This window comes from Triticum dicoccoides, chromosome 2B (genome assembly GCF_002162155.2).
Source record: "Triticum dicoccoides isolate Atlit2015 ecotype Zavitan chromosome 2B, WEW_v2.0, whole genome shotgun sequence".
NCBI classification, from domain to species: domain Eukaryota; kingdom Viridiplantae; phylum Streptophyta; class Magnoliopsida; order Poales; family Poaceae; genus Triticum; species Triticum dicoccoides.
The window spans coordinates 255,014,761-255,086,849 of NC_041383.1; the positions used below are offsets into that span (position 1 = coordinate 255,014,761).

Sequence of the window (72,089 nt, forward strand, 5' to 3'; positions counted from 1 at the left end):
ACGTCATCCTTTGGAAACACCCGAGGTTAACACTACGCCAACTAATCAATAGTGACTAAATACTTCTTTCCCGCTTTATATTCTCGTGTTAAGTTCGTGGCAAGCCACCAGTTTTAAGAAGCTTCCCATCCAACTTTTTCCATTTTTTGATACGTTCCTAGACCGGATTTGTTTGATTTTTTTTTCTTTTCCTTTTTACTCTTTCTCTTTTCAAAATGCGCAAAGTTTTTTCAATATTGATGAATTTTCAAAATCGATGAACTTTTTTCAGATTTGATGAACTTTTTTCAAAACCGATAAACTCTTTTTCAAAATTGTGAACTTTTTCTTCAATCTTTTTCAAAATAAATGAACTTTTTTCAGATTTGGTGAACTTTTTTCAAAACCGATGAACTCTTTTTCAAAATTTTGAACTTTTACTTCAGTATTTTTCAAAATGGATGATTTCTTTTTCAGATTTGATGAACTTTTTTCAAAATTGATGAACATTTTTTTTAAAACCGATGAACTCTTTTTCAAATTTGTGAACTTTTTCTTCAAAATTGATGAACTTCTTTTTCAAATTCGATGAAAATTTTCCAATATCGATGAACTTTCTTCAAAATCGATGATTCTCTTTCAAAAATAGAGGAACTTTTTTAAAGATTTATGAACTTTTCCTTCAAAATTGATGAACTTTATTTCAAATTTCATGATTTTTTCCCTATTTTTTGAACTTCTTTTCCATGACAGCGAACTTTTTTATTGCAAATCTATGGTTTTGTTATTCAAATTTACGTTTTATTTTTTCAAAATGATTTATCTAGTACAAATATGTGTTAATGATGTACTGGTAGAAGTATTAAATATCTCTGTTTTGTGATTTCAGTCAACTAAGTGGTCTTGGTCTAGTGGTTATTGCGAGGGAGTGTTTGGCTGACGACATTGGAGATTCTGGTTTGAATCCTATTCTTTGCATCTGTTTTTTGAGGATGTTGCTGGGCCTGCCAACTAGGCGTCAGGCACGAGCGCCAGGAGCGCTTTGCAGCGCTGAAAGCGCCGATTAGGAGCTCCCCCAAATTGGGGTAGAGGAGGAGTCACACCCATCCCCTCTAGGTCGGCGCACCAAGTCAGACTCCTTCCCCCTTGGTGGAAGCCCTCCCTCTCCCTTCAAACATATATATGCATGAGCATATGTGCTCTCTTTTTTAACGCAGAAGTTTTGGAGCCTCCTCTATTCTTCTAGTTCTAATTCTAGTTGGTCCTAGTTGACTAACTAGAGCTAGACTAATCATCTAGTCCTCATAACTAGAAGTCATGTGTAGTTCTAATCTCTTTCCTCTAATTCTCCGGTAACAATTAGCTTTAGACGGGGAAGCGCTGCCGGATCATGAAGGCTGCACGCTTGCAATCAAGTAGAGAAGTCGTGCTTCCGATCTTTGGTCCGGTGACCGTTCATCCACAGTTTGAGGGACTCAAAGTACGATCTACACCGACACGATCTTTTTCTGCTTCGGTAATGGTAACGATCATCATCTCAACCCGTTATGCATCTTCATATTGATCTTGGGTGTGCGTAGGTGTGATTTTGTTCTACTATGTTTTCCAACAATCGGTCAAGGTTCTAACTTCTCTTCAAGCAAAATTTGTGGGTTATATCATCATACAAACAAGGATAGCTTAGTTATACACATTTCTCGACAAGCCCCTAGCAATCATGAAATGGGATTTCAATAGGTGGTTGTGGGTCAAGCTAAGGAAAGACTCCCAATGCATTTGGACCACCATCTTCTCAAGTAGTAATATGTATCTTCTCAAAGTATTCACTTTGTCGCTGAGTTGGTTTTGTGTGATGTTAAAGACACTAGTGCAGTTAAGTCCTATACAAACGGTTTAAACCTGCTTTTGCTAACATAGTTTTGAACCGTCGCCATGCTAAGGTGTGCGACAAGGTAGGTCCATCACACATGACCCAAAATAATCGTCTGAGGTAGGGCTCGAGGATGCAGATGATCTAGCAAAAGCAATCGTATGTGAAGACACAGCCTATCACACAGGCGACACTTGAACAATGCGTCGCCTAAACCACGCGTTTGCAATATACAAAACTTCCCAAACATTTCTTATGTAAAAACCATGTGGGGTGATACATCTATCGCACGTGCTCTACATTGACATAACAATTACGATGCACATGACACCGAAGATGGTTGCTTGGCGTGGCTCGTGTGCAAAAAAAATCTATCACAAACATCTAATCTACCGCGTCATTTGTGGTATGAACAATATCACACATGTTCAAGAACTTCAAAATATGTGGTGCTACCACTATCGCCAACTTTCCTCTTAATAAGTGTGTGTGATAGGTGTTCCTAGCACACACGCTTTTCAAATAGTACACCGTGTTCGATGATCCATCAGCACACACATTTAAGGGGCAGAAACGTATGTGTTATAGATTTCCATCGTGCACGGTTTTATTCTACCGTGTGTATCGTAATGACGTTTTGCAGAGATGCTTTTTTCCTGGTAATTCATTCCCCACGATTTATAATTCTCCAGAATTTGATTTAGAAATTTCCAAGATGTGAATTATAAGTTTTGGTATTCACATATTTCTAAGGAAGGTTTTCCCCATTGAAGAATTTATGAACGTTCTTCATGAGCAGACATTTATTGTGGATAGCCAACTCAAGGACATCCAATCCACCCTGATTTGTTGGAGAACATAGTTTATTCCACGCAATGAGAGAAGTATTCTCCATTCCATATTTTCTCCAGAAACAATTTCTAAGGAACTTGTTGATTTGCTCAGTAATCCCATGGGACATAGATGATGTGCTCATGAAGAAGGTTGGCAGGTTGGTAAACACATATTTAATGAGGGCCACTTTATCTCCATATGATAGAAAGGTGGAGCATCGAGCTAACCTTTTGTCTATCCTTTTGAGAAGAAGGGAGAAATCTTTCGGTCATGGATTACACAAATCCAGAGGTAGACCAAGGTATGTAAAAGGGAAAGATCCAATTTTACAACCATGTCTAGGTGCCAAAGATGGCATGTGCTCCTCGGAAGTGTTTATGGAAACCATCACTAACTTATCAAAGTTAATTCTTAGTCTAGTATAGACAGTGAAGTGCATGAGGCTGCTCAAGCTAAAATCTCACAAGCTGGCATAATAAGAACAGTGTCATCGACATATTGAATGATAGGGAAATGAGTGTAAGCTACAGGTCTACTTATAAGATTGCTAACCAGGGCCTCATTCAAAATTGCTTGTAGAACATCAGCAGCTAAGATAAAAGAGCAAGGGGGAAGTGGATCATCTTGCGTGACACCCCTTTTGCATAAAAATTGTTTGCTAGGGATTCCATTTAGCGGCACAGAAGAGTAGCCAAGCTTAAAATTCATATCTATTCAGAAATCCACTTTGCTCCAAACCCTCAAGCAGCAAGGATCTCCATGATAGTCTGGTGTTCAATCATATCAGATAATTTTTCAAAGTCCAGCTTTAAAATAACTAGTTCCTTTCTTGATTGGTTGCACTGATGGATAAATTCATATGCCCATGCTAAGAGCAACTCCAACGTGCCGACCCAAATGAACAGCGCTTTTGTCCGCTTTTTTTCGTTTGGGTCGGCCGCCCGCTCGACATCCGTCGGGTTTGAGATTTGGGTCAGCAGTGCGCTGACCCATATTTCCCGACGTGGTTGGCTGGCCGCCCATTTTCAAAAAATATGCATAAATTTTCACAAGCAAACATATAGTTTCAAACCAAATAAAAAATAGCATAGTTTTACAAGCCGAATGAAAATAAAATAGTGTCACATAGTTTTGCAAGCTGAATAAAAAAGAAACATCTATTAGTTGCCAATATAGCCCACATATGCTCAACCAAATCATTTTGCAATTGCATGTGAGTTTCCCAATTACACATGTCATGATGAAATTGGGTAAACTGTTCGAACTTTGCTGCTTCTCCATGCTCAGGCACAACATTCTCACCATGAAACTCAAACCCTTGATCGTAGATATATTTCGGGCGCTCATATTCTACGATCATATTGTGCATGATCAAATAAGCAGTCATTGATACTTCTTGAGTTTGCGTTGGTTTTTCCCTTGAAGAGGGAAGGGTGATGCAGCACAGTAGAGATAAGTATTTCCCTTAGTTAAGAACCAAAGTATCAATCTAGTAGGAGAAAACGCGCAAATCACCAATAGATGTACCTGCACACACAATCAAACACTTGCACTGAATGCGATAAATGGGTTGTCAATCCCTTCACGGTCACTTGTAAAAGTGGGATCCGATGGAGATAAATAAAACTAAACAAAAGATAAAATATTTTTGGGTTGTTTGGTTTATATATCTGAAAGTAAAAGATTACAAAATAGTATATCAGAAAGTAACATCATGGAAAATAGACCCGGGGGCCATAGACTTCACTAGAGACTTCTCTCTTGAAGGCAAATAATACGATGGTGAACAAATTACTGTCAAGCAATTGATATAAAAGCGCAAAGTTATGATGATATCCGAGGCAATGATTATGTAATATAGGCATCACGTTTCGTGTCAAGTAGACCGACTCCTGCCTGCATCTACTACTATTACTCCACACATCGACCGCTATCCAGCATGCATCTAGAGTATTAAGTTCATAAAGAATGGAGTAACGCTTTAAGTAAGATGACATGATGTAGAGGAATAAACTCAAGCAATATGATGTAAACCCCATCTTTTTATCCTTGATGGCAACAATTCAATACGTGTCTTGCTACCCCTACTTTGTCACTGGGTGAAATCATGCAAGATTGAACCCAAAGCTAGGCGCCTCTCCCATTGCAAGAAAAATCAATCTAGCTGGCCAAACCAAACCGATAATTCGAAGAGAAATACAAAGATATCAAATTGTGCATACAAGAATTCAGAGAAGATTCAAATAATATTCATAGATAAGCTAATCATAAATCCACAATTCATCGGATCTCGACAAACACACTGCAAAACAAGATTACATGGATAGTTCTCCAAGAACATCGAGGAGAACATGGTATTGAGAATTAAAGAGAGAGAAGAAGTCATCTGGCTACTAGCTATGAATCCGTAGGTCTGAGGTAAACTACTCACGCTTCATCTGAAAGGCAATATAGTTGATGTAGATGCCCTCCATGATTGAATCCCCCTCCGGCAGGATGCCGGAAAAGGCTCCAAGATGGGATCTCACGAGAACAGAAGGCTGCGGTGGTGAAAAAGTGTTTTCATGGATGCTTCTGAGGGTTTTGAAATATATGTGAATATTCAGGGGGAAGATCTAGGTTAGGGAGTCATCGAGGGGCCCACAAGGTAGGGGGCGCCCCCCCTATGGCGCGCCCTCCACCCTTGCCACTGCCTCGTGGCTCTTCTGACTTGCACTCCAAGTCCTCTGGGTGTCTTCTGGTCCAAGAAAAATCATCGTGAAGTTTTATTCCGTTTGGACTCCGTTTAGTATTCCTTTTCCATGAAGCTCAAAAACAAGGAAAAAACGGAAAGTGGCACTGGGCTCTAGGTTAATAGGTTAGTCCCAAAAATAATATAAAATATCATATTAATGCATATAAAACATCCAAAACAGATAATATGATAGCAGGTAACAATTAAAAATTATAGATACATTGGAGACGTATCAAGCATCCCCAAGCTTAATTCCTGCTCGTCCTCGAGCAGGTAAATGATAAAAACAGAATTTTTGATGTGGAATGCTACCTAACATATTTATCCATGTAATTCTTCTTTATTGTGGCATGAATGTTCAGATCCATAAGATTCAAAACAAAAGTTTAATATTGACATAAAAATGATAATACTTCAAGCATACTAATAAAGCAATCATGTCTTCTCAAAATAACATGGCCAAAGTAAGCTATCCCTACAAAATCATATAGTCTAGCTATGCTCCATCTTCATCACACAAAGTATTCAAATTATGCACAACCCTGATGACAAGCCAAGCAACTGTTTCATACTTTTGAAGTTCTCAAACTTTCTCAACTTTCATGCAATACATGAGCATGAGCCATGGATATAGCACTATAGGTGGAATAGAATATGGTGGTTGTGGAGAAGACAAAAAGAAGGAGATAGTCTCACATCAACTAGGCGTATCAACGGGCTATGGAGATGTCCATCAATGGATATCAATGTGAGTGAGTAGGGATTGCCATGCAACGGATGCACTCGAGTTATAAGTTTATGAAAGCTCAAAAAGAAACTAAGTGGGTGTGCATCCAACTCGCTTGCTCACGAAGACCTAGGGAAATTTGAGGAAGCCCATCATTGGAATATACAAGCCAAGTTCTATAATGAAAAATTCCCACTAGTATATGAAAGTGACAACATAGGAGACTCTTCATCATAAAGATCATGGTGCCACTTTGAAGCACAAGTGTGGAAAAAGGATAGTAACATTGCCCCTTCTCTCTTTTCTCTCATTTTTATGTGGGCTTCTTTGGCCTCTTCTATTTTTTGTAAAGTCCGGAGACTCATTCCGACTTGTGGGGGAATCATAGCTTCCATCATCCTTTCCTCACATGGGATAAAGCTCTAATAACGATGATCATCACACTTTTATTTACTTACAACTCAAGAATTACAACTCGATACTTAGAACAAATATGACTATATGAATGCCTCAGGCGGAGTACCGGGATGTGCAATGACTCAAGAGTGACATGTATAAAAAAGATGAATGGTGGTTTTGCCACAAATACGATGTCAACTACATGATCATGCAAAGCAATATGACAATGATGGAGCGTGTCATAATAAAACGGAACGGTGGAAGTTGCATGGCAATATATCTCGGAATGGCTACGGAAATGCCATAATAGGTAGGTATGGTGGCTGTTTTGAGGAAGGTATATGGTGGGTGTATGGCACCGGCAAAAGTTGCGCGGCACAAGAGAGGCTAGCAATGGCGAAAGGGTGAGAGTGCGTATAATCCATGGACTCAACATTAGTCATAAAGAACTCACATACTTATTGCAAAAATCTATTAGTCATCAAAACAAAGTACTACGTGCATGCTCCTAGGGGGATAGATTGGTAGGAAAAGATCATCACTCGTCCCCGACCGCCACTCATAAGGAAGACAATCAAAAAATATCTCATGCTCCAACTTTATTACATAACGGTTCACCATACGTGTATGCTACGGGACTCACAAACCTTAACACAAGTAATTCTCAACTTCACAACTACTTACTAGAATGACTCTAATATCACCATCTTCATATCTCAAAACAATCATAAGGAATCAAACTTCTCATAGTATTTGATGCACTTTATATGAAAGTTTTGATTATATCCCTCTTGGATGCCTATCATATTAGGACTAGTTTTATAACCAAAGCAAATTACCATGCTGTTTTTAAAGACTCTAAAAATAATATAAGTGAAGTTCGAGAGTTCAACAATTTTTATAAAATAAAACCACGCCCTGCTCTAAAAAGATATAAGTGAAGCACTAGAGCAAAATTGCCTAGCTCAAAAGATATAAGTGAAGCACATAGAGTATTCTAATAAATCACGATTCATGCGTGTCTCTATCAAAAGGTGTTTATAGCAAGGATGATTGTGGCAAACTAAAAAGCAAAGAATCAAATCATACAAGACGGTCCAAGCAAAACACATATCATGTGGTGAATAAAAATATAGCCTCAAGTAAAGTTACCTATAGAAGGAGACGAAAGAGGGGATGCCTTCCGGGGCATCCCCAAGCTTAGGCTCTTGGTTGTCCTTGAATATTACCTTGGGGTCCTTGGTCATCCCCAAGCCTAGTCTCTTGCCACTCCTTATTCCATAGTCCATCAAATCCTTACCCACAACTTGAAAACTTCACACCACAAAACTCAATAGAAAATCTCGTAAGCTCCGTTAGTATAAGAAAATAAATCACCACTTTTGGTACTGTTGTGAACTCATTCTTTATTTATATTGGTGTAATATCTACTGTATTCCAACTTTTCCATGGTTCATACACCCGATACTAGCCGTAGATGCATCAAAATAAGCAAACAACACGCGAAAAACAGAATCTGTCAAAAACAGAACAATCTGTAGCAATCTGGATATTTCGAATACTTCTGTAACTCCAAAAATCCTGAAACAATAGGACGTCCTAAGAAATTTGTGTACCAATCCAGAGAAAAAATAATCAGATCGAAAGCACGCTTCTGTGAATTATGAAAATTATTTTCCTGGGCATAAAAGTTTCTGTTTCTCAGCAAGATCAAAACAACTATCACCATAAGCTATCCCAAAGGTCTTACTTGGCACAAACACTAATTAAAACATAAAACCACATCTAACCAGAGGCTAGATGAAATACTTATTGAAAAACAGCAAGGAAAATATTGTGTTGTCTCCCAACAAGTGCATTTCTTTAAAGCCTTTTAGCTAGGCATTGAGATTTCGATGATGCTCACATGAAAGATAGAAATTGAAACACGACGAGATCATCATGTAGCATGTGAAAAACACATCTAAGTCTAACATGCTTACTATGCATAGGCATCTTATAAGCAAGCAAAAACTAGCATATGCAAGGAAGAAGAAAGAGACGGTAGTAATCTCAACATGAAGAGAGGTAAAAAAAATTCGAGAACACCTCGAAAGGGGCAGGGGGTTCCTGCATTTCATTAAGAAGAAGAGAGTTGGTCCAGTTTATAAGGAAAACCGAACCCGAAAACCTAACATTCACGGCTAATCAGGGATAACCGAAAGAAACACACGCCGACCCCAGGGCCGCGCTCTAGCCGGGCCGCCGGCTCCGTCATCCAAGCAACCCATAGCCGACACCCAACAACAACCAAGACCCTAGCCGCCGCTCCAGCATCCATGCCGACCCCGAGGCCGCACACCGGGCAAGCCGCGTGCTCTGCTGCCTGAACAACCGGAGCCGACACCCTACAACCATCTCCGGAGCCGCCGCTTCGACGTACAGACAGAAACCCCACACGCCGACCCCGAGGCCGCGCACTAGGCGAGCTGTCAGCTTCGTCACCCGAGCAACCGGAGCTGACACCCAACCACCGTATCCGAAGCCGCCGCTCCGACATCCATGCCGACCCCGAGGCCGCGCACCAGGCTGGCCAACGACACTGCCACCCACGTGACCAGGCCGACACCCCTCCAAGATGACGAGATCCGCAGCCGCCGCTCCGACTTCCACGTCGGTCCCGAGGCCGCGCACCACCCGAGCCGATGACTCTCCCAGGCCAAGACCACTCCAAAATGATGCCTCCACGAAGGACCACGACACCGGAGCACCGCCATCATCCGCTCCAAGAACTGGAGCAATGGTTTCCCCTGGAGTGTGAGAGAAGAGGTCGAAGGCCTCGAACGACGACGCCTGCAAGAAGGTGTGCGCCGCCCATAGGCGTCGCCGCCGCCGGCTTCGGCCAAGGCTGGAGCAAGGCTCTTGCCCCGAGCAGCCAGAGGAAGCCCTTCCCTCGAACCGGCACACGAGAGCCACCGCCTGCCTGAACCACCACCAACCTCCAAAGCCCGGAGCCACCGATCAGAACAGCCTCGCTGCCGCCACCCGCACCACGCAGAGCCGTCGACAAGGCTACCCCATCTCCACTGTAGGAGCCAGAACTGGCCACGTCTGGTCAGATCCGAAGCCCCGCGCAACAGCAGCAGCCAACCCTCCGGCCAGCACCAAATGTCCCTAGCACGACTGACGGCCGATGCATTACCGTAGAGCACATACGCCCCCGAGCTCCAGCCATGGCGCTGCCCACGCAGCCACCACAGCCGCCGTTGCCAGAGAAGAGGTCCGGGGCCGCTGCCCCGGCGTCCAAGCACCACCCGCCATCACGCTCTCAGATCCGCCCCGCTGCAGCCGAAGCACATCCCCACACGCTCGCCCCACATCGTCAGTCCCTGCCCACGACCCTAGGAGGCAGATTTGTGCCGCCGGCCTCAAGAGCGTCCGCGCGCACCTCCATTGCAGCCGCCCGCGAGCAGATACACGCCCGCCTGCCACCGAGGGCCACAGCTTGCACCTCCTGCGGCAGCCACCGCGAGGGCCAACCGTGAGCAGCAGAAGCCACCCGCCCCATGCAGCCACCAGCCGGATCCGCACAGACAGAGCTGCCTGAGCGCCGCCAGGGGCCAGATCCACGTCGCCGGAGCCGCCATTGACTTGCAGCACCCGAGCCCCGTCCACCACCTGCGCGCGTGGGGAAACAAATCCCGCCGCTACCGGCCGCCTGGGGGCTTTGCCCGCTGGCGTGTGCCGGCGACGGCAAGAGGATGGGAGGGGATGGGAAGTAGTGGGGCGCCGACGCTGAGATCCGCCTGTGCCGCTCCTAGGAGCGACGCGGGGGCTCGATGTTGATGCCCACCTTCATGAGTTTCGCCGCGGTGATCTACGCTCCACGATACTCAGACTTAAAGCATAATTTAGTAACATGAAAATTCCTACCACAATATTTCCCTTTCTCATAATAATTACATGTAGGATCATAAGCAAATTCAACAATATTGCTATCACATAACATATTCTCAACACGATCCACATGCATGCGAAGTTGACACTCTTCCAAAATAGTGGGATTAACATTAACTAAAGTCATGACCTTTCCAAACCCACTTTTATCAAAAATTTCATAAGATTGAACATTCTCCAAATATGTGGGATATAAAGTTGACACTCTTCCAAACCCACTTTCAATAATATTGTAAACATTATCAATCCCATATTCATCATGGGGCTTAAATAAATTTACAAGATCATAAGAAGAATCACCCCAATCATGATCATTGCAACAAGTAGTGGACATAGCAAAACTAGCATCCCCAAGCTTAGGGTTTTGCATATCATTAGCACAACTGACATCAATAGAATTTATAGTAAAATGCAATCATGCTTTTTATTCAATGAGCTATCGTGAATCACTTCATAAATTTCTTCATCACAATTTTCAGATTCACGAATTTCAAGCAAAACTTCATAAAGATAATCTAGTGCACTCAACTCACTAGCAATTGGTTCATCATAATTGGATCTCTTAAAAAGATTAGAAAGTGGATGAGATCCATAAACCTTAGGTTCTATGATTTGCAATAAATATACAATTATTCCAACCAAACAAGCAAACGAGCCAAGTAAGACATAAAGGCAAACGAAAATACGAACGGAAAGAAGGGCGAAGAAAAGGCAAATCTTTTCGAAAATTGTTTTAGAAGAGGGGGAGAGGAAAACGAGAGGTGAATGACAAATAATGTAATGCGAAGATGAGAGTTTATGATAGGTACTTGGTATGTCTCGGCTTAGCGTAGATCTCCTTGGCAATGGTGCTAGAAATTCTTCCTGCTACCTCTTGAGCTTGCGTTGGTTTTTCCCTTGAAAAGGAAAGGGTGATGCAACAAAGTAGAGTAAGTATTTCCCTCAGTTTTGAGAACCAAGGTATCAATCCAGTAGGATAAAACACAAAAGCCACCGAATACCTGCACAAACAAACACCAACTTGCACCCAACGCGATAAAGGGGTTGTCAATCCCTTCATGGTTATTTGCAAAGTGAGATCTGATATACATGGATACACGGTAAAGTAATATTTTTGATTTATGGAACAGAAAGTAAAAGATTGCAAAGAAAGTAAATAGAAAACTAAAATTGTAGATCGGAAACTTATATGATGCAAAGTAGATCCGGGGGCCATAGGTTTCACTAGTGGCTTCTCTCAAGATAGAAAATATTATGGTGGGTGAACAAATTACTGCCGGGCAATTGATAGAAAAGCACATAATTATGATGATATCTAAGGCAATGATCATGAATATAGGCATCACGCCGTATCAAGTAGACCGACTCCTGCCTGCGTCTACTACTATTACTCCACACATCGACCGACTCCTACCTGCATCTAGAGTATTAAGTTCATAGAACAAAGTAACGCATTAAGTAAGATGACATGATGTAGCGGAATAAACTCAAACAATATGATGAAAACCCCATCTTGTTATCCTCGATGGCGACAACACAATACGTGTCGGTTCCCCTTCTGTCACTAGGATCGAGCACCGCAAGATTGAACCCAAAGCCAAGCACTTCCCCCATTGCAAGCAAGACCAATCTAGTTGGCCAAACCAAATCGATAGTTCGAAGTTACTTGCAAAGATATCAAATCATGCACATAAGAATTCAGAGGATATTCAAATAATATTCATAGATAAGCTGATCATAAATCCACAATTCATCAGATCTCGGCAGACACACCACAAAAAAGTATTACATCGAATAGATCTCCAAGAACATCGAGGAGAACATGGTATTGAGAATCAAAGAGAGAGAAGAAGCCATCTAGCTACTAGCTATGGACCCGTTGGTCTGTGGTAAACTACTCACGCTTCATCGAAGAGTCAATGGTGTTGATGTAGAAGCCCTCCATGATCGAATCCCCCTCCGACGGGACACTAGAAAAGGCCCCTAGATGGGATCTCACGGGTACAGAAGGTTGCGGTGGTGGAAAGATGGTTTCATGGCTCTCCTTGTAGGTTTTGGGATATTTGAGAATATATAGGCGGAAGAAATAGGTCGGTGGAGTCACGAGGGGCCCACAAGGGTGGGGGTGCGCCTCCCGACCTTGTGGCCTCCTCGTGGCTTTCCTGACGTGCACTCCAAGCCCTCTGGATGTCTTTTGGTCCAAGAAAAATCATCGCGAAATTTTCATTCCATTTGGTATTCCTTTTCTGTGAAACTCTAAAACAAGGAAAAAAACAGGAAGTGGCACTCGGCTCTATGTTAATAGGTTAGTCCCAAAAACAATATAAAATAGCATATTAATGCATATAAAACATTCAAAACAGATAATATAATAGCATGGAACAATCAAAATTATATATACGTTGGAGACATATCTATCTCCAAGAACATCGAGGAGAACATGGTATTGAGAATCAAAGAGAGAGAAGAAGCCATCTAGCTACTAGCTATGGACCCTTAGGTCTGAGGTAAACTACTCACGCTTCATCGGAAGGGCAATAGAGTTGATGTAGATGCCCTCCGTGATCGAATCCCCCTCCGACAGGATGCCGGAAAAGGCCCCAAGATGGGATATCACGGGAATAGAAGGTTGTGGTAGTGGAAAAGTGTTTTTCCTGGATGCTTCTGAGGGTTTTGAAATATATGTGAATATATAGGGGGAAGATCTAGGTCAGGGAGTCACCGAGGGGCTGATACGTCTCCAACGTATCTGTAATTTTTTATTGTTCCATGGTATTATATTACCTATTTTGGATATTTAATGGGCTTTACTAAGCACTTTTATATTATTTTTGGGACTAACCTATTAACCGGAGGCCCAGCCCAAATTGCTGTTTTTTACCTATTTCAGTGTTTGGCAGAAAAGGAATATCAAACGGAGTCCAAACGGAATGAAACCTTCCGGAGAGTTATTTTTGGAACAAACGCAATCCAGGAGACTTGGAGTGGATATCAAGAAAGAAACGAGGCGGCCAAGAGGCAGGGAGGCGCGCCCCAGGGGGGTGGGCACGCCTCCCACCCTTGTGGGCCCCTCGTGGCTCCCCTGACCGACTTCCTTCGCCTATATATATCCATATACCCTGAAAACATCCAGGAGCACCACGAAACCCTATTTCCACCGCCGCAACCTTTTACACCTGTAAGATCCCATCTTGGGGCCTTTTCCGGCACTCCGCCGGAGGGGGAATCGATCATGGAGGGCTTCTACATCAACACCATAGCCTCTCCGATGAAGTGTGAGTAGTTTACCACAGACCTCCGGGTCCATAGTTATTAGCTAGATGGCTTCTTCTCTCTCCTTGATTCTCAATACAAAGTTCTCCTTGATCTTCTTGGAGATCTATTCGATGTAATTCTTTTTGCGGTGTGTTTGTCGAGATCCGATGAATTGTGGGTTTATGATCAAGATTATCTATGAACAATATTTGAATCTCCTCTGAATTCTTTTATGTATGATTTGTTATCTTTGCAAGTCTCTTCGAATTATCAGTTTGGTTTGGCCTACTAGATTGATCTTTCTTGCAATGGGAGAAGTGCTTAGCTTTGGGTTCAATCTTGCGGTGTCCTTCCCAGTAACAGCAGGGGAAGCAAGGCACATATTGTATTGTTGCCATCGAGGATAAAAAGATGGGGTTTATATCATATTGCTTGAGTTTATCCCTCTACATCATGTCATCTTGCCTAATGCATTACTTTGTTCTTATGAACTTAATACTCTAGATGCATGCTGGATAGCAGTCGATGTGTGGAGTAATAGTAGTAGATGCAGAATCGTTTCGATCCACTTGTCGCGAACGTGATGCCTACATACATGATCATGCCTAGATATTCTAATAACTATGCGCTTTTCTATCAATTGCTCGATAGTAATTTGTTCACCCACCGTAATACTTATGCTATCTTGAGAGAAGCAACTAGTGAAACCTATGGCCCCCGAGTCTATTTTCCATCATATAAGTTTCTGATCTATTTTATTTTGCAATCTTTACTTTCCAATCTATATCATAAAAATACCAAAAATATTTTTATTATTATTATCTCTATCAGATCTCACTTTTGCAAGTGGCCGTGAAGGGATTGACAACCCCTTTATCGCGTTGGTTGCAAGGTTCTTATTTGTTTGTGTAGGTACGAGGGATTTGTCTGTAGCCTCATACTGGATTGATACCTTGGTTCTCAAAAACTGAGGTAAATACTTACGCTACTTTGCTGCATCACCCTTTCCTCTTCAAGGGAAAACCAACGCATGCTCAAGAGGTAGGAACAAGGATTTCTGGCGCCGTTGCCCGGGAGTCTACGCACAAGTCAAGACATACCAAGTACCCATCACAAACACTTATCCCTCGCATTACATTATTTGCCATTTGCCTCTCGTTTTCCTCTCCCCCACTTCATCCTTGCCGTTTTATTCGCCCTCTTTTTCCGTATGTCTTTTTGTTTGTGTTTCCACGTGCCTTCTATTTGCTTGCATCTTTGCTTGCTAAAAATCTATTTATATGGATCCACTTAAAGTGTTCTACTTGGATCATCTTTGATCCTTATGTGCTCGTGGTAAAACCCCATCTAGCCTAGTTGATGGGAAATCTTTAGATGAGCATGCTCATTTTATGCGTCATCATTTGTCTGAAAAGGGGAAGCTCTTATGGTATCAAATAAATATTGCTATGCTATGCTTGGAATCTTTGTGAAATTTATGATTTTACTTGTTGCTCTAAGAACCCTAAAAAACACCTTCCCTACCTATGAGAGTTTAATGGTAATGAACTTATCTTCTTATGGAAAGGGTGTTTATAGTTACTATGATATCAAACAAATTGAATAATTTGTCGTTTTTAAGGGTGCTCATGAAGTTGCTTCTTTGATTGAAAAGTATGATATTACTTTCCACAAATCTGAAAATTCTGACATACTTAAATATTGCTATGAAAACTATGCTCATAATGTCTATGTCAAAGAATTTATTGAGGGAATGACCATTGCTTTGTAAGAAAATAATGATATGCATGAATCTATAGATAATTATGTTTCCAATGATTTGATTGAAATATCCCTTGATGAACATGATGCTTGCTATTCTTGTGGCCATGATGCCAATATTTATGGAGATGAATTTGCTATAGTCCCTTATGTTAAACATGAGATTGTTGTTGTTGCACCCATACTTGATAGTTCCTTCGATGAAAAGCATGATTGCAATGATGTTATTATAAGTTCTATTAATGTCAATTGTGCTAGTAATATGCAAAACCCTAATCTTGGGGATGCTAGTTTTGCTATGTCTACTATTTGTTGCAATGATCATGATTGGGGTGATTCTTCTTTTGATCTTGAAAATTTATTTAAGCCCCATGATGAATATGAGATTGATAATAGTGTTTGCAATAATGATAAAAGTGGATTTGGAGAGGTCATGACTTTAGTTAATGTTAATCCCACTATTTTGGAAGAGTGTCAACTTTGCATGCATGTGGATCATGTTGAAAATATTTTATGTGATAGCTATTTTGTTAAATTTGCTTATGGTCCCACATGTAATTATTATGATAGAGGGAAATATGGTTGTAGAATTTTTCATGTTGCTAAATTACATCTCGTTATGTTGAGATTGCTATTGTTTCTTTCCGCTTTCTTGCATATGCTAGTTTTTGCTTGCTTTGACAATTTGTTTGCTTATAAAATACCTATGCATAGGAAGTATGTTAGATTTAAGTGTGTTTGTCACATGTTTTATGATGCTCTCTTTGTGCTTCAATTCTTGTCTTTCATGTGAGCATCATTGAAATCTCAATGCCTAGCTAAAAAGGCTTTAAAGAAAAGCGCTTGTTGGGAGGCAACCCAACTTTATTTTTGTTCTTTACTTTTTGTTCATGTTTAGTAATAAATAATTCATCTAGCCTCTGGTTAGATGTGGTTTTATGTTTTAATTAGTGTTTGTGCCAAGTAGAACCTATAGGATCATCTTGGGTGATAGTTAATTTGATCTTGCTGAAAAACAGAAACTTTTGCACTCACGAGAATAATTTTAATAAATCACAGAGACGTGATTTTTAGTTGATTCTTTTTGAAGAAAATTAATAGACAAATTGCCTAGGACTTCCTATTTGTTTAGGATTTTTGGAGTTCCAGAATTATTCGAAAGTTACAGATTACTACAGACTGTTCTATTTTTGACAGATTCTGTTTTTCATGTGTTGTTTGCTTATTTTGATGAATCTATGGCTAGTATCGGGGGGTATGAACCATAGATAAGTTGGTATACAGTAGGTTTAACATCAATATAAATAAATAATGAGTTCATTACAGTACCTTAAAGTGGTGGTTTGCTTTCTTGCACTAACGGAGCTTACGAGTTTTCTGTTGAGTTTTGTGTTGTGAAGTTTTCAAGTTTTGGGTAAAGATTTGATGGATTATGGAATAAGGAGTGGCAAGAGCCTAATCTCGGGGATGTCCAAGGCACCCCAAGGTAAAATTCAGGTACAACCAAAAGCCTAAGCTTGGGGATGCCCCGGAAGGCATCCCCTCTTTCGTCTTGGTCCATCGGTAACTTTACTTGATGCTATATTTTTATTCACCACACGATATGTGTTTTGCTTGGAGCATCTTGTATTATTTGAGTCTTTGCTTTTTAGTTTACCACAATCATCCTTGCTGTACACACCTTTTGGAGAGACACACATGAATTGGAATTTATTAAAATACTCTATGTGCTTCACTTATATCTTTTGAGCTAGATAATTTTTCTCTAGTGCTTCACTTATATCTTTTTTTAGCACGATGGTGGTTTTATTTTGTAGAAATTATTGATCTCTCATGCTTCACTTATATTATTTGAGAGTCTTTTAGAACAGCATGGTATTTGTTTTGGTTATAAAATTAGTCCTAATATGATGGGCATCCAAGTTGGGTCTAATTAAAACTATCATATAAAGTGCATTGAATACTATGATCAATTTGATACTTGATAATTGTTTTGAGATATAAAGGTGGTAATGTTAGAGTCATGCTAGTTGGGTAATTATGAAATTGAGAAATACTTGTGTTAAAGTTGGCAAGTCCCGAAGCATGCACGTATGGTAAACGTTGTGTGACAAATTAGAAGCATGGGGTGTTCTTTGATTGCCTTCCTTATGAGTGGAGGTCGGGATCGCGCGATGGTTAACTCCTACCAACCCTTTCCCTAGGAGCATGCGTAGTAGTACTTTGCTTCGAGGGCTAATAAACTTTTGCAATAAGTATATGAGTTCTTTATGACTAATGTGAGTCCATGGATTATACGCACTCTTACCCTTCCATCATTGCTAGCCTCTACGGTACCGTGCATTACCCTTTCTCACCTTGAGAGTTGGTGCAAACTTCACCGGTGCATCCAAACCCCGTGATACAATACGATCTATCACACATAAACCTCCTTATATCTTCCTCAAAATAGCCACCATACCTACCTATTATGGCATTTCCATAGCCATTCCGAGATATATTGCCATGCAACTTTCCACTGTTCCATTTATTATGACACGCTCCATCATTGTCATATTGTTTTTGCATGATCATGTAGTTGACATTGAAGGAAATATGCCCTAGAGGCAATAATAAGGTTATTATTTATTTCCTTATATCATGATAAATGTTTATTATTCATGCTAGAATTGTATTAACCGGAAACATGATACATGTGTGAATACATAGACAAACATAATGTCACTAGTATGCCTCTACTTGACTAGCTCATTAATCAAAGATGGTTGTGTTTCCTAACCATAGACATGAGTTGTCATTTGATTAACGGGATCACATCATTAGGAGAATGATGTGATTGAGTTGACCCATTTCGTTAGCCTAGCACTTGATCGTTTAGTATGTTGCTATTGCTTTCTTCATGACTTATACATGTTCCTACAACTATGAGATTATGCAACTCCCGTTTACCGGAGGAACACTTTGTGTGCTACCAAACGTCACAATGTAACTGGGTGATTATAAAGGAGCTCTATAGGTGTCTCCAAAGGTACATGTTGAGTTGGCGTATTTCGAGATTAGGTTTTGTCACTCCGATTGTCGGAGAGGTATCTCAGGGCCCTCTCAGTAATGCACATCACTATAAGCCTTGCAAGCAATGTAGCTAATGAGTTAGTTATGGAATGATGCATTACATAACGAGTAAAGAGACTTGCTGGTAACGAGATTGAACTAGGTATTGAGATAACGATGATCGAATCTCGGGCAAATAACATAACGATGACAAAAGGAACAATGTATGTTGTTATGCGGTTTGACCAATAAAGATCTTCGTAGAATATGTAGGAGCCAATATGAGCATCCAGGTTCCGCTATTGGTTATTGACCGGAAACGTGTCTCGGTCATGTCTACATAGTTCTCGAACCCGTAGGGTCCGCACGCTTAAAGTTTCAATGACGGTTATATTATGAGTTTATGAGTTTTGATGTACCGAAGGTTGTTTGGAGTCCCGGATGTGATCACGGACATGACGAGGAGTCTCGAAATGGTCGAGACATGAAGATTGATATATTGGAAGCCTATATTTGGATATCGGAAGTGTTTCGGGTGAAATCGGGATTTTACCGGAGTACCGAGGGGTTACCGGAACCCCTCGGGGGCATAATGGGCCATAGTGGGCCTTAGTGGAGAAGAGGAGAGGCGGCTAGGGCAGGGCCGCGCGCCCCTCCCCCTAGTCCGAATAGGACAAGGAGAGGGGGGTGGCGCCCCCCTTTCCTTCCTCTCTCTCCCTCCTCTTTCCCCCCTTCTCCTAATCCAACAAGGAAGGAGGGAGTCCTACTCCCGGTGGGAGTAGGACTCCCCTTGGCGCGCCTCCTCCCTGGCCGATCGCCCCCTCCCCCCTTGCTCCTTTATATACGGGGGCAAGGGGGCACCTCTAGACACAACAACAGATCATTGATCTCTTAGCCGTGTGCGGTGCCCCCCTCCACCATAATCCTCCTCGATAATATTGTAGCGGTGCTTAGGCGAAGCCCTGCGACGGTAGAACATCATCATCGTCACCACGCCGTCGTGCTGACGGAACCCTCGACACTCGGCTGGATCGGAGTTCAAGGGACATCATCGAGCTGAACGTGTGCTAGAACTCGGAGGTGTCGTGTTTTCGGTGCTTGATCGGTCGGGCCGTGAAGACGTACGACTACATCAACCGCGTTGTTCTAACGCTTCTGCTTTTGGTCAACGAGGGTACATGGACGACACTCTCCCCTCTCGTTGCTATGCATCACCATGATCTTGCGTGTGCGTAGGAATTTTTTTTAAATTACTACGTTCCCCAACAGACATAGTATTTGTGGCAAAGCCACCTTTGTAATTCTTTCATAAATGTCGCTCTTGATTCATTACATATCCCGGTACACCGCCGGAGGCATTCACATAGAGTCATATTTTGTCCTAAGTATTGAGTTGTAATTCTTGAGTTGTAAATAAATAAAAGTGTGATTATCTTCATTATTAGAGCATTGTCCCATGTGAGGAAAGGATGATGGAAGCAATGATTCCCCCACAAGTCAGGATGAGTCTCCGGACTTTATGAAAAATAAAAGAGGCCAAACAAGCCCAAATAAAAAAAGAGGCCAAAGAATCCCACCAAAAAAAGAGAAAAAAAAATGAGAGAAAAAGAGAGAAGGGACAATGTTACTATCCTTTTCCACACTTGTGCTTCAAAGTAGCACCATGATCTTCATGATAGAGAGTCTCCTATGTTGTCACTTTCATATACTAATGGGAATTTTTTATTATAGAACTTGGCTTGTATATTCCAATGATGGGCTTCCTCAAAATGCTCTAGGTCTTCGTGAGCAAGCAAGTTGGATGCACACCCACTTAGTTTCTTTTTGATGAGCTTTCATACATTTATAGCTCTAGTGCATCCGTTGCATGGCAACCCCTACTCCTCGTATTGACATCAATTGATGAGCATCTCCATAGCCCGTTGATTAGCCGCGTCAATATGATACTTTCTCCCTTTTTTGTTCTCTCACATAATCCCTATCATCATACTCTACTCCACCCATAGTGCTATATCCATGGCTTACGCTCATGTATTGCGTGAGGGTTGAAAAAGCTGAAGCGCGTTAAAAAGTATGAACCAATTGCTTGGCTGAAACCGGGGTTGTGCATGATGGGAGAATTTTGTTTGACGAAAATGAAGCATGGCCTAACTATATGATTTTGTAGGGATAAGCTTTCTTTGGCTATGTTATTTTGATAAGACATGATTACTTTGTTAGTATGCTCGAAGTATTACTATTTTTATGTCAATATTAAACTTTTATCTTGAATCTTTTGGATCTGAATATTCATGCCACAATAAAGAAAGTTACATTGAGAAATATGCTAAGTAGCATTCCAAATCAAAAATTCTGTTTTTATCATTTACCTACTCGAGGACGAGCAGGAATTAAGCTTGGGGATGCTTGATAAGTCTCCAATGTATCTATAATTTTTTATTGTTCCATGCTATTATATTACCTGTTTGGATGTTTAATGGGCTTTACTAAGCCATTTTATATTATTTTTGGGACTAATCTATTAACCGGAGGCCCAGCCCAAATTGCTGTTTTTTGCCTATTTCAGTGTTTCGCAGAAAAGGAATATCAAGTCCAAACGGAATGAAACCTTCGAGAGAGTTATTTTTGGAACAAATGCAATCCAGGATACTTGGAGTGGATGTCAAGAAAGAAACGAGGCGGCCACGAGGCAGGGAGGCGCGCCCCCACCCTCGTGGGCCCCTCGCAGCTCCCCTGACCGACTTCCTTCGCCTATATATATCCATATACCCTGAAAACATCCAGGAGCACCACGAAACCCTCTTTCCACCACTGCAACCTTCTGCACCCATGAGATCCCATCGTGGGGCCTTTTCCGGCGCTCCGTCGGAGGGGGAATCAATCACGGAGGGCTTGTACATCAACACCATAGCCTGTCCGATGAAGTGTGAGTAGTTTACCACAGACCTTCGGGTCCATAGTTATTAGCTAGATGGCTTCTTCTCTCTCTTTGATTCTCAATACAAAGTTCTCCTTGATCTTCTTGGAGATCTATTCGATGTAATTCTTTTTGCGGTGTGTTTGTCGAGATCCGATGAATTGTGGGTTTATGATCAAGATTATCTATGAACAAGATTTGAATCTCCTCTAAATTCTTTTATGTATGGTTTGTTATCTTTGCAAGTATCTTTGAATTATCAGTTTGGTTTGGCCTACTAGATTGATCTTTCTTGCAATGGGAGAAGTGCTTAGCTTTGGGTTCAATCTTGGGGTGTCCTTTCCCAGTGACAGCAGGGGCAACAAGGCACGTATTGTGTTATTGCCATTGAGGATAAAAAGATGAGGTTTATATCATATTGCTTGAGTTTATCCCTCTACATCATGTCATCTTGCCTAATGTGTTACTCTGTTCTTATGAACTTAATACTCTAGATGCATGCTGGATAGTGGTCGATGTGTGGAGTAATAGTAGTAGATGCAGAATCGTTTCGATCCACTTGTCGAGGACGTGATGCCTATATACATGATCTTGCCTAGATATTCTCATAACTATGCGTTTTCTATCAATTGCTCGATAGTAATTTGTTCACCCACCATTATACTTATGCTATCTTGAGGGAAGCCACTAGTGAAACCTATGTCCCCCGAGTCTATTTTCCATCATATAAGTTCCTGATCTATTTTATTTTGCAATCTTTACTTTTCAATCTATATCATAAAAATACCAAAAATATTTATATTATTATTATCTCTACCAGATCTCACTTTTGCAAGTGGCCGTGAAGGGATTGACAACCCCTTTATCGCGTTGGTTGCAAGGTTCTTATTTGTTTGTGCAGGTACGAGGGATTTGCGTGTAGCCTCCTACTGGATTGATATCTTGGTTCTCAAAAACTGAGGGAAATACTTACGCTACTTTGCTACATCACCATTTCCTCTTCAAGGGAAAACCAACGCATGCTCAAGAGGTAGTGGGGGCCCACAAGGTAGAGGGGCGCCCCTAGGGCGCGCCCTCCACCCTTGCCGCCACCTCGTGGCTCTTATGACTTGCACTCAAGTCCCCTGGGTGTCTTCTGTTCCAAGAAAAATCATCATGAAGTTTTATTCCGTTTGGACTCTGTCTGGTATACCTTTTCTGCGAAGCTCAAAAAACAAGGAAAAAACAGAAACTGGCACTGAGCTCTAGGTTAATAGGTTAGTCTGAAAAATAATATAAAATAGCATATTAATGCATATAAAACATCCAAAACAGATAATATAATAGCATGGAACAACCAAAAATTATAGATACATTGGAGACGTATCAGTCATCACCTCCCAAAGCTTCTTCGTGCTCCAAGTCTTAGCAGGATACCGAACGATGCCCCATCGAGATTGCAAAACACCAAAGGCACGCTCGACGTCCTTCTTGGCACTTTCTTGCTCTTGCGCAATTCTTTTCCTCTTCTCTCTGACAAGGTTGGGGATTGTCTTCACAATAGTGGTCCACTAAGAATAGATGCCGTCACCTAGGTAGTATGCTTTGTCGTAGGTGTGGCCGTTAATGGTAACATTCACCGACGGGCTGTTGCCTTCGGCAAGCCTTGCAAACACCGACGAGTGTTGAAGCACGTTGATATCATTATGTGATCCGGCCATGCCGAAGAAAGAGTCCCAGATCCATAGATCTTGTGAGGCCATGGCCTCAAGTATGACAGTGCAAGCCCTGACATGGCCCTTATACTGCCCTTGCCAAGCAGAAGGGTGGTTCTTCCACTCCCAGTGCATGCAGTCTATGCTGCCAAGCATCCCTGTGAAGCCTCTGCTAGCATTCATCGCCAATAAACGAGTTGTATCTTCATCAGTCGGCTCTCTCAAGTACTCAGGGCCAAACACAGCAATCACAGACTTGCAGAACTTGTACATGGAGTCTAGACATGTACACTCGCTCATACAGACGTACTCATCAATGAGATCACTGGGCACTCCGTATGCAAGCATCCGGACGGAGGCAGTGCATTTCTGATAAGATGAGAAGCCAACCTTTCCAATGGCATCCTCTTTGCACTCGAAATAGTCATTGTATCTGACTACCCCCTCTCAAATACGGTTGAAAAGATGCCTACTCATACAAAAACGCCACCGAAATTTCTGATGTGTGAATGGGTTGGTTGTGTCAAAGTAATCCTTCCAAAGAAGAAAATGGCCGCTCTCTCGGTTGCGATTCAATGCCGAAAGGTACCCCGAGATGGAGCCAAGGAACAACGACCGCTGGCTATTAAGGTGGTGAGGGACCAACACGGCAGCCAAGATCTCCTCCTCGTCATTGGACAAGGAATCATTGGAGCCGCAAAGAAAATTGTGGAAGAAGAACTCGTCGGCGGAGTCCATTTTGTACATTGGCAAATTCTCGAACAGCTTGCGGGCGTTGACGAAGGAACCAGCCGACGAGGAGACGTGCGCCTCCTTTGGACCAGGTGGCTGCCCTGGAGGCGCCCGGCTGAACGGTCGGCGGGCGGACGAAAAGAGAACGCTCGTCCGTTTGGATCGCCGCATTGGGCCGACTTTTCTGGCCGCACCAACCCAAATGGACGCGCGCGGATGAAATGGGTCGCCGCGTTGGGGTTGCTTTAAACAATCTTGAATAGTTTTATTTTAAGAGAACTATATTGGTTAGCATGTCTCATAATATAAGTTTTTATGGTTATGCCGGCGATGATAGGTGGATTTGGTAATTGGTTTGTTCCGATTCTGATAATATAAGAGTGTTTTTGACACGTCATAGGCAGGACTATCTTTTGCAATCTGTTTAATAGGAACTTGGTAGCTATCTTGATGGAGCAATTTGTTTTGGCATCAAGCCACCAAGCAAAGGATCGATGTGGAGGATGCACTAGCCGCAAGTGAAACCGTCTCCTGAGAATGGCCAAATCGTTGAAGCTCGAGTGCCACTGATGCGTGAAGGTCCACATGCCAGACCCAGTTTTAACAGAGGAAACAAGAGGCGGAAAAGGAAGAAATCGCAAAACCAGATAAAGCCCACTCTCCCGCGCCTCCACCACTCGCTCTCCCGGCCTCCTCCAGTCCATCACCACCATGCCCGCCTCCCTCCTCCCCCCGACCTTCCTCCCCCACCACCGCCAGCGCCAGCGACTCCGCCTCCCCGTACCCAGCTGCACCACCTCCTCGGTCTCCGTCTCCGTCTCCGCCAGCCGCTACGACTTCGAGCCGCTGCTCGCCTACCTCTCCGACCCCTCCACCGTCGCCTCGCTCACCTCGCCGTCCCCTCCGCCCATCGTGCCAGCCCCCGAGCGCCGCCTCGCCGCGTCCTACTCCGCCGTGCCGTCGCACGAGTGGCACGCTCTGCTCCGGGGCCTCGCCGCCAGCGACGCGTCCCTGCCGCTCGCCTTCGCGCTGCTCCCCTTCCTCCAGCGCCACCGCCTCTGCTTCCCGCTCGACCTGCTCCTCTCCTCGCTCATCCACTCGCTCTCCGTCTCCGGCCGCCTGCTCCCGCACTCGCTGCTGCTCTCCTTCCCGCCCTCCCTCTCCGACCCACCCTCCCCGCTGCTGCTCAACTCCCTCCTCGCCGCCTCCGCCGCGGCCTCCCGCCCCGCCATCGCGCTGCGGCTCCTCGCACTCATCCGCGAGCACAACTTCCTCCCGGACCTCGCCTCCTACTCGCATCTCCTCGCCTCGCTGCTCAACACGCGGGACCCGCCCGACGCCGCCATCCTCGAGCGCCTCCTCGGTGACCTCAGGGAGTCGCGCCTCGAGCCAGACGCGCCGCTCTTCTCCGACCTCATCTCCGCCTTCGCGCGGGCCGCGCTCCCGGACGCAGCGCTCGAGCTCCTCGCCTCCGCGCAGGCCATCGGGCTCACGCCACGCTCCAATGCCGTCACCGCGCTCATCTCCGCGCTCGGCATCGCCGGTCGCGTGCCCGAGGCTGAAGCGCTGTTCTTGGAATTCTTCCTTGCCGGAGAAATCAAACCGAGGACACGCGCGTACAACGCGCTGCTCAAAGGGTATGTCAAAATTGGGTCGCTCAAGAACGCTGAGCACGTGCTCGATGAAATGTCAGAGTGCGGGGTTGCGCCCGATGAGGCCACTTACAGCTTGCTCGTGGACGCGTACACGAGGGCTGGAAGATGGGAGAGTGCAAGGATACTGCTCAAGGAGATGGAAGCCGATGGAGTTAAACCGAGCTCGTATGTGTTCAGCCGGATCCTTGCGGGGTTCCGTGATAGGGGGGATTGGCAGAAGGCATTTGCGGTGCTACGTGAGATGCACGCAAGCGGTGTGCAGCCGGATCGGCATTTCTACAATGTCATGATAGATACATTTGGGAAGTACAATTGCCTTGGGCACGCCATGGATGTGTTTAACCGGATGCGTGAAGAAGGGATTGAACCGGATGTTGTCACATGGAACACACTTATTGATGCGCATTGTAAGGGAGGGCGGCATGATCGCGCCATGGAGCTTTTTAAGGAGATGCGTGAAAGTAACTGCCCACCAGGAACGACCACATATAACATCATGATCAATTTGCTTGGTGAACAAGAGCGATGGGTGGGGGTGGAAACAATGATGTCAGAGATGAAGGAACAGGGCTTGGTTCCCAACATTATCACCTACACTACACTTGTGGATGTGTATGGGAGGTCTGGTAGGTACAAGGAGGCAATTGATTGCATTGAGGCGATGAAAGCTGACGGACTGAAGCCATCGCCCACCATGTACCATGCCCTTGTCAATGCATATGCCCAAAGGGTATGGGACGTTTTTAGTGTGGATTTTTCTTTATGGCTTATGATTGACCATGAGTGTTCCTTGCCAATTCTCTTAGTTCCCTAGCTAACTATCTTTGATAATGTCGATGCAAAACTGTTGCTGATAGTACACTAAACAATTTTTTTTTCATACTACCCAGTATTTTTCTACATCCTGGATAACTAACTAGCTTTGGTAGTCACTTTCGTCATGCTAGCCGGCACTTTTCTACTAACAAGATCTGCATAATCTAATGATGCATTTGAATGGACCATTTCCAGGGTTTGGCAGACCATGCGTTAAATGTAGTCAAGGCCATGAGAGCGGATGGACTTGAGGCTAGCACGGTAGTGCTCAACTCATTGATCAACGCCTTTGGTGAGGATAGAAGGGTTGTTGAAGCATTCTCTGTGCTTCAATTCATGAAGGAAAATGTAAGTGATATTTTGCGCTCATTGTGTTGTCTTGACTTGCATCATGTTACTTCTCTTAAACCTCTGGTCATCTACGCAATTGAATCTTATGAAAAGTCTTATTTATTTTGCCCATCAAATTTCAGGATTTTAAGCCTGACGTTATTACATACACGACACTAATGAAAGCTCTAATCCGTGTTGAGCAGTTCGACAAGGTAAACACAAACTCCTTCAAAATGTTCTTTACTGCAATGCTGGTATAGATAACTTGGATCAAAATGTTATCTGCTCATTATGCTGGCAATGCTGCACTACTTACAATTGTTCTAACAAATTGTGTGTGATATGCTATTCTAACCTTCTCTTCTTGGATAAGTAGACCAGCATCATGGTTCAACTAGTCTTATTTGATACTATTACCTGCAAGCCCTTGCAGCAAAAACACATGATCTGAAGTTGTGGACCTTGTGGTTTGTTAATAATGTACCAGGTTCCAGTCATCTATGAAGAAATGATTACATCAGGATGTGCCCCTGACCGCAAAGCTAGAGCAATGCTGCGTTCAGCTTTAAGATATATGAAACACACGAGGGTTGCGTAGGCAATTTAGATACAAGTTACTAATCACTGATGGAAGCACAACATCTTTGCTGATCTTGTTAAACTCGCAATGGAAGGTTGGTACTTAATTCCTGCATTTGCCGTTTTGCCTTATGTTGTATAGAAGATTTCCAGTTAATAGCAAATCTTGCTTTTGCTGACATGTGGATTGTAATATTTTCTTCAGGTGAAGCTCCACCTGCCTGACAGATAGACTCTGCTTTTTAAGCATGATATATGCAGTTGTCTTTGTAATCAATCGTTTAGGAGAAGAAAGGCACATCTTCATCATCCGCCAGAAGGAAGGCTATGTATCAAAAGGAGGGGGGAACTTGAATACTTGATATAGAAAGCAAATACGTAAAATCTCTGTTGGGACTTGGGACCTCAAACATTCATATTGAAATTTCTCGAATTGATATTGGCCCATAACTCCGAAGGCAGTACGGTGCCGAGAGATGAATTGTGACGTGGAATTACATTTCCAGGCCAATTTCAGATTGTATTCAGATGTACATTTTTGTACAGTTTGTGTAGGGCGATATTAAAAGTTGAAAGGATGCAAATTTCAGTGTGTCAAATTTACATACTATTGGTGGGTTTCTTTTTCTTTTTTCTCTGCATGTACTTGCTCTATGCAATGTCGCTGTATTTGCACTATGCAATTCAGGGCATGCGTCAGGGTGTGACCGGGGCACACACAGTTGTATGCACCTGCTTGGTGCTGAAAATGTTACATACAGCAATGACACTGAAAATTAGGAAGCTTGGCAGAATCCAAAACACGCGACTTTAGTACTTGCATAGATAGAACAGTTAAACATCAGGCATTGCAGTAGCAAATATTTTGGACAAAGCTAATAGTTTGATACTACAAGACTAGTGATAAATATGCCATACATAAGCTTCAATTCCTGCCAATTTCCAACATCAACCAATCCTTCCTCATGTCCATTGGAAGTGCCACAAGGGATTCAAACTTGCGGTCGCTGCTAGTGAGAATGCAGTAGGCCCTCAGCAGATCACCCCGTCCTAAGTTTGGTATCTCTTGAAGTGCCGCAAAGATTTCCTTTGGAGATGCATTAGCTGGTTCCTCTCGAGGTTCATTTGGCTTCATAGATATCTGAAATGAATTCTTGATATTCCCAGACATGCAAAAGAGTGCATCGTCTGTTCTGAACCTCTTCCTCCTAGTGCTCTGTAGAGTGGGTTGCATTGATGTCGGCGTTCCACCCTGGTCTTGACTGCTAGGTTCAGATGCTGAAGGTGAATTTTGAATAAGCTCCCGGACATCCTCGGCACCCTTCAATGCCATTTCTTGGGCATTCTCAGTGCCTGCACTCTCATCTTCGCTTGTAGCATAATCTCTGGAGAATATTAGACTTATCGCATCCCAATTCTTGATAACTTTGTTTCTGTAGCACGCAGCTGCTTTGGTTTTCTGAAAAATAACCACCAGATGTGAAACAGAAGCTAGAATCGTATCCCAGTAAGAAACAATAGGAACGAATTTTCATACCCCACCTGAATGTACATTTTCCAAGCATCCTCATTGTGAATCACGATCATTTTCTGGTTTCGATCCCATCCAAATTCAGAACGGGCCAGCAGCTTGCTGATGGTACTGCAATGCTTGTCAAAGGTCTTGCATCTCGACAGCACGTGATCCCTCGTGATCTCCACATTGCACTTCTCGCGCACATTTTTCACCGCCGCAGAGTATGCATGTGGCTTCCATCCATTCGCTGTATGATTGCCATTGTTGTGATGCTCGACAAGAACATCGAGGAGAGCCTGGTCCATTTTGTCTGTCCAAGTAAGGTAACCCCTGTGTTTCCTCTTCCCGTTGCTTGAATCCATCTGACCACAAGATCACACTTGCTAGATTCAGGAAACGCAAGGAGAAGTGTCAACCATGGACAGAGATTGGCTATAAGCTTTGGATACTCTTAAGATGAAAAACAAAATGATAAGCATAGGTCGCAAATCACTATCCCATTACGCCTTTCTTCAACATTGAATCTTGGCATTGTTGGACTGATTTTGTGGCAAGCTACTAAGCTAGCAACATGCAAAATGAGATCTGCAGCATAGAGCATACCTGATGACTCACGCCTTCCGCGGAGTTGCTGTTTGGCTTCTTGATTTGTCCCTAGTGGCGCGCGCCAGTTACCCTGCGCAAAGGAGCACCTCAATCATTCTGAGAAATTCAACACCGGAGACAGAGCAGCCAGCATCGAGCAAGGCGAAGTAGATCCGCATCCTGGGGCCACCGGAGGTAAGCACAGTGGCTGTGGGCTGCGGTGGACGGCGGTGGTGGAGGAGGGTCGGGGTACAGGTAGGACAGCATGTTCCGCCGTAGGCATGGTTTGGAGGGTGGCCGGTGAGCGGTTTGCCCGTTGCCGGAGACGAGGGAGGAAGGAGGGTACCTGGACTGGAGCCGCCGCCGCCGAGCGTCCGAGAGACGGAGAAAGAGGAGGTATTCAATTCTCAGGATTCCAGGGTTTGGGCTCGGAATTATCTAGTTTCTTTTATGTGGTCGATTATAATTCTCACAGAATTGGGGGCGGAACTGGCCACTCTAATACCACATCCCGAAATGCCATCACTGGGAATTACACGCGTCTAACTCAACTCCAATTCCTAGTTTCCAATAATTTCCTGGGAAAAAAACCCGGTCCTCCCTCCTGTGCCTGCAGCCCTACGGCCCCGATAAGGGAAGGTAGTGATGCCCACCGGCGCCAAGTCGTGATGCAGCCCACTGCCGACGTGTCTGCCCCTTCCACTGTCTTCCGTGAGATCTTGGCTTTCAGAATTGAAAACTCACTTGTGAAAAGATCTTGGCTTCTAAAATTTCAGATTGATGTTATAGTGGCAATGAGGGTGCGTGATTTATGAATCAAGTCACATTGGCCGCTTTGAATTTTAACAGAAAAGTTGACATATTCCAATATTGTTGAAATGTATGCATTCGAAACATTAATATTTGTTCTTGAAATGAAGTTCAAATGGGAGTTATTTATGCTACAAAAAATGAGAGGAGCAACAATAAATTTTTATTGGAATTTAAATTCTGGGGATGGTTTAGAAGCCACCCTCTCCTCTCAATATCCATATTTTTGGCGATTTAAATTTTGGGAATGGGTTTTTGGCACGAACTTTTGTGGATGAATTAGACTGCCCTAACTATGCTGGTTAGGATGGCACTCAAGCGGGTTTGGATGGGTAGAGCTCCTCCCGATCCTCATATCCATATAGTCCTAACCATTGCTCGTGTCCATACCTGGATCGGCAACATACTCCCCAACGCCGTCAGACTATGTCTGCAAATCGCTCCGGGTTGGTTATTCTAAAGAGGAAGTGGCGGGCTTCATCGACGGGATACTACCGGAGAACGACCGTGCATGGGAAGGGCTCGACAAGACCGATGCGATGGAGGTTCTCCGGCAGGTGGTACATCGTCGGACGGCCCCGGCGGCGATCCGCCCATGGAAGGGCCCTTTACCTAAGGTATGTCTTCCTTCTCGGACACTTGGTCCTGTAGCGGTGCAGCGGCCGGCACCGTCGCCGGCAAACATCGATGAGATCCGAGCGGCTCGGGCAGCTCGTTTGAATTCGCCGATTGGCTATGTTGGGCCGCAAGCAACTGGTACGGCTCTGGGCTTGTCAGATTCTGGTAAGTGGCCCAGAAAGACACCCAAGTTGATGATTGTAGGGTTTCGACCCTGGATTGGATGCATGTACGTACGAGAACGGCGGTCCCTCTACCTGGTTTCCCACCACTCGGGTCGGGACGGGCGAGCAGGGTAACATATGCAACCGCGGCTATGATGGGCCCGGTTGTGGAGTTGACGATTGCCGCGGATGTGGGCTCTCTTCAAACAGGGTATGCGGCCCAGGTTGAGGGTCAGGTTATGAGTCAGACTAGCATGTATACATTGCATGAATCTCCTGTCTGCGAGCCGATCCCAGAACGATCGAGGACTTCTAGGGTTTGGCGTACGACGGGTTTCCCGTCGCTAGGACTGTGTCGGGCTACCAGGATCAACTGCGCAGCCGGGGCACTTCGTTCGTCCATGGCTGGGCGAGTGATGTCTACTACGTAACTTTATTCTTGTAGACACGTGTTGGACCTCCAAGCGCAGAGTTTTGTAGGACAGTAGCAATTTTCCCTCAAGTGGATGACCTAAGGTTTATCAATCTGTGGGAGGCGTAGGATGAAGATAGTCTCTCTCAAGCAACCCTGCAATCAAATACAAGAAACCTCTTGTGTCCCCAACACACCCAATACAATGGCAAATTGTATAGGTGCACTAGTTCATCGAAGAGATGGTGATAAAAGTGTAGTATGGATAGTAGATATGAGTTTTTGTAGTGCTAACAATTAAAAACAACAAGGTAGTAAATAGTAAAACAGAGCACAAACGGTATTGCAATGATGGAAAATGAGGCCTAGGGTGCATACTTTCGCTAGTGCAATCTATCAACAATGCTAACATAGTTGGATCATATGATTATCCCTCAAAGTGCAATAAAGAATCACTCCCAAGTTCCTATTAGCAGAGAATAAAAGATAGAAATTGTTTGTAGGGTACGAAACCACCTCAAAGCTATTCTTTCCGATCAATCTATCCTAGAGTTCGTACTAAAATAACACAAAGCTATTCTTTCCGATCAATCTAGCCAAGAGTTTGTACTAAAATAACACCATATGACACACATCAACCAACTCTAATGTCACCTTGATACTCCAATGTCACCACAAGTATCCATGAGTTAAATCCACGATATGCATCAAACAACTTCATGATCATAATACTCAATCCACACAAAGAACTACAAGGAGACCCCAAAGTTTCTATTGGAGAAAAGATAATAAAAACGTGCATCAACCCCTATGCATAGATTACCCCAAAGTCACCTCGAGAATCCGCAAGTTGAGTGCCATAACATATATCAAGTGAATCAAAATAATACCCCATGGTCACCACGGGTATTCATATGCAAGCCATATATCATGTGTTCTCAGATCTGAACATTCAATCCGACAAGACAAAACTTCAAAGGGTAAAGATTCAATTCGTCACCACAAGAGTAGAAAGGGGAGAAACATCATATGATCCATCTATCTTAACAAAGCCCATGATACATCAAGATTGTGACATCTCAAGATCGCGGGCGAGAGAGAGATTAAACACATAGCTACTGGTACAAACCCTCAGCCCCGAGGGTGGACTACTCCCTCCTCATCATGGTGTCCGCCAGGATTATGAAGATGGCCACCGGTGATGATCTCCCCCTTCGGCAGGGTGCCGGAATGGGCTCCCGATTGGTTTTCGGTGGCTACAGAGGCTTGCAGCGGCGGAACTTCTGATCTAGGGTCTCCCCGATGGTTTTTGGAATATTTGAGAATTTATAGGGCAAAGAGGGGGTGCGGGAGGCCACCGAGGTGGGCACAACCCACCGGGGTGCGCCTGGGGGCCCAGGCGCGCCATGGTGGGTTGTGCCCCCCTCGGGGCACCCCCAGGTGCTGCTCTGGCCCATTGGTAGTCTTCTGGTCCATAAAAATCCACAAAAAGTTTCGCGGTGTTTGGAGAACTTTCATGTTTGCACAAAAAACAACACCACGACAGTTCTGCTGAAAACAGCGTCAGTCCGAGTTAGTTGAAAGGATCAATATAGTTGACTAGAGTGGGGGTGAATAGGCAACTAACAATTTTTAGCTTTTCTTTACTAAATTAAACTTTGCATCAAAGTAGGTTGTCTAGATATGCAACTAGGTGAGCAACCTATATGATGCAACAACAACAAGCACACGAGCAAGCAAGGGATACAACACAAATAAGCTAGCACAAGTAAAGGTGAGAGATAACCAAGAGTGGAGTCGGTGGAGATGAGGATGTGTTACCGAAGTTCCTTCCCTTTGAGGGGAAGGACGTCTCTATTGGAGCGGTGTGGAGGCACAATGCTTCCCAAGAAGCCACTAAGGCCACCGTATACTCCTCACGCCCTCACACAATGCGAGATGCTGTGATTCCACTATTGGTGCCCTTGGAGGCGGCGACCGAACCTTTACAAACAAGGTTGGGGCAATCTCCACAACTTAATTGGAGGCTCTGAACGACACCATGAAGCTTCACCACAATGGAATATGGCTCCGAGGTGACCTCGACCATCTAGGGTGCTCAAACACCCAAGAGTAACAAGATCCGCAAGGGATTAGTGGGGGGAATCAAATTTCTCTTGGTGGAAGTGTAGATCGTGGCCTTCTCAACCAATCCCTAGAGAATCAACATGTTTGATTGGCTAGGGAGAGAGATCGGGCAAAAATGGAGCTTGGAGCAACAATGGAGCTTAGGAATGGAAGAGGTGGTCAACTTGGAGAAGAAGACCCCCCTTATATAGTGATAGGAAAAATCCAACCGTTACCCACTTACTCAGCCCGCGACATGTGGTACTACCGCACAACCATGCGGTACTACCACGTAGGCCTGCGGTACTACCGCGAGGCACCATGGTACTACCGCGTGCACGGCAGGAGCCAGACGAGGCCGTGTTGCACTGAAGCAGCGAGCAGTAGAACCACCGGAGCGGTACTACCACGCGCCCTTGCGGTACTACCGCAAGGCAGGGTTTGTCTAGGCTGGGAAGGCACGAACTAATAAAATTACATCCGTGGCTACTTCCGCTGAGTTTTGATCTGCGCAAAATCCGACACGGTACTACCGCATGCAGGGAGCGATACTACCGTGTAGGGCACGGATGTAAAAAATTACATCCGCCCCTACTACTGCTTGTGTTACTATGTTGGGCCAGAGGCCACGGTACTACCGCGTCCGAGGAGCGGTACTACCGCATAGCGCGGTACTACTGCGTCCCTAGCCGGTACTACCGCGGGCCACTGCGGTACTACTGCTCCCTTGAGCAGTACTACCGCATGCCACAACACAATACCACTTGGAATCCTTCATTTTGCAAAGACACGGATAAACGGTCGGTGCTCCAAAGAAGCAAAGGAAAGGTGCTGCAAAGGGACAAACATGTACATGTTGATTCCACCCTAACCTTTCCGAAGCGGACCCCCTCTTCATAGTACGACTTTCCTATGACTCAAATCCACCGAAAAGAAACGTAGAGAAACGCCGTCTTCACTAGGCTCTGAGGGGCAATGAATCATCTTGTGCCTAGACCTGAGACATCTGAAATGCTCAAAGCACACGATTAGTCAACAAATGCATTGTCATCAATCACCAAAACCACATAGGGTGAAATATGCCCTTACAATCTCCCCTTTTTGGTGGATTGATGACAATACGGGATTTGCACATAAGAGTACAAAAATGAACATAAGCAAACCCAACATCTACAAAATATAGACAGGCCCCCCTAGATGTGTGCACTCTATATAAATGCTTTGGACTGCATGACACACATACTAGGATCAACACTCCTCCTATATTTTATAGACAAGGCATTCCTTGCAACAATATAAATGACACTAAGCATGGAGGCAAGGTAATGAATATGAGCATAAAGTAAAGGGCACAGGATAGCATAGGCTCACGAACTACTAAGCATAATAGACAAATAAGATAAGCTTGAGTGCATATGTCTTACACCATATGATAGTCTCCGGGACTCACAAACACAAGCGCAAACCAACAAACCAAAGCAACACAAACGAGGGTCCAACGAAACGAAAACAAAGAGACATGAAAGAAAATCCTACACTCTCTCCCCCTTTGGCATCGAGACACCAAAAAGGCATAGAGGACACCTACGACACAGGTGGTAGCATCCTCTACAGAGATTACCCATCAACGTCCTCATCGGACTCGGCAACGGGAATGGGCTTCTCCTTTGACTCGGTCCACTGATAGCCCTGCTTGGTCATCCAGTCAGCCTCAGGAGTGATGTTCTTTTTGACCCGCTCTCCATGATCTCGCCGAACGTCCTCAAGATCCTCTTGTCGCGCTGGCGACTCTCCTTGGAAGCAACATGGGTCATGTACTGCCCCTTGGCCTGCATGCAGAACAGGGTCTTCATCTTCGCCTTCAGCTTCTTAGGCCAAGAGGGCTCAGTAGATGGAGGAGCATACCCAGCATACCTGTCCTCGGTCTCCTCCTCCTCAGCCTCGTCCTCATCAACATCCATCCTAGCAGGCTCAGCCTCAACCCTGGTAGTGGTATTGGCCCACTTGTTCTTCTGATGCAGCTTGATAGGCTCGTGGCGAACCAGTTTGGAGCAGAAAAGTCCTCCTCTGGATAGAGCTTCTCCCAAGTCTTTGAGATCAAGAGGTGCAAGTATGGAACATAGATGGGCACTTTGCGATTGTAGACCGCAAACCAAAGCTCAACCCACATGATATGAGAGATGTCCAAAGGTTGGGGAGCATGATGATGAGCCTCCTCACACATAAGCAACATATCCATGAGATAAGCATGCACCTTATCCTTGTCACCAATGCACGGAAAGAGAGTGTTGCGAAAGATCCGGTGCATGACATCGAGGAAAGGGTTGAGCACCCAAGACTGCTTGCCATTGGCTGACTTCTTCTCCATAAGGAACAGTTGAAGCTTGTTCTTGTTGGCGGACTCTGAGTTGCCGTGAGAGCGGGCACCAATGGGCACATCGAGACCCTCATCACGAACCTGCAGCATCTCCATGAATTCCTTCCATTTGGCAGACATCCTCTTCCCATTGGTCATCCAAGTCATAGTCCGCTCCCCATCTGTGTGGAAGTGGACGGAAGCAAAGAATTGAGCCACGATCTCTGGGTCAAAGTCCATGTGGAATGTGATGAAGTCTTCAATGCCAAACTGCTCCACCAAGTCCAATGCTTCACCAAAGTAAGCCTAGTCCTTCCTCAGATGATTCATATCAATCCACTGCATTGGGACATAGATGTTGTGCTTGGACTTGATCATCAATGTAGATGAGATTCTGCTGCTTGGTCCAGAATAGCTCATTCCCTCAGACATTCTCACGAGGGTTCACATAGGGATTGATCCTCCTTCGAATGATGAACTCAGATTGATGCATCTCATCCATGCCAAAAACTAGCTCTTTGTACCTATTGGCGGTCTTTCTTGACATTGCATTGTTGGGCATTGGAGCCCTCCGGTGCTTCTTGATTGTGAAGCCGCTTAGAGCTTGTGTCGCGGCTTGGATTCGAGCGGCAGACATTGGAGCCACCACCTATGACACACAACACAAAAACACACGAGAAGAACGAGAAGGATCAATGCAAAGACCAAGGCCAAAACAAACAAAACAAGTAGAAATAAGATTGGGTAGCCGCAACAAGGTAGTTTAGATGTCAACGGTAGTACCTCACCACGAGGCGGGCGTAAAAGTTTACATCTGCTCTAGCCGCGGTAGTACTATGCTGGGATGGCATGGTAGTACCGCGCCTAGAGTGGAAGTAAAATTTTACTTCTGCGCCCCGAGCGATAGTATCGCTCGAGAGGAGCAGTAGTACCGTACGAGGTAGATGTAGCCAGAGCGATAGTACCGCACGGGAGGCGCGGTAGTACAACACATATTCAAATCTGGCACGAACAGATCTAGGCACATCCGCAAATTTGGATCGGTACTACGGTTGATCAAAATTACCGTGTTGCAACATACCAAATAACATCTCTACTGCACTAGCACTCTCCTACATCCTCCTCTTGCAATGAATTAGCCAAAAATCTCAAGAACAACATGCATCTCCCCAAAACCTAGAAGCAAAACTACGAGGAAAAGAGAGAGGGACTAGGGAAGAAACCTTGTTCCATGGCAAGAGGGCGAGGTGGGGATCGATCCCACCGGTCGGAATGCAAGGAGAGCGGCCGGAGATGGAGATCCGGTGAGGTCCTCCGGCGCCATTCTTGGGAAGGAGAGAGAGAGAGAGAGAGACGAAGTGGGGAAAACGAGTTGAATGGGTATGGGGGGTTGGAACTCCCCCTGTGTAAGTGCAATCATGCCCTTAATCTTATTTTGATGTTGATGACAACATGCATTTTTGGAACTAATCATGTTATCAAGTATATCTCAGGATTATGTTTCAAGTGCTATGTGTGTGGATCATGACTACACGCAAAGAGGTATATATTACTCAAGAGCGGAGAATACAAGACAAATGGCCTTGGCCCTTTATTTCAATTTGTTCTTGAGTATAGGGATCCCGCACTATTAAGAGGGGACCGTTGGGTAACGTGAAAGACTTGCTCAAAATACACAAAACACTTCTTCTATCATCTTTTAGTTTTCATCATGTGTGCACGGTCTATTTTGTGTTTTTGAACCTGCTGGACTAGCCTTCACAACTAACCGGACTTCCGGTGCTCACCGGACGTCCGGTACATCTCAACAGAACACTTATTAACGGATGTCCGGTTTCTCCAGACGTCCGTTACATCCAAACAGAACACATATTAACGGATTTCCGGTCTCACCGGATGTCCGGTCAGCAGTCGGCCGCTACTCTCTGGACGTCCGCTACCTGTGCTGTGTTCACGGTCAGATTTATACTCCAGCGAGCGGACGACCGGTTGCCCGGCCGGACGTCCGGCAGCTCCTGTGCCATAAGTGGCCAAACGGCTAGCTTTTCACCAACACTATATATAGCCTTTCTTTCCCCACGGGATAGGGGACTCACTTTGAACAAATCCTAGCACACATTACACTCTCTCTCTCATTCCTTCACACCAAACCTTAGATCCCCAAGGGATTTGAGAGCACTTGAGAGAAGTTGTCCGATCAAGTGATAGATCCACTCCTTCCCCTTCTTTGCACCAAAGGAATTTGTGATTTGAGCAAGTCTTGAGCTTTTTCCCATCGTTCTTGTTACTCTTGGAGGTTGGAGACTCCTAGGCGGTAGGAGTCATTCGGAGAGGAATCGAACTTTGTGATTACCCTCGGAAAAGTTTGTGAGGGTTTGGAGACCACCCCAAGGTCTACCACTAGTGGTTGAGAAACGCCTTCGTGGTGTTGTCTCAAAGGGAGAATAGGGTGAGCCTTCGTGGTGTTGGTGTGCCTTCGTGGTAACATCTACCTCTCTAACGGTGACTAGCTTCCCTCCAAGGAAGTGAACATCGGCATACATCCTCGTCTCCCGGAGTTGCGGTTACTCCTAACCCTAACTCTCTACTTGTGGTTACTTGACTTGTTGCACTTACTTACATCATATTGTGCTTGCTTACTTATATGCTTGTGTTACTTGCTTAGTACTTAGTACTTACTAGCAATTGTTAGGCTCACCTTCATATTCCGCATTATTCCTAAAATTGCTAAGTAATAATTAAAATTTGTAATTGTACCTATTCACCCCCCTCTAGGTCCATCTCGATCCTTTCAATTGGTATCAGAGCCTCGTGCTCTATTCTTGTGGCTTAACCGCCCTAGAGCGAGATGAACCCGGATGGGACTCCCCTGGTTGTAGATCCTAAGGATAAAGGCGAGGCTTCCTCTGAAGTCAAGACCTTTACGTCGGAGGATCTAGAACGGGCCCTTGCTAAGCAAAAAGAGGAGCATGATGCTTCTCTTGAGGCCTTGGTCCAAATGAGATTAGCCACGTTGTCCACAGTGCTTGCACCACTCTCGGGTGGTGCTGCTTCGAGGCCAATTGTGCCTACTCCATCACTTGGTCAACAACCTTCTAGCAATAAACACGCCAGTGTTCCTTGGCTTTATGCAAGACCTCAGGTTGAGAAACCAAGATATAACCCTCAAGGCAAACCTCCTTTACTAAGTGCCACTTCCGATTTTGCCTTGTGGAGAGTTGCTATGCAGGATCATCTTCTACATGGAAACGACGAGATGCTGGAGATCCTGGAGTATGGCTATCATGTGGTTGATCCAAAGAACCCCACACCAAGAGAAATATATGACAAGAACCTCAATGACACTGCAATCATGTGTATAAGGAGAGGTATGGATGAAAAGCAAAGGAGACCCTTCATACACATCACAAGTGCCAAGGAACTATGGGAAAGTATTATACGATCCAAGACTGGCACCTCTACCCTCCGGAGTGCTCAATATGAAATTGCCAAGGGGCAATTGCAAAACTTTTGTATGGAGAAAGGTGAAACCCCCAATCAACTCCATGAGCACCTCATGACTCTCACTGCCGATATTGAGTCATGTGAGTGTGACAAGACACAAGATGGATTCAAGATGACTAAAAGATTCCTTGTGGATAAATTGCTTCATGCTCTTGCTCCATATCACCATCAAATGGTGTGGGACATAAGACAACACCATACCTTCAAGGAAATGACTACAGATGACATCATATCCACCTTTCAACTATTTGAAGAGTCAAAGGCTAATGCCACAAAACATCTTGCCATGCATGGTTCCCCATCATCAAAGGTCAATCTTGCATTGAAGGCCAAGCATGTATGTGAAGATGAGCAAAGTGAAGAAGAAGAAGATGATGATGATGAAGATGGTGATGAGATTGAATCCGACGAGGGTCCTTCATATGAAGACATGGCTCTCTTTGTCAAGAAGTTTAGCGCGAGAAAATTCAAGGGAAGATTCCAAAAGAAGAAAGTAAGAAAATGCTACAACTGTGAGGAAACCAACCACTTCTCAAATGAGTGCCCTTATGAGAAGAGAGAAGATAAACCAAGGTTTCCCAAGACCTTTCCTAAGAAGAAATTGCCAAATCCTTTGAACTCCAAGCTCAAGAAGAGAGATGGGAAAGCAATGGTTGCTCAAGAAGAATCCGATCCGGATGATGTTAGTGGTGTTGCCGGAGTTGCTCAAGATTCTCAAAACACATTGAGGCTAGTCAATAAGAGTGGTGAAGTTGTCACCTACAACTACATGAAGGATTACAAGGGCAACGCTCACAAGTGCCTCATGGCGAAGGCCGTGGTAGAAGATGGAGAGGATCAACACTCTCCTGACAAGGTCAAGGTAACCCCACGATCAAACCCTCCTCTTTTCACTCCTCCTACTCCTAATGATGAGTATCTTGATGCGTAGGATAGTTATGAGGATGATGATCTAAATGACCCTATGCTTGCTAAGCTTAATAAGTTCATGTGCTCCCTCAAAGGAAAGAAGCTCACTATGTTTCGTATGCTTATGGAGATGGTGAGTAAGCACACCATCACCATTAAGGAACTCGAAACCCTCGTCACCGAGGAAAAGGAAAAATGTGAAATCCTTGAGTAGAAAGTCCAGTATGAGGAAACACGAAATGATGAAGTATGCTTAAAAATTGGTGCAAATATTGATGTTCATACTAAAGATCTTGCCTCCTTGAAAAAGGCTATTGGCTCTTGTGAAGAGTTGATGAATGATAAAAGTAAGCTTGTGAAGTCTCATGCTTCTCTCTCTAAGGATTGTGAGCTTCTATCCGTGTCCCTCAAGACTAAGGAAGAAGAGCTCACCCTTCTTACAAAGAGTTTTGAGACGCTCAAACTTACTTATCTTGAAACTCTAGCTAAGGCCTACTCGTCTCCTATTATAAATGTTGATGCTTGTTCTACTAACTCTAGTAGTGATCTAGCATCTATTCTTGAGGAGAATCGTTTTCTCAAGGCTCAAATTGAGAAAGGGCTCATGACATGTGCTCAAGGGCAAAAGAACCTTAATGAGGTGTTGAGCCAACACAATGAAGTGTTCGCCAAAGAGGGACTCGGGTTTGACCCAAGCACAAGCAAGAAGAAGACATTTTCTCAAAAGTGCACTACCCCTTTAAAAGAAACTTTTGTACGAGAAGGACACAAGGAGAAAGGTAAGGTTGCTAGTGGGAAGGCCACAAGGGGCATGCCCACTCTCAACAATCCAAAAGAGTTCATGCCTCCATCCTATGTACTTCGTAAGACTAAGGATGGAGAAGTTTATGCAAAGTTTGTTGGTCCTCGAAATGCATTTCGGTTTTATGCTATTTGGGTCCCTAAGACCCTTGTGACTAACTTGAGAGGTCCCATTGCAAGATGGGTGCCTCTAACCAAGTAATAATTGTGTGTAGGTTGCCTTCTCCGGTGGAGTAAAATGGGTGATTGATAGTGGATGTACCAATCATATGACCGGAGATAGCAAATTGCTCTACGATTTCATGGAAGCTATTCAACCATTTATGAGCATTATGTTTGGTGGAGGATCAAAAGGACAGGTACTTGGGTTGGGTAAGGCGGCTATCACAAATGACATGTCTCTTGCAAATGTCATGCTAGTCCAATCCCTTAAATATCATTTGCTTTCTGTTCGTCAATTGGCATCTGTTGGTTATGATACACTATTTGGACTAACGGATGTGAAAGTCTTTAAGAGAGATACTCTCGAAGTGGCCTTTGTTGGAGAGTTGGATGGCAACCTTTACACGGTTGATTTCTCGAAAGAGAGCACATTCCATGCAACTTGTCTAATGGCCAAGGCCGACAAGGGGTGGCTATGGCATCGCCGGCTAGCCCATGTCGGCATGAGAAATCTTCAAGATCTCTTAAAGGGTAATCACATCCTTGGACTAACAAATGTCTCTTTTGAGAAAGATCGTGTGTGTAGTGCATGTATAGCCGGGAAGCAACATCAATCAAAGCACCCACCCAAGAATATTGTGTCTACTTCAAGGCCTTTGGAGCTCCTTCATGTGGATCTTTTTGGGCCTCCTTCATGGGATAGTCTTGGTGGGAAAAAGTATGGACTTGTCATTGTTGATGATTACTCAAGATATACATGGGTGTTTTTCCTCAAGTCCAAGGACGAGACGAAGATCACTTTCATTGACTTTGCCAAGCAAGCACAACACAAGTTTGACAAACAAATCTTGGCAATAAGAAGTGACAATGGATCTGAGTTCAAAAACTACATCTTGGAAGAATTCCTTAGTGATGAAGGGATTGAGCATCAATATTCAGCTCCATACACTCCTCAGCAAAATGGTGTAGCCGAAAGGAAGAACCGCACCCTTGTGGAGATGGCAAGGTCCATGTTGGATGAATACAAGTCACCACATAGTTTTTGGGCCGAAGCTGTCAACACCGCATGCCATGCATCAAACCGGCTCTTCCTCCACACTATATTGGAAAAGACTCCATATGAGCTTCTAATTGGAAACAAGCCAAATGTCAAGTACTTTCGTGTATTTGGGTGCAAATGTTTCATACTCAACAAAAGAGAACGGTTAGGAAAATTTCAATCCAAAACGATTGAGGGTATATTTGTTGGCTATGGATCAAACTCTCACGCCTATAGAGTCTACAACAAATCCAATGGATGTGTTGTAGAAACTTGTGACGTGGTGTTTGATGAATTTAATGGCTCCCATGGGGAGCAAGTTGATCTAAGTGATGTAGGTGAAGAAGATTCTTCTCAAGACATTTTGACCATGGGTGTTGGTGCACTTCTTCCTATGGAACAAGAACCTCATGATGATGATGAAGAAGATGGAAGTCTCACACATCATCAAACTACTTCAACATCCATACCACCACAAGCGCCTATTGTTCAACCGATACCCTTAGCCCAAGTTGAAGAGGATGATCAAGTTCCTCCTCATGACAATCTTCAAGAACAAGAACAAGAAAATCCAATCATTGATGATGAACCTCAAAAAATGCAATATGAACAAGAAGATCTTCCTCCACACATTAATGATCCATATGTTGAGGATGTGGATGATGGACATGAAGTTGAACCTCGTGAAACCCTTACCTCTATCATGCCACGAGTGGCCGGTCGTGTTGATGTTGACAAAATACTCACCGGCATATCAGAAGGTAGGGTCACTCATAAACATTTGACCAACTTTTGTGCTCACTTTTCTTTTGTGTCTAGTTTTGGGCCCATCAAGGTACAAGATGCATTGATGGACAACGATTGGCTAGTTGCTATGCAAGAAGAGTTGAACAGTTTTGAACGCAACCAAGTGTGGTCATTAGTCAAGAGGCCACCTACCGAGCACAACGTCATTGGAACAAAATGGATTTTCAAGAACAAACAAGATGAGAATGGTGTGATCATCCGAAACAAGGCAAGGTTAGTGGCACAAGGGTACTCACAAGTTGAAGGTTTGGACTTTGGTGAGACCTTTGCCCCCGTTGCCCGTCTTGAATCCATTCACATCTTACTTGCTTATGCTGCTTTCAATGGTTTTACATTACATCAAATGGATGTGAAGAGTGCTTTCCTTAACGGTCCTCTACAAGAAGAAGTATATGTATCAAAACCACATGGGTTCGTTGATCCCGATCACAAAGACTATGTGTATAAACTTCATAAGGCTTTGTATGGCCTCAAACAAGCACCTCGTGCTTGGTATGATCATCTTAAGAAATTTTTACTCGATGATGGTTTTGTGAGAGGGGTGATTGATCATACTCTTTTTACTAAGAGGGATAAGGGTGATTTGATCTTATGCCAAATCTATGTAGATGATATCATTTTTGGTTCTCCTAACATTCATTGGTGCAAGAAGTTTGCGGACTCAGTGACCAAGAATTTTGAAATGTCACTTAATGCGGATTTGAAGTTCTTCCTCGGATTTCGAATTCAACAATTTCAAGAAGGAATTTTCTTGTCTCAAGCAAAATACCTCAAGGATATCTTAGAGAAGTTTGGTATGTCTGATGCTAGTCCATGTAAGACACCAATGCCAACCAAAATAACTCTCACTGAAGACACAAACGGTATCCCCTTCGACCCATCTAAATACCGCTCTATGATTGGTTCATTGCTTTATCTTTGTGCATCTAGACCAGACATCATGTTTAGTGTATGCATGTGTGCTAGATTTCAAGCTTCCCCTAGGGAAAGTCATCATAAGGCGGTTAAGCATATTCTTAGATACCTTGTTCACACCCCAAAGTTGGGTCTATGGTATCCCAAGGATGCTAAGTTTGATCTCATTGGGTACACGGATGCGGATTGGGCCGGAGACAAAGTGGATCGTAAGTCCACTTCCGGTGCATGTCAGTTTCTTGGACGCTCCTTGGTAAGTTGGTCATCGAAGAAACAAAACTGTATTTCCCTCTCTACCACAGAAGCTGAATACATTGCTGCCGCCAGCTGTGCAACTCAGTTATTATGGATGAGGCAAACTTTGAAGGATTACGGTATCACCTATAGACATGTGCCTCTTCTATGTGATAATGAAAGTGCCATCAACATTGATGAGAACCCCAAGGATCATCTCCGCACCAAGCACATTGATATTAGGTATCACTTCCTGAGAGATCATGTTGATAAGGGTGATATTCACATTGATCACATTGGTACAGATTTACAACTGGCCGATATTTTCACCAAACCATTGGATGAAGCAAGGTTTTGTCGACTTAGGCGTGAACTTGGTATCTTGGAGCTTGACAACATTATGTGAAAACTAGTACTCATGCATGCATTGTCATAATGTCCTGTCTCTATGTAGGCATATACTTAGGGGGAGACACTCAACTCATGCGTTCTCTCTCCTTATGAAATGCATAAAAAGAACAACCACTCTCAAAGCTACCATGTTACTCTAACTATGGTGTTTTCAATGATGGCGTAGTGATTATGGACCCAAAGTTCAAATCTTTGCAGTGTCATGTCACGTATACACATACATGGTGGCATCTGCCACCGCATTGTCATTAGAACAACTTGTGAGCAGTATGTGAGTTTATTAGTGTTGACTTAGGAAACTCAGTATTTCACCCAGGGTGTCATTGCATCCTTACTACCTATGTCACTCATCATCTCTCCATCATTGTCATTAGCACCAACCATGGCACTCTAATCTTTCTTGGAATAATAATAATAATAATAATAATAATAAAAATCTGCCGCCGGACGTCCGTCAATACCGGACGTCCGTCAAATCCTCTCTGGTGCTCTTGCACCGGTCGTCCGCTGTAACCGGACTTCCGTTATTTATTGCTCTGTCTAAACGCGTCGATCGTCCGTTGTTGCCGGTCGTCTGCTACTCCACTCAGGCCCCGAACCGGATGTCCGGTACATTTTTCGCCCGCGTATATATATACTGAGGTGTGCGGTCCGGTCGTTCCTAAACCTAACTCATCTCCACTCCCGTTGCCGCCGCCGCCGCCGCCGCCGCCGCCGCTGCTGCCGCCGCCGCTCTCTCTCCTTGATGTCTTCACGGGCTGGGCCCCTCGCCGCCGGGACCCCGGTGGGCCCTTTCGGCGGTCGTCGGGCCTCCGGCCGCCCTCTTCTCTCGACCCGGCCGGCATCGAGGGAAGATTTCTCCCCCGTCGCATCCTCCTCTCAACCTCCCGAGGTAGCAACTGCTATTCTCCTTCCCCCCATTGCTCTAACCTTCTTGATCTATGGCGATTGTTAAGTGTTGGAGTCTCCTCCTTTGCTAGGTAGCCATGCCAAGGACAAAGCGCTCTGCTCGCAAGCAGGTCAATGGTGGGGGCTCTCGTCCGTCTCGTCGTGGTGGGTCCGATGATTCGCAGGAGCACGCTCGTCCTCGGAAGCGTGCCGCTCACCCTCACAGCTCCACTAGCGCCTCTTCGTCGGAAGAATCTGACTGCGAGGATGAATTGGAAGAAATGGAGGAACACTCTTATGTTGCTGTTCGCACCACTGCACCCAAGCCTGGAACTCGTCGGCCCACATTCAAGCCTCCTTCTCCTCCGGTTCAACCTCAAGGTGCTGTCCGTCGCATCTCTCTTGAACCTCCACTCTCTCACGGCCGCACCATCAAACAGTTCAATAAGGTTCCCATCGCTTCTTACCTTAAGCTTCGTCGTGATGTAGATCAATTCACTGTTCTTAGCGATTCACAGGATGCTCGTTTTCACACAAATGTCCAAGCCGACATTTTCACCACTATAGTCATTCCTAAAGGTTTATCGCTCCATTGGTGCATCGACTTAGAGCATATCCGCACTCATCCGGCGAAATATCCGGGAGCTATTGAGCTCATTGAGTCCTCGAATCTTGTTGCACCATTTGAATTCCAGCATGATTATAACCATGCTGCAATTCATCAATTCTATGCCACTTGTTACTTTGGTCCCGATAAAACTGTCAGTTGGATGACCTCCGACACCGTGCTCACGGCATCCTATGCTCAATTTGTTGCTGCACTTGGTTTTCCTGACACAGGGTTCAAAATCCATAAGGATGACCCTAACCATAGGCCCAAGGGCATAGAGGTCTGTATGGATCTTCTCAAGCCCATCAGTGAAATGTCTAATGAGGAGAAACAAAAGGGCCTGAATCAAGTTTCAATTTGGCGCTCACCCTTCTACATCATTTTTCAGTGTGTTATTCGCACCATTTATCCCAAGATGGGTGACAAGGGGTCATGTAACAGCTACTGCATTGATCTCATGCATCGCCTCTATGCGTCTCCCAAAGGGAAGATAAATATCCCTCATTTTCTGTGGCATGAGATCCGTCTGGCTTGTTTTCAACACAAGCGAGCCTTTCCTCATGCCCCCTTTCTTCAGGCATTTATCGAGAGTGTTGCTCTGTTTCCCATTGCCCGCACTCACTTGCATGAACGGTGGATCATTCCATCTCACATGGCGGCTGATTGGGTTCCCAAGGACTCTGTTGCTCCTGCTCGTCGTACCCCGGCTAGTGTTCCTTCTTCCGCCACTCCGTCTACTTCTTCCAGCTCCGCACCTTTTGGTAGCATCTCTCGCTTTCTTGGGAAGGCTCACTCTGCTATGATGAAGATGTTTACCTTTCATTGCACCCAAAACCACACCGTTGTCACACGCTTGGTCACTTCCAAGAATGCTCTAAAGGCTCGTCTGCGAGACTCCGGAGTTTACGATGTAAGTGACGATGAACGTCTTCCTGATGCTCCACCTTCTGATTTCGGTTTTCCTTCGGGTCCCGAGTGGGCTGACTTTCTTGATGAGGCTGGTGGTAGTGGTGCTCGTGACAGTGATGATGATGATGCTCCTTGATGCTGCTCTGATTCCTCCTTTTTGGTTATTTGCTGCCAAGGGGGAGTAGACACTTATTTATGTACCATAGGCACCTATTTATGTAATGTGATGATGCTATGTTATTAACTTGTTATCGAACTCATGCTATGTTAGTATCCTACCTGTTATCTATGTTATATGCTATGAGTGTTGAAGGAGTTGATTCTCTTGGGTATTGAGTTTCGGTGTTTGAGTCTCGGTGGTGTTGGTATCATATTAAGGGGGAGCCCCTCTCATGCTTATCTTTAGTTATTGCACATAATGAGGGGGAGCTCCACATCATATTCTTCGATACTAAATGTTTTTACTTCTTTCGATATTCAAAGACTATTCAAAAAAAAGTGCATGTATGTTGTCATCAACTACCAAAAAGGGGGAGATTGAAAGTGCAATCATGCCCTTAATCTTATTTTGATGTTGATGACAACATGCATTTTTGGAACTAATCATGTTATCAAGTATATCTCAGGATTATGTTTCAAGTGCTATGTGTGTGGATCATGACTACAAGCAAAGAGGTATATATTACTCAAGAGCGGAGAATACAAGACAAATGGCCTTGGCCCTTTATTTCAATTTGTTCTTGAGTATAGGGATCCCGCACTATTAAGAGGGGACCGTTGGGTAACGTGAAAGACTTGCTCAAAATACACAAAACACTTCTTCTATCATCTTTTAGTTTTCATCATGTGTGCACGGTCTATTTTGTGTTTTTGAACCTGCTGGACTAGCCTTCACAACTGACCGGACTTCCGGTGCTCACCGTACGTCTGGTACATCTCAACAGAACACTTATTAACGGATGTCCGGTTTCTCCGGACATCCGTTACATCCAAACAGAACACATATTAACGGATTTCCGGTCTCACCGGACGTCCGGTCAGCGGTCGACCGCTACTCTCCGGACGTCCGCTACCTGTGCTGTGTTCACGGTCAGATTTATACTCCAGCGAGCGGACGACCGGTTGCCCGGCCGGACGTCCGGTCCGATCTATGTCACCGGTCGTCCGGTACCCACCGGACGTCCGGCAGCTCCTGTGCCATAAGTGGCCAAACGGCTAGCTTTTCACCAACACTATATATAGCCTTTCTTTCCCCACGTGATAGGGGACTCACTTTGAACAAATCCTAGCACACATTACACTCTCTCTCTCATTCCTTCACACCAAACCTTAGATACCCAAGGGATTTGAGAGCACTTGAGAGAAGTTGTCCGATCAAGTGATAGATCCACTCCTTCCCCTTCTTTGCACCAAAGGAATTTGTGATTTGAGCAAGTCTTGAGCTTTTTCCCATCGGTCTTGTTACTCTTGGAGGTTGGAGACTCCTAGGCGGTAGGAGTCATTCGGAGAGGAATCAAACTTTGTGATTACCCTTGGAAAAGTTTGTGAGGGTTTGGAGACCACCCCAAGGTCTACCACTAGTGGTTGAGAAACGCCTTCGTGGTGTTGTCTCAAAGGGAGAATAGGGTGAGCCTTCGTGGCGTTGGTGTGCCTTCGTGGTAACATCCACCTCTCTAACGGTGACTAGCTTCCCTCCAAGGAAGTGAACATCGGCATACATCCTCGTCTCCCGGAGTTGCGGTTATTCCTAACCCTAACTCTCTACTTGTGGTTACTTGACTTGTTGCACTTACTTACATCATATTGTGCTTGCTTACTTATATGCTTGTGTTACTTGCTTAGTACTTAGTACTTACTAGCAATTGTTAGGCTCACCTTCATATTCCGCATTATTCCTAAAATTGCTAAGTAATAATTAAAATTTGTAATTGTACCTATTCACCCCCCCTCTAGGTCCATCTCGATCCTTTCACCTTGCCCGCTCTTGACCCCCACCCGCTCGCGACAGCGCGGTAGTTCCGCGTGTCATCGCGGTATAGTGGCAATGAGGGTGCGTGATTTATGAATCAAGTCACATTGGCCGCTTTGAATTTTAACAGAAAAGTTGACATATTCCAGTATTGTTGAAATGTATGCATTCGAAACATTAATATTTTGTTCTTGAAATGAAGTTCAAATGAGAGTTATTTATGCTACAAAAAATGAGAGGAACAACAACAAAAATTTTATTGGGATTTAAATTTAGGCGATGGTTTAGAAGCCACCCTCTCCATATCCATATTTTTGGCGATTTAAATTTTGGGAATTGTTTTTTGGCACGAACTTTTGTGGATGAATTAGACCGCCCTATATGTTGGTTAGGATGGCACTCAAGCGGGTTTGGATGGGTAGAGCTGCTCTCGATCCTCATATCCATATAGTCCTAACCATTGCCCATGTCCATACCTGTTTGACATTCAGCTATCCATGTATATCCATGGAGCAGTAGAAACGGGTAGCTACAAGACACTAAAAATAGTAGCTCAAGTGCAACGAAAGTTTCAACTTAGTGATATGTTCGACAATAATGGTGTCAGAAAAGAGCGTGATTACCCTCAAGTGCAAGGAAAAAATTGTAGTACTTATGGATCTGAGAGTAATTTGTGTTGAACCCCAATGGAGCAAGCAAGCAGACTTCATATTCTCTTGAGCTATGTATGCCTATAGAAACTTGTATGCACTTTTTAGCATGTGACTGAGGTTCTTTTTAATTAGGGCATGAGTTATGGAGGCAACACCAAGGTGCTGCCCCATGCCCCCACAGTGCATGAGATGGTCCGGCACTAGCTTCATCTAGCACCTTCCCAACCCACTGGTCCGAAGCTATCATCTTTGGTGGGTTCCAATTTCATCTCTCCCCATTGCTTTTTCCATCTCTTTTCTGCTTTCCTAAGCGAGGATTCTGGCTCTTCTACAGGATGTAGCTTTGGTCTGCATGCAACATGTTGTGCTGATTTGGGACCATCCAAACCTTGGTGGTAGCACATGCGCTTAGATGGAAGTAAATGATAAGTCGGGTACTGGCGATAAAGTGTGCAAGTAAATTAAAGAAGGAATGATGCAGTAATAATAATTGCAAATAAATAAATAAAACAAGGAGGGCAGTAGTAAATAAGGTGGTGGCATTTTCCCTACGCAATTGGCTTTGACAACATGCCCAATACATACCTTTTACAAATTGATATGTGGGAGAGGCACATACTCAACACGTTGCAAAACCACTGACTCGCGTGCCACTTATGATTGAATCTTCAAGGGGCAACCCACCTAGTAATTGAAAGTTACTAAAGTACATCCAACCATAGCTTTAGGTTCTTTGGGTCCTCTCTATACCATACACTAAAATTCCAATGTTCGTTTTGTGGTTTCTTGTCACTTAGACCTCCCTTCCCACCTTCATCATCCATATTTGCAAACTCTAGAGTATTGATATAATGTACATATGCACCCACCCATTAGCACATGCAAATAGCACATATCAAAAGATATGATTCAAACCAATCGTATAGATCACTGATGCCACAAAGGACAAGAAAACTACTCAAACTATCAAAAATGATAGACATAGCATGAAAAATCATAGGGTAATATTCCATTAAGTGGCATGTCCTGGCAGTATATGATACGTCTCCAACGTATCTATAATTTATGAAGTATTCATGCCATGTTTACAATATTTTATATGGTTTTGGTATGATTTGCATGGAACTAACCCAGATTGACGTTGTTTTCAGCAGAACTAAATGAAAGTTCTCCAAATGACCTGAAACTTTTTGACGATTTTTTTGGAACAAAATAGACCCCCGAAGCTTCGTGGAAGGACCATAAGGTGAAGGAGTAGGGCACAAGACATTAGGGCGCGCCTGAGGGGCCGGGCTTGCCCTGGTGGGTTGTGCTCACCTCAAGGCCCATCTACGCATGAAACCGACGCCAAAAATCCTATAAATAGAGAAACCATCAGAAATAACCCTAGATCAGAAGTTTCGTCGCTGCAAGCCTCTGTACCCACGAAAAACCAATCTAGACCCTGTTCCGGCACTCCGCCGGAGGGGGAAATCATCACCGTTGGCCATCTTCATCATCCCGGCGACCATCATGATGAGGAGGGAGTAGTCCACCCTTGGGGCTGAGGGTTTGTACCAGTAGCTATGTGTTCAATCTCTCTCCCTCTCTATCTCTCTCTCTCTCGTGTTCTCGAGATGCCATGATCTTGATGTGTCGCGGGCTTTGTTAATATAGTTGGATCATATGGTATTTCTCCCTCTCTATCTTGTTGTGACGAATTGAGTTTTCCCTTTGAGATTTTGTTTATCAGATTGAATACTTTTATGGATTCAAGAGGACTTGATATATGTCTTGGATATGAATACACGTGGTGACAATGGGGTATTATATTGATTCACTTGAGATATGTTTTGGCACTCAACTCGCGGATTCCCGAGGTGAAATTGGGGTAATCTATGCATAGGGGTTGATGCACGTTCTCGTCTTTTGTTTCTCCGGTAGAAATCTTGGGGCACTCTTTGAGGTTCTTTTTGTTGGATTGAGTATTATGAATCTGAATTTGCTTTTGTGTTATTTTAGTATGAACTCTTGATAGATCAATCGGAAAGAATAACTTCGTGTTATTTTAGTACGAACTCTTGATAGATTGATCAGAAAGAATAACTTGGTGTTATTTTAGTACGAACTCTTGGATAGATCGATCAGAAAGAATAGCTACAAACAATTTCTTCTTATGTTCTCTGCTAGATAAGAAGTTTGGAGTGATTCTTCCCCGCACTTTGAGGGATGGTTATCTAATTAGATTAGTATTGTTGAGAGATTGCACTAGTGAAAGTACGGACCCTAGGCCTCATTTCAAGCATTGCAATACCTTTTGTGCTCTGTTTTATCAATTGCTACCTTGCTGTTTTTTATTGTTCTTATTACAAAAACCAATATCTACTATCCATATTACACTTGTGTCACCATCTCTTCGCCGAACTAGTGCACCTATACAAATTAGCATTGTATTTGGCGTGTTGGGGACACAAGAGATTCTTTGTTATTTGGTTGCAAGGTTGTTTGAGAGAGACCATCTTCATCCTACGCCTCCCAGGGATAGATAAACCTGAGGTCATCCACTTGAGGGAAAATTGCTACTATCCTACGAAACTCTTCGCTTGGAGGCCCAACACGAGTCTACAAGAATAAAGTTGCGTAGTAGACATCAAGCTCTTTTCTGGCACCGTTTCCGGGGAGGTGAGTGCTTGAAGGTATATCTTTAGATCTTGCAATTGAATCTTTTAGTTTCTTGTTTTATCACTAGTTTGGTTTATAAAATAAAACTAAAAAATGGAACTGAGGTTGCATCATATTATTCATCTTTATAATGTCTTTCATGAAAATTATGGAAAGGAAAATTGTCCTCAATTGATAGAAGAAGAATTCTATAAAATGTTTGACAAAGAATCTTTGAATGATGAGCATGATTGTAATGTTGTCGGTATGAACTCTTTGAATACCCATGATGCTAATGATATGCATGTTGGGGAACGTAGCATGCAATTTCAAAAAAAATCCTACGCTCATGCAAGATCTATCTAGGAGATGCATAGCAACGAGGGGGAGAGAGTGTGTCTACGTACCCTCGTAGATCGTAAGCGGAAGCGTTTGACAACGCGGTTGATGTAGTCGAACTTCTTCTAGCTCCGACAGATCAAGTACCAAACGTATGGCACCTCTGAGTTCTGCACATGTTCAGCTCGGTGACGTCCTCGCCTTCTTGATCCATCAAGGTGTTGAGGTAGTAGATGAGTTCTGTCAGCACGATGGTGTGGTGACGGTGATTGTGAAGTGATCCTTGCAGGGCTTCACCTAAGCACCGCTAGAATATGACCGGGGGTGTAAACTATGGAGGGGGGCACCGCACAAGGCTAACAATTGATGTTGTGTGTTCTAGGCGCCCCCTCCCATATATATAGGTGGGAGGGAAGGAGAGGCAGTCAGGGGGCACCCCAAGTAGGCCGAATCCTACTTGGGGTCTTCCCCAATTCGGCCTCCCCCATTCCATAATTGCCGGAGAAGAAAAGGGAAGGGGGAAGAGAAAAGGAAGGGGGGCGAACCCCCTCTTTTCCTTCTCCCACTCAGCTTCCTTCAATTGGGGGGGGGGCACGCCACCCCTTGTGGGCTGGTGGCTCCCCTCTTATGGCCCATATGGCCAATATCTTCCCTCCCGGGGTTCCGGTAACCCCTCCGGTACTCCGATATGTACCCGGTACCCTCCGGAACACTTCCGGTGTCGAATACTATCGTCCTATATATCAATCTTTACCTCTCGACCATTTCGAGACTCCTCATCATGTTCGTGATCTCGTCCGGGCCTCCGAACAACATTCGGTCACCAAATCACATAACTCATATAATACAATATCGTCATCGAAAGTTGGGCATGCGGACCCTACGGGTTCGAGAACTATGTAGACATGACCGAGACACCTCTCCGGTCAATAACCAATAGCGGAGCCTGGATGCTCATATTGGCTCCCACATATTCTACAAAGATCTTTATCGGTTGAACCGTTGTGACAACATACGTTATTCCCTTTGTCATCGGTATGATACTTGCCCGAGATTCGATAGTCGGTATCTTCATACCTAGTTCAATCTCGTTACCGGCAAGTCTCTTCACTCGTTCTGTAATACATCATCCTGCAACTAACTCATTAGTCACTTTGCTTACAAGGCTTCTTATGATGTGTATTACCGAGAGGGCCCAGAGATACCCCTCCGATACTCGGAGTGACAAATCCTAATCTCGATCTATGCCAAACCAACAAACACCTTCGGAGATACCTGTAGAGCATCTTTTATAATCACCCAATTACATTGTGACGTTTGATAGCACACAAGACATTCCTCCGGTATCCGGGAGTTCCATAATCTCATAGTCGAAGGAATATGTATTTGACATGAAGAAAGCAATAGCAATAAAACCGAATGATCATAATGCTAAGCTAACGAATGGGTCTTGTCCATCACATCATTCTCCTAATGATGTGATCCCGTTTATCAAATGACAACACATGTCTGTGGTTAGGAAACTTAACCATCTTTGATCAACGAGCTAGTCTAGTAGAGGCTTACTAGGGACACGTTATTTTGTCTATGTATCTACACATGTATCAAGTTTCCAGTTAATACAATTCTAGCATGAATAATAAACATTTATCATGAAATAAGAAAATATAAAATAACAACTTCATTATTGCCTCTAGGGCATATTTCCTTCAATGCAAAGCCATAAGCTTGGGGATGCTATGTTTGATGAAGATGATATATTTATTCCCCCAAGTTTTGATGAGAAAATTTATTATGATGATAGCATGCCTCCTATTTATGATGATTATATTGATGAAAGTGGATTTGGAGAGGTCATGACTTTATTTAATGATGATACCACTATCTTGGAAGAGGTTTCAATTGATTTTGGTAATAAAGTTGCTATCTATGATGATTATGGTGATGACATGTATGCTATATTGAATATGATAACCATGAAAATTGTCATCATGATTTTAATTTTCAATCCCATGATAGTTATTTTTTTGAGTTTGCTCCCTGTACTATTCATGAGAATAAATTTGCTTATGTGGAGAGTAAGAAAATTTCTATGCTTGTGGATCATGAAAAGAATGCTTTATGTGATAGCTATATTGTTGAATTAATTCATGATCCTACTGAAAATTATTATGAGAGAGGAACATATGCTTGTAGGCATTGCAATAATATCAAGTTTCCTCTCTATGTGTTGAAAATCTTGAAGTTGCACTTGTTTTGCCTTCCTATGCTAGTTGATTATTGCTCCCGAAAGTTATTTGCTCACAAAATTCCTATACATAGGAAGTGGGTTAGGCTTAAATGTGTTTTTCATGTGCTTCGTGATGCTTTCGTTATGTTTCAATTCTTATCTTTTATATGAGCATCATTGAAATCATCATGCCTAGCTAAAAGTCATTAAAGAAAAGGGCTTGTTGGGAGACAACCCAACACTTTTACCTGTTATTTTTATGTGTACACATGATTAAGATACTGTAGTAAATCATGCTTTATAGCTTTTGTTTCAATAAAGTGCCAGGTAAAGCCTTTGGGATAGTGTGGATGATATTTGACTTGATTCTATCCAAAAATAGAAACTTTTGCACTAAGTCAAGGAATTTTTAAAATTCACTGAAACGTGATTTTGATCTGATTTTTTTACAGGTGATATATATACAAATTACCTACGTTTTCCTATTTTTTCAGAATTTTTGGAGTAGCAGAAGTGTGGTTGTTTTCCAGATTATTACAGACTATTCTGTTTTTGACAGATTCTGTTTTCGATGCATAGTTTGCTTGTTTCCTAGTTTATATGGCTTTTATTTCTCAATATAAATTTTGGAAATGATAAGGTACAGTAGGAATTGTGTGAGAACAATTATGAATCTTGTCTTTGACAGTACCAAAGTGAATGGTTTGCTTTATCATACTAACCTATCTCACGAAGTTTCGTTAAGTTTTGTGTGATTGAAGTCTTCAAGTTTTGGGTGAGATATCGACATGATGAGAATAAGGAGTGACAAGACCATAAGCTTGGGGATTCCCAAGGCACCCCAAGTTAATATTCAAGGAAGATCCAAGCAACTAAGCTTGGGGATGCCCGGAAGGCATCCCCTCTTTCGTCTCCAACATTATCGATAATCTTACTTGGGGCTATATTTCCATTCGTCACATGATATGAGTTTTGCTTGGAGCGTCATTTTATTTTGTTTTTATTTGCTTTCTGCTATCTATAATAATGTTTTGCATCTTTTACTTCAATAAAAATGTCAAGTATAGCCTTTGCCATGCTTATTTTGCAAGTATATGAGTTGCTGTTTCAAAACAGAAAGTTTATCGCTGTTGCAAAAAATCTCTAGAAAAGTAAAAATGTGATAAAAGGTTGAAATTTTTGCATAGTAAGGTATAATAAATTTTCTACAGTGTGGTAATTTTTCAGAATTTTTGGAGTTAGGGAAGTATGATGAATATTCACTCTTTACAGACTGTTCTGTTTAGACAGATTGCTGTTATGTTTGCATTGTTTGCACATGTTTGCTTGTTTAATGACTCTATTTGAGGATAAGAGTATTAAATATGCAGAGGAATTTAGTATGAAATGTTAAATAATGATTTTAGTGATTTTCTATAGTAGATAATTACAAGGTTTTGCATTGGTTTATACTAACTTATCTCACGAGTTCGTGTTGAGTTTTGTGTGGAGGAAGTTTTTGAGATTTAAGTGAAACCGTGATACGAGAGGAATGAAGAAGACACAAGAGATCAAGCTTGGGGATGCCAAAGTCATCCCAAGTTAATATTACAAGAAGTCTCAAGCATCTAAGCTTGGGGATGCCCCGGTAGGCGTCCCACTTTCTTCTTCAACAATTATCGGTTAGTATCGGTTGAGCCTAAGTTTTTGCTTCTTCACATGAATTGTGCTATTCTTGGAATGCCATTTTATTTTGTTTTTATTTTTGTTTTAATAAAATACTTAGGTCTGAAAGTTTTTAAATAAGAGAGAGTCTCAAATAGCTACCTATTTACTTAACTACTCATTTGATCTTCACTTATATCTTTTTGGAGTAGTTTGTCGAACACTCTCATGTTTCACTTATATTATTTCGAGAGTTGATAATAGTGATGACAATTTGTGCAAGCTTTGAAATTGGTCCTAATATAATGAATATCCAAGAAGGATATAATAAAAGCTCTCATGTAGATCATTGTATATGATAAGTTTGATTCCTTGCAATAGTTTTGTGATATGGAGATAATAATATGCGGGTCGTGTGGTGAGTAATTATGCTTTAGTAAGAATATTGGTGTTAAGGTTCATGATTCCCTATGAAAGCAAAGAGGCAATAGTTATGCAATGAAATTACATCCTATTTGTAGTGCATTATTCGGTGTTAGTTATGCTCAATGCTCGTTTATGTGAATTTTCATTTTTTGGATGGTTGCTTCTCAATCTATTTGCTACCCTCCATTTGTACTAAGTGGGAATACTACTTGTGCATCCAAAATCACTAAACCCAGTTTTGCCACATGAGTCCGCCATACCTACCTATATGCGGTATTCCCATGTTATTCCAAGCATATTTGTATGTGCCATCTCTAATTTTCAAAATAAATTTCCTTTTTGTGTGCTCGTACCGCTCACGAAGCGGCAGGGGTGGCCAATATTTCCATGCTAGATGTGTTATTCTCAAGATAAGTGTTTATTCACTTGTCATTGCATGAGAGTATGACAAAGGTATTAGGGATGCCTGGTCCTGAAATGAAAAAGAAATTTACTTTATGTTGTCAAATAATAAATTCCTTGGAAAGTGTTGGTATGGAGGGCACCCGTGGATACGGCTAGCCATGGATTGTGAAAGGATGGTGTAAAAAGTAATAAACTTTATTTTCTATTTGGGAACCGCCTATGATATATCTAGCATGGAAAGTGTTGGGAATTACTCGGTTGTTTTCGTTGACGGGAAAAGTATGCCTCCCAAAATCTTTTATCTCTCAATTTAAGCTTTGAGCTCTGGCACCTTTACAAATTCCTACTTCCCTCTATGAAGGGCCTTTCTATTTACTTTATGCAATTTTTATTTTTATTTGAGTCTCCATATTCTCTTATAAAGCACCAACTAAGGGGCACTATGATCGTACTTGAGCATTGGATGTAGCTAATATGCGAGTGTGTTTCGTCAATGGATCAATGATTGAGCATGATGGGCTAGGGATAATTTTCTTTAGTGTTGATATTTTGAAAGGCATGGTTGCTTGTGGATATGCTTGACTATTGATATCCAAATGTTCGTGCTACAAAAGAAAGAATATATGATGAATATGATAGGTAGCATTCCACAACAAAAATTCCTCTTTCAATTGCTACTTTAACATGAGAAGTTTTGTGAGAAAGAATTGCTGTTATATGATGCTAGGAAAAGTGATTGAAATTATCATTGATCAAACTTGTGCACTTTGCTAGCAATCACACTTCATAAATTATATCTTTTATCATTTACCTACTCGAGGACGAGTAGGAACTAAGCTTGAGGATACTGATACGTCTCCAACGTATCTATAATTTATGAAGTATTCATGCCATGTTTACAATGATTTTATATGGTTTTGGTATGATTTGCATGGAACTAACCCGGACTGACGTTGTTTTCAGCAGAACTACCGTGGTGGTGTTTTTTGTGCAGAAATGAAAGTTCTCCAAATGAGCTAAAACTTTTTGCCGATTTTTTTTGGAACAAAAGAGACCCCCGAAGCTTCGTGGAAGGACCAGAACGTGAAGGAGTAGGGCACAAGACACTAGGGCGCGCCTGAGGGCCCGGGCTTGCCCCGGTGGGTTGTGCTCACCTCGAGGCCCATCTTCACGTGAAACCAACGCCAAAAAATCCTATAAATAGAGAAACCATCAGAAATAACCCTAGATCAGAAGTTCCACCGCCGCAATCCTCTGTAGCCACGAAAAACCAATCTAGACCCTGTTTTGACACTCTGTCGGAGGGGGAAATCATCACTGGTGGCCATCTTCATCATCTCGGTGGACACCATGATGATAAGGGAGTAGTCCACCCTCGGGGCTGAGGGTGGCCACCATGATGAGAAGGGAGTAGTCCACCCTCGGGGCTGAGGGTGGCCACCATGATGATAAGGGAGTAGTCCACCCTCGGGGCTGAGGGTTTGTACCAGTAGCTATGTGTTCAATCTCTCTCTCTCTCTCTCTCTCTCTCTCTCTCTCTCTCTCTCTCTCTCTCTCTCTCTCTCTCTCTCTCTCTCTCTCTCGCGCGCGCGCGCGCGCGTGCATTCTTGAGATGGCACGATCTTGATGTATCGCGGGCTTTGTTAATATAGTCAGATCATCTGGTGTTTCTCCCTCTCTATCTTGTTGTGATGAATTGAGTTTTCCCTTTGAGATTTTGTTTTATCGGATTGGATACTTTTATGGGTTTGAGAGGAGTTGATATATGTCTTGCATATGAATACCCATGGTGACAATGGGGTATTATGTTGATTCACTTGAGATATGTTTTGGCACTCAACTCACAGATTCCCGAGGTGACATAGGGGTAATCTATGCATAGGGGTTGATGCACGTTCTCGTCTTTTGTTTCTCCGGTAGAAATCTTGGAGCACTCTTTGAGGTTCTTTGTGTTGGATTGAGTAATATGAATCTGAATTTGCTTTGGTGTTATTTTAGTATGAACTCTTGATAGATTGACCGGAAAGAATAACTTCGTGTTATTTTAGTACGAACTCTTGATAGATTGATCGAAAAGAATAACTTGGTGTTATTTTAGTACGAACTCTTGGATAGATCGATCGGAAAGAATAGCTACAAACAATTTCTTCTTATGTTTTCTGCTAGATAAGAAGTTTGGAGTGATTCTTCATCGCACTTTGAGGGATGGTTAGATGATCGGAAAGAATAGCACCCTGTCTTCTTCTCCCTCTGATCATATGGAAGAGGATGCTTGGTTGATGAAGATCGAGCTGAAGAGAGAAGACCCTGTTGGAGCAGCTAAGGAGAACAAGAGCAAGGAGGCCACCGAAGATCAAGTGCCGATGGAAGAGCAAGCCTTGCCCGCCGATGAGGAGGAGGAAGATATCCTTAAACCCTATTATGCTCATCTTACCCCCACCGAGATTGCAGCCTTCAGGATCATTGAAACAGTTCGTAAAATAAGTATCTCACTCATGAAAATATTCGGCATATGGAGCACATCGCCCTGCGGAGCGTCATCCGAAGATTGGAGAGTCTCTTGGTCCTTAAAGACCGGATCGCTTCTACTTCATCACCACCACCTCCTTCTTCACCACCAAAATAAAACTGAGTATCAAGTATGGGCACTCCCCTTGGTTTTCTCCAAGCTTGGGGAAGGTGCCCCGGTATCGTATCATCTCCACTATCTTTTGCCTTTACTTTCTATGTTCGATCCATGGTTATGTTTTGCTATTAGATGAATAAAAGTTTAGTTTGATCCTTTCTTTTTGTGAGTTTGCTTAGTGATCAATCCTTGTAATCGTGTGCGAGATATATAATAAAGTTTAGTTTGAGTTTTGCCTTCTTTACTATGTTGTTTCAATAAAAAGAAAGGAAATAAAAGAAAAAGATCATATGCTAATCTTATGGTAAGTGATGACATTACACAAGGAAAAGTATAAGTAGAAAATTTTATTGTAGATTGACAAACATAGCATTGGTCAATGATGCAACTCATGAAAGAGTTAATAAGGGAAGAGAAGATTCACATATAAATATACTATCCTGGAAATCTTTCATGATTGTGAGCACCCATCGAAATATTATATGCCAAAATTGTTGACGTTGGACAAGGAAGACAACTTAATGATTTATGTTTGTTCATATTAACATAGAAGTTATATTGCCATAGATCCTTCAACATGTGGTGCTTGCCCCTATCTTTGCTAGCCAAAAACTCCGCTCTAAGTAGAGATACTACTTGTGCATCCAAAACCCTTATACCCTATCTTGTTTGAGAGTCCACCATACCTACCTATGGATTGAGTAAGATCCTTCAAGTAAGTTGTCATCGGTGCAAAAAGGACAATAAAAATTGCTTCTAAAAAGTGTGAGATCATTTAGTGTAAGGGAAAATTGAGCATTGTACGAACTTGTGATGGTGAAGAATAAAAGCAACAGACTGCATAATAAAGGTTGACACCACAAGGGGCAATATAACATGACGTTCTCTTGCACTAAGCGGTTAAGCATACAAACAAAGAGTGCATGGCAACCTCTGCTTCCCTCTGCGAAGGGCCTATCTTTTACTTTCATGTATTTACTTTCATGCAAGAGTCAAAGTTTTTCTCTCTATTCCTTTTATTTTTCTCCTTTGGCAAGCATCATGTGGTAAGGAAAGATCTAGGCACATATATCTAGTTGAATATGGGTAGCATGAGTTATTATTGTTGGCATCACCCTTGAGGTGAGTGCGTTGGGAGGCCAAACTATAAGCCCCTATCTTTCTATGTATTCGGTTGAAACATTTTGCTCATGTGTACGCGGTGGGTGTTAGCAATTATAGAAGACTAAATGATGCTTGAGTATGTGGACTTGACTAAAGGCTCCGATACGTGACCCTTCCTGAAAAGATGATGAATTGTAGTTGCAAAGTTGACTGGGAACATAGTTTTTTGTTTTCAATAGAGTTTATGCTTTATACTTCGATGCTATGATGAATTGTCACTTGTTCATGAGAAGTCTATGATAAAAGTATTATGTTAAAATTTGTTGCTGTTATAATAAGTCACATGATGCTGCTATGTCCGTATTTTTACTTTTTATCGACACCTCTCTCTCTAAGCATGTGGACATATGTTTTTCGATTTCGGTTTTCGCTTGAGGACAAGTGAGGTCTAAGCTTGGGGGAGTTGATACGTCCATTTTGCATCATGTTTTCCTACTGTTATTTATGTTGTTTTATTGCATAATAATGCTTTTTGGAGTAATTCTAATGCCTTTTCTCTCATAATATGCAAGGTATGGACAAAGGGGGAGAATTCTGGCAGTTGGAAATCTGGACCTGAAAAAGCTACGTCAAGCTACCTATTCTGCAAAAATCCAAATGAGCTGAAACTTCCCAAGGATTTTTTATGGAATATTTAAAAATTATTGGAGCAACTAAGTACCAGAGGGGGGCCATTGGGTGGGCACAACCCACCTGGGCGAGCCAGGAGGCCTAGGCGCGCCCTGGTGGGTGCTGCCCTCCTCAGCCCATCTTTGGTGCCCATCTTCTGGTATACAAGTCATTTTGACCTAAAATAATGAAGGAGAGGACTTTCGGGACGAAGTGCCGCCGCCTCGAGGCAGAACTTGGGCAGGAGCACTTTCGCCCTCCAGCGGAGCGATTCCGCCGTGGGAACTTCCCTCCTGAAGGGGGAAATCATTGTCATCATCATCACCAACAACTCTCCCATCTTGGGGAGGGCTATCTTCATCAACATCTTCAACAACACCAACTCCTCTCAAACCCTAGTTCATCTCTTGTGTTCACTCTTTGTACCAAAACTATAGATTGGTGCTTGTGGGTGACTAGCAGTGTTGATTACATCTTGTAGTTGATTACTATATGGTTTATTTGGTGGAAGATTATATGTTCAGATCCATTATGATATTTAATACCCCTCTGATCTTGAGCATGATTATCATTTGTGAGTAGTTACTTTCATTCTTGGTCACGGGAGAAATCATGTTGCAAGTAATCATGTGAACTTGATATGTGTTCGATATTTTGATGATATGTATGTTGTCATTCTCTTAGTGGTGTCATGTGAACGTCGACTACATGACACTTCACCATATTTGGTCCTAAGGGAATGCATTGTGGAGTAGTTATTAGATGGTGGGTTGCGAGAGTGACAGAAGATTAAACCCCAGTTTATGCGCTATTCCGTAAGGGACCGATTGGATCCAAAAGTTTAATGCTATGGTTTGAATTTATTCTTAATACTTTTCTCGTAGTTGCGGATGCTTGCGAGAGGGTTAATCATATAAGTAGGAGGTTTGTTCAAGTAAGAACAGCACCTAAGCACCGGTCCACCCACATATCAAATTATCAAAGTAGTGAACATGAATTAAGCAAACATGATGAAAGTGACTAGATGAAATTCCCGTGTACCCTCAAGAACACTTTGCTTATCATAAGAGACCGTTTTGACCGGTCCTTTGTCTCAAAAGGATTGGGCTACCTTGCTGCACTTTTGTTACTACTTTTGTTACTTGCTCGTCACAAATTATCTTGCTATCAAACTACTCCGCTACTTACAATTTTAGCACTTGCAGACATTACCTTGCTGAAAACCACTTGTCATTTCTTTTGCTCCTCGTTGGGTTCGACACTCTTACTTATCGAAAAGGCTACAATTGACCCCATATACTTGTGGGTCATCAAGGCTATTTTCTGGCGCCATTGCTGGGGAGTGAAGCGCTCTTGGTAAGTGGAAATTGGTAAGGAAACATTATTACTACGTGCTGAAATTTATTGTCACTTGCTACTATGGAAAACAATCCTTCGAGGGGTTTGTTTGGGGTGTCTTCACCTTGACCGGAACCACAATTAGTTGCCCCTCAACCTACTTCACCTACTGAAAATATTGAGTATGAAATTCCATCGGGTATGTTAGAACAACTGCTAGCTAATCCTTATGCAGGAGATGGAACCGAACATCCTGATATGCACTTGATATATGTGGATGAAAATTTTGGATTGTTTAATATTGTAGGTTTGCCAGGAGATGAAGCGAAGAAGAAGGTTTTCCCTTTATCTTTGAAGGGAAAAGCATTGACATGGTATAGGCTATGTGATGATATTGGATCTTGGAACTGGAATCGGTTGAAATTGGAATTTCATCAAAAAAAATATCCTATGCATCTAGTTCATCGTGATCGGAATTATACATATAATTTTTGGCCTCGTGAAGGAGAAAGTATCGCTCTAGCTTGGGGGAGGCTTAAGTCAATGTTATATTCATGCCCCAATCACGAGCTCTCAAGAGAAATTATTATTCAGAATTTTTATGCTCGGCTTTCTCGTAATGATCAATCCATGCTCGATACTTCTTGTACCAGTTCTTTTATGAAGAAGACTATTGAATTCCGGTGGGATCTTTTAGAAATAATTCAACGCAACTCTGAAGATTGGGAACTCGACTAAGGTAAAGAGTCAGGTATTGAACCTAAGTTTGATTGTGTTAAATCTTTTATGAATACCGATGCTTTTCAAAAGTTTAGCACTAAATATGGACTTGACTCTGAGATAGTAGCTTCCTTTTGTGAATCTTTTGCTACTCATGTTGATCTCCCTAAGGAGAAGTGGTTTAAATATCACCCACCTATTAAAGAAGAAGTTAAAGAACAGGTAAAAGCTAAGGAAGAAACTATCATTTACAATGTTGATGTAGTTGTTCCCACTGCTTATATTGAAAGACCACCTTTCCCTGTTAAGATGAAGGAACATTGTAGGATCGAAAGTATGTCTAGAGGGGGGGTGATTAGACTAATTGACTAAATAAAAACCTAACCTTTTCCCAATTTTAATTCTTGGCAGATTTTAGCAACTTTAGTACAAGTCAAGCAATCACAATACAATTCAAGCAAGCATGCAAAGAGTATATGAGTAGCGGAAAGTAAAGCATGCAACTTACAAGAAAGTAAATGGGAGGAGGTTGGAGGGAGCAAACGCAATGTTGACACAGAGATATTTGGCATGGTTCCGATAGGTGGTGCTATCGTACATCCACGTTGATGGAGACTTCAACCCACGAAGGGTAACGGTTACGCGAGTCCACGGAGGGCTCCACCCACGAAGGATCGAGGAAGAAGCAACCTTGTCTATCCCACCATGGCCATCGCCCACGAAGGACTTGCCTCACTTGGGTAGATCTTCACAAAGTAGGCGATCTCCTTGCCCTTACAAACTCCTTGGTTCAACTCCACAATCTTGACGGAGGCTCCCAAGTGACACCTAACCAATCTAGGAGACACCACTCTCCAAAAGGTAATAGGTGGTGTGTTGATGATGAACTCCTTGCTCTTGTGCTTCAAATGATAGTCTCCCCAACACTCAACTCTCTCTCACAGATTTGGCTATGGTGGAAAGATGATTTGAGTGGAAAGCAACTTGGGGAAGGCTAGAGATCAAGATTCTTGTGGTTGGAATGGAATATCTTGGTCTCAACATATGAGTAGGTGGTTCTCTCTCAGAAAATGAATGGTGGAAGTGTAGGCACGTTATGATAGCTTTCTCCATGAATGAATGGTGGAGGGGTATATATAGCCTCCACACAAAATCTAACCGTTACACACAAATTCCCAAACTTGGTGAGACCGAATGGTAAAACTCGGTCAGACCAATTCAGGTCAAAATATGAACGTTAGGCTTTTCGGTGGGACCGATACAATCAACTTGGTGGTACCGATGCGCTAGGGTTAGGGCATAATGTAATCTCGGTGAGACCGACCACATGAACTCGGTGGGACCGATTTCAGTAATAGGCACATAGAGAGTTGGTCAGGCAAACTCGGTGGGACCGAAACGTTACGAAAAGGAAACAGGGAGTTTGCATTGCGAACTCGGTGGGACCGATTCGCTCATTTCGGTGGGACCGAAACGTTACGAAAAGGAAACAGGGAGTTTGCAATCGCATCTCGGTGAGACCGAGATCCCTATCAGTGAAAACGAAGTGACTAAGGTTTGTGGCAGTGGTATGTCAAATGAACTCGGTGGCGCCGGATAGATCAAATCGGTGGGGCCGAGTTTGACTTTTAGGTTTAGGACATATGTGAAAATGAGATAGTGGTTGAGGGTTTTGGAGCACATCACCAAGTATTTTGAGCAAGTAAGCCATTAAGCAACACCTCATCCCCTTTTAATAGTATTGGCTTTCCTATGGACTCAATGTGATGTTGGATCACTTAAATAAAAATGTAGAGTCTTGAGCTTGTTGCCAATATGTGTCCTTAGCATTTTGAGGGGTCCACAGCTCTAGTCCATGCCATGCCAATCATTGAACTTTCTAAAATGATCATCTTGAAAGAGCATTAGTTCAATGAGCTATATGTTGTTAAGAATTACCAAAACCACCCAGGGATTAGTTGCACTTTCAATATCCCCCTTTTTGGTAATTGATGACAACATATAGATCAGAGCATCGACAAATTATAATAAGAATGAAAAACATCTTCGCTTTGAGAAGTATGTGATAAACAAGAGCTCCCCCTAAATTTGTGCATTATTTAAGATTTGCTTTTGAATGCAAAATCACAACCAATTAGGATCATGGGTTACTCTTCCATGTCACATACATCTTGGTAGAGCGCTCAAAATGATAAAAATAGGAACAAGCACTCATCTCCAAGGCAAAGTGAATGATCATACATTAAAGATAGAGAATATCATCATCCAAGCACAAGCGTTAATCATGATATGATCAAACACATGACCATACAAAGTATCTCACACACATAAACATAAAGTATCAATCAAGCAAGAAAGCAAATAAGTAGCAAAAAGAAGCAAAGCTCTCTCTCTCTCTCTCTCTCTCTCTCTCTCGTGAAGCCTATGATCTATACACTTTCTCCCCCTTTGGCAACAAGTTACCAAAAATCTTGAAAATGCATAGTGCTATGCGACTCTCTAGGCTTGATCTCCAGGAGGTGGTGTAGAGAGGACTCCAAGGATGAAAGCATCTGTTGAAGTTGATGGAGCTAGTGGAGTTGCCACTAGAGGGGCATCTGGAGCTGTGGCTGCAGGTGTTGATGATGTACCTCTAGTGTCTGGCACTGGCACTGCTGCAGATCTCTGTGCCCTAGGCACTCTCTGAAACACTTCTGTATTTGCTTTTCCCTTCCTCTCTTCTGCTTCTTCCTGGAGCTGCTCAACTGCTGTTTGTATCTCTGTCACCTTCAAGTCAAGATCGTAGAATTTTGTTTCAACGATCCTCTCCAAGCTCTCTTGGTTCTGAGTCAGGGTGGCCAAAGCTTTCTCAATCTTAAGGTAGCTTCAATAAGATATACAAGTTGGTCTTGCTTTGACTTGATGAACACTTGTGAAGCTTCTTCAGCACTTGGCATCTTTGCTGTCTTCTCAGCTTTTGCCTTCTGCCTCTTCTCTTGAGCTTCCACGGATGTGGGATCTTCAGCATTCATGACAACAGTGTTGTCCTCAAAATCAGGCCTCAAGGGAAGATGCTCTTTGTCCAACAAATACACTCCTTTGGGCATCTTGGAGTTTATCAACATCTGTATGTGTGGAGCATATCCACATGACCTGTTCTGGTCAGCAACTGTTCTCTTGATGGTCTCAACAATCAAACTCATAACTTGGAACTTCTGGGGCAAATCAAAGAGCTGGAGTAAGTTGATGGGTTGGCCTCTAATCATCCTGTGATATCCTGATTTGGGAAACAAGGTGTGCCTTAGAATGGTGTTCATGGTGGCCAATCCAGACATCAAGTAGTACATTGACTGTAGCTTGTGTGTCTCCAAGGCTTTGTCAGGTATCTCCTTGTACATGTTTGCCATGGAGTTGTGATCCTTCTTCTTCTCAGCATAGACATCAATGTCTTTCTTAGCTTCTTTGGGGCATTTATGAGCTTGGCCCACTCATCAACAGAAGATTGGTACCTTGTACCTTCAGACATCCAGACTATCTTCCCATCAGGATAGAAATGAATTGTTGAGTAAAATGGCATAATGAGCTCATCATTCCACTTGGTGAACTTATGGCCCACAAACGTGTCAACTCCATTGAGTTTGAAGCTTTCATGCACTCCTGGAAAGTAATCTTCATTAGCATAAATATATTTCCAATCAACCCACTTCATATCACACACTGTGGGCTTCTTGTCAAGCAACACTGTCTCATAGAAATCTTGCTATCCATTGGTGTGAAACCTGTAGTCCACAATAGTTCTTCTCCTCACAACATATGGATCAGCTTGTCTCCATAGTCTGAGACCTGCATCCTTTCTCTCCTTCATGTTTTCTGCCACTAGATGATTGTCATCATGGTCTGCTATCTCTGGCTTGAGTTTCCTGAGCACTTGGGCTTCATCATCTTCTTCTTCAACCTCAGGCACTGGGGCCTTGTTCTTCTCTACAGCAGGAATGTTCCTGGTGCTTCTCTTGGGTGCGGTCTTGGAGGCTTGAGCTAGAGCTTTGGGGGCTGTCTTGGGCTTTAAAGGAGCAGCCCCAGACTTGATGGCATCCCCTATCAGCTTTTGAGACTTGGGAGGAGGTGCAGCGTCCTCTTCTTCTTCCTCTCCTGCAGAATCTCTTCTCATTGAAGAATTTACAAGCACTCTTGCAACTGTTTTCCTGACCCTTTCTTTTCTCTTCTTGCCATCTCCATCTTCTCCGGACTCAAGAATGAATTCCATTATCTCTTGTGTTGATGCCCTGGCCTTTGACATAGGCACTCTCTTGGCAGGTGCTTTCTTGTTCTGGCCTAGCTTGGTGGAAGCAGCAGCAGCATATTCCTTTTTGAGCACCTTCTTCTTTGAAGTCACTTCCTCAACTTCAAAGTCTTCATCCTCTGAATCTGAAGTTTTCTTCTTTCTCTGCCTAGTTGGCCTTAGGCAGGTTGCTTGGAGTGCTCCTACTACCCTCATCAAAGCTGCCAGAGGGACTAGTGCCTTCACTTAGGTCCATCTGCTCCTCAGAATTGTTCTGGCTGTCACTCTGATCAGACATTCTGACACTGCAAACTGAGAGCTGACCCTGTGAATAGTTGTAGATGAGATAGAGTAGATGAGCATCACAAAGTGCAGAATTTTTGCAAAACAAATGAATCAAAAACTTAGTTTTAGTTTTCCACAGAAAGCATTTCGGAGCTACCGATTTGTTAAACTCGGTGACACCGAAGCAACTTTGGAGTTTAAACTAGTGGAATCGATCAAACCGAGACACAGTTTGGTGACTCCAAGTTTGCTAGGGTTTCACAAAGTCCTGAACTCGGTCACACCAATTTGCAATTTTTGGTCAGACCGAAAATCATATGTGCAATGGCCTAAGCCAAATCGATGAGACCGATTTCTACACTTCGATCGGTCTGAGATGAGTCCGGCGGAAACCTAACCCTAAATTTTTTGAATCAAAACTAATCTAAAGGATGTTTTCTATGGATAAATTGATCTCATACTTGGAAAGAAACATGGCATTGTCTTTGTGCTAAGAATCAGAGGTAAGAGATTGCACAAAGTGTCGAACTCATACCCTAACTTGGTGATGAGCTCGCTACGGCGACAACGGAGGTGAAGATTTCCGTTGATGGCGGCAGAGACCAATGGTGGGGGTCGCTGGCGACGAGACGATGATCCGGAGACCCGAGGCGACAGAGCAGGACATGCACGGGTAAAGAGGTTTTGGAGAAATTTCCAAAATTTGACCCATTGATACGTCCATTTTGCATCATGCTTTCATATCGATATTTATTGCATTATGGGCTGTTATTACACATTATGTCACAATACTTATGGCTATTCTCTATTATTTTACAAGGTTTATCATGAAGAGGGAGGATGCCGGCAGCTGGAATTCTGGCTGGAAAAGGAGCAAATATTGGAAACCTATTCTGCACAACTCCAAAAATCCTGAAACTCCACGGAAGTCACTTTTGGAATTAATAAGAATTATTGAGCAAAGAAAATACCAGAGGGGGCCCACACCCTGGCCAGGAGGGTGGGGGCACCCCCCTACTGGGAGCGCCCCCTGTCTCCTGGGCCCCCTGGTGGCCCTCCGGTGCCCATCTTCTGCTATATGAAGGCCTTTACCCTGGAAAAAATCATAAGCAAGCTTACGGGACGAAACTCTGCCGCCACGAGGCGGAACCTTGGCGGACCAATCTAGGGCTCCGGCGGAGCTGTTCTACCAGGGAAACTTCCCTCCGAGAGGGGAAAATCATCACCATTGTCATCACGAATGATCCTCTCTTCGGGAGGGGGTCAATATCCATCAACATCTTCACCAGCACCATCTCCTCTCAAAACCCTAGTTCATCTCTTGTATCCAATCTTGTATCAAAACCACAAATTGGTACCTGTGGGTTGCTAGTAGTGTTGATTACTCCTTGTAGTTGATGCTATTTGGTTTACTTGGTGGAAGATCATATGTTCAGATCCTTAATGCATATTAATACTCCTCTGATCATGAACATGAATATGTTTTGTGAGTAGTTATGTTTGTTCCTGAGGACATGGGTGAAGTCTTGGTATTAGTAGTCATGTGAATTTAGTATTCGTTCAATATTTTGTTGAGATGTATGTTGTCTCTCCTCTAGTGGTGTTATGTGAACGTCGACTACATGACACTTCACCATTGTTTGGGCCTAGAGGAAGGCATTGGGAAGTAATAAGTAGATGATGTGCTGCTAGAGTGATAGAAGCTTAAACCCTAGTTTATGCGTTGCTTCGTAAGGGGCTGATTTGGATCCACTAGTTTCATGCTATGGTTATGTTTACCTTAATACTTCTTTTGTAGTTGCGGATGCTTGCAATAGGGGTTAATCATAAGTGGGATGCTTGTCCAAGAAAGGGCAGTACCCATGCACCGGTCCACCCAAATATCAAATTATCAAAGTACCGAACGCGAATCATATGAGCGTGATGAAAACTAGCTTGACGATAATTCCCATGTGTCCTCAGGGGCGCTTTTCTCATTATAAGAAATTGTCTAGGCTTGTACTTTTCTACAAAAAGGATTGGGCCACCTTGCTGCACTTTATTTATTTTCATTACTTGTTACCTGTTACAAATTATCTTATCACAAAACTATCTGTTAACTACTATTTCAATGCTTGCAGAGAATACCTTACTAAAAACCGCTTGTCATTTCCTTCTGCTCCTTGTTGGGTTCGACACTCTTACTTATCAAAAGGACTACGATAGATCCCCTAAACTTGTGGGTCATCAAGACTCTTTTCTGGCGCCGTTGCTGGGGAGTGAAGCGCCTCTGGTGAGTGGAACTTGGTAAGGAAACATTTATATAGTGTGCTGAAATTTTCTGTCACTTGTTACTTTGGAAACTAATCCTTTGAGAGGCTTGTTCGGGGTATCTTCACCCCAACCAGTAGATCAAAGAGTTGCTCCTCAACCTACTGAACCTACTAAAAATGTTTACTTTGAGATTCCTTCGGGTATGATAGAGAAATTGCTAGCTAATCCCTTTGCAGGAGATGGAACATTGCATCCTGATTTACACCTTATCTTTGTGGATGAAGTTTGTGGATTATTTAAGCTTGCAGGTATTCCCGATGATGTTGTCAAAAGGAAGGTCTTCCCTTTATCTTTGAAGGGAGATGCATGGATATGGTATATGATACGTCTCCATCGTATCTATAATTTTTGATTGTTCCATGCCAATATTATTCAACTTTCATATACTTTTGGCAACTTTTTATACTATTTTTTTGGACTAACATATTGATCCTGTCTGTTGCATGTTTTATGTTTTGCAGAAACCCCATATCAAACGGAGTCCAAACGGGATAAAAACGGACGGAGAATTGATACGTCTTCAACGTATCTATAATTTTTGATTGTTCCATGCTATTATATTACCCCTTTTGGATGTTTATGGGCTTTATTTTACACATTTATATCATTTTTGGGACTAACCTACTAACCGGAGGCCCAGCCCGTATTGCTGTTTTTTGCCTATTTCAGTATTTCGAAAAAAAAGAATATCAAACGGAGTCCAAACGGAATGGAACCTTCGGGAGCGTGATTTTTGGAACGAACGTGATCCAGAGGACTTGGAGTGCAGGTCAAGAAGAAGCCGAGGCGGCCACGAGAGGGTAGGGCGCCCCCCTATAGGGCACGCCCCCTGTCTCGTGGGCCCCATGGGCGGCCACCGACGTACTTCTTCCTCCTATATAAGCCTACGTACCCCAAAAACATCCAGGGAGCCAACAAAACACAATTTCCACCACCGTAACCTTCTGTATCCGCGAGATCCCATCTTGGAGCCTTTGTCGGCGCTCCGCCGGAGGGGGAATCGACCACGGAGGGCTTCTACATCAATACCATAGCCCCTCCGATGAGTTGTGAGTAGTTTACCACAGACCTTCGGGTCCATAGTTATTAGCTAGATGGCTTCTTCTCTCTTTTTGGATCTCAATACAATGTTCTCCCCCTCTCTTGTGGAGATCTATTCGATGTAAACTCTTTTTGCGGTGTGTTTGTCGAGATCCGATGAATTGTGGATTTATGATCAAGTTTATCTATGAGAAATATTTGAATCTCTGCTGAATTCTTTTATGTATGATTGAGTTATCTTTGCAAGTCTCTTCGAATTATCAGTTTGGTTTGGCCTGCTAGATTGATCTTTATTGCCATGGGAGAAGTGCTTAGCTTTGGGTTCAATCTTGTAGTGTCCTTACCCAGTCATAGCAGGGGTTGCAAGGCACGTATTGTATTGTTGCCATCGAGGATAAAAA

General features: G+C 43.3%; 2 protein-coding genes across 5 annotated transcripts; one reads left to right on the top strand and one right to left on the bottom strand.

The window, feature by feature from the left end:
• The first annotated feature begins 24,575 nt into the window (after positions 1-24,575).
• On the top strand, positions 24,576-27,882 carry LOC119363388 (pentatricopeptide repeat-containing protein CRP1, chloroplastic-like). Its single transcript, XM_037628729.1, has 5 exons — positions 24,576-26,274; positions 26,556-26,708; positions 26,834-26,905; positions 27,181-27,367; positions 27,478-27,882. Exons 1-4 carry the CDS (start codon positions 24,601-24,603, stop codon positions 27,289-27,291), a joined length of 2,010 nt encoding a protein of 669 aa, XP_037484626.1. The 5' UTR covers positions 24,576-24,600; the 3' UTR covers positions 27,292-27,367; positions 27,478-27,882.
• A 181-nt stretch (positions 27,883-28,063) lies between these two features.
• On the bottom strand, positions 28,064-29,899 carry LOC119363389. 4 transcript variants are annotated; one of them, XM_037628731.1, is made up of 4 exons: positions 29,720-29,899; positions 29,392-29,464; positions 28,815-29,171; positions 28,064-28,731 (listed from the first exon to the last, which is right to left on the bottom strand). In XM_037628731.1, exons 3-4 carry the CDS (start codon positions 29,148-29,150, stop codon positions 28,198-28,200), a joined length of 870 nt encoding a protein of 289 aa, XP_037484628.1. In that variant the 5' UTR covers positions 29,151-29,171; positions 29,392-29,464; positions 29,720-29,899; the 3' UTR covers positions 28,064-28,197. The 4 variants fall into 4 exon arrangements, with proteins under 4 accessions (XP_037484628.1, XP_037484627.1, XP_037484630.1 ...); XM_037628730.1 differs by having other exon boundaries at positions 28,815-29,150; positions 29,720-29,897; XM_037628733.1 differs by lacking the exon at positions 29,720-29,899 and having other exon boundaries at positions 28,815-29,150; positions 29,392-29,713.
• Positions 29,900-72,089: the final 42,190 nt, after the last annotated feature.

What these genes read in the sequence shown, in the direction of transcription:
- LOC119363389 (XM_037628731.1), bottom strand. Translation starts at nt 29,150, where the DNA reads ATGGATTCAAGCAACGGGAAGAGGAAACACAGGGGTTACCTTACTTGG. An exon ending in CTTGGAAAATGTACATTCAG is followed by an intron (nt 28,732 to 28,814) that starts GTGGGGTATGAA and finishes GTTATTTTTCAG; the next exon opens with AAAACCAAAGCAGCTGCGTG.
- LOC119363388 (XM_037628729.1), top strand. Translation starts at nt 24,601, where the DNA reads ATGCCCGCCTCCCTCCTCCCCCCGACCTTCCTCCCCCACCACCGCCAG. An exon ending in TTCAATTCATGAAGGAAAAT is followed by an intron (nt 26,709 to 26,833) that starts GTAAGTGATATT and finishes ATCAAATTTCAG; the next exon opens with GATTTTAAGCCTGACGTTAT. An exon ending in GTGTTGAGCAGTTCGACAAG is followed by an intron (nt 26,906 to 27,180) that starts GTAAACACAAAC and finishes ATAATGTACCAG; the next exon opens with GTTCCAGTCATCTATGAAGA.